Source organism: Siniperca chuatsi, linkage group LG13 (genome assembly GCF_020085105.1).
Source record: "Siniperca chuatsi isolate FFG_IHB_CAS linkage group LG13, ASM2008510v1, whole genome shotgun sequence".
In the NCBI taxonomy this organism is placed as follows: domain Eukaryota; kingdom Metazoa; phylum Chordata; class Actinopteri; order Centrarchiformes; family Sinipercidae; genus Siniperca; species Siniperca chuatsi.
Genome location: NC_058054.1, coordinates 9552016 through 9616217, shown reverse-complemented (window position 1 = coordinate 9616217; position 64202 = coordinate 9552016). Strand labels below are relative to the sequence as shown.

Genomic DNA, 64202 nt, shown 5'->3' with positions numbered 1-64202 from the left:
CACAGTATGATGTTGCAATGTGTTAGAAATCTGTTCAAAAGTAGAAAAAAGGAGGCACACCATCAAAGCAAAGTTGTTTTGTTGATGTTGTTACTGTTACGAGGGAAATATCTCTACCTTAAATTAGGTAGGCTCTCTTTCCATTTACACACATTAGGCTTTGCCCAAAGGTCATCAAATTAACAGAAAATATTTTAACCTGCAATTAATCCATGTAAAAGAGCATGTCAGTGCATTCTAAGGCACAATATCCACAATGTTAGAGGATAACCAAGAACTATGGAAATTGGGAGTCCATTACATACATTTCAGACTGGATAAGAGTGGTGCTCACTAAGTTTTAGATTTCTGGGAAATGAATGTGGTGAGAACTGATTCAAAATGAAACCATTTGTGCTGGAAACCTGCCACAGGGAGTGTGCAGCTGTAAGAAATTTAGAGTGAGTTACTAAAAAAACCCTGGAAGTTTGGACTCCTGAAATGCATGTTTAGTAAAGCTCCAACTAGGGATGTAGTATCGTAAAGAATGAGAGCCTAATTTAAACTTTTCTGTAATCTTTAGTAATTTCACCAAGAGCAGAAGGGGTTTCTGACCAGCTAGTAGTCTACAAGGTTTTCGTAACAGCATTAGTCTAGAGTTCCTTTTTGATTAGGATTCATGACTCAAAATGAACATTGGAATAACATATCAGTTACATTAAATAGAAAATCAATATTTTGCCCAGAATTGTCTGCTATAGGTATTATTTTCATTCATGAGCTCTTTTCTCTTAAAACTTCCACCTGAAGTACAATTTTACAGTTTCTTCACATATAACAGTATAAAAGTTTACATGGTGATTCCAGGTGTGATATGTAATCTAATTAGCTATTCAAAATAAATCTTAATGGTTAATAGTTTTGACATTAAATCTCCTTTACCTTGTCAAAAATGTAGTCTGTCTAGTATAGTATGAACAATTTAGTGACAAATCATGGAACCAATGTAAGATTGATCTCTATTCAAATAATCTTTCATGTTCTTTTTCATTTTGTGCAGTTTTTCATAAGCTTTCTCTATCATGTTTTTATTTTTGACCTAATCTTTGAACAGAAGATATACTATTAAGAGACATGTTGCTATCAAAGCTGCATTATTGGTTACAGTCGTTTTTACAAGTGTAGTCGTTTTTACAAGTGTAGTCGTGTATTACAGCAGGAGACATTTGAAAATGGTCCGTTTAATTCAGTTGGTGACAAAAGTCAAACTCGGAGGATGTTCACCCAAACATGCATTGCTACCCCTTATAAAATGTACAGGCATGCATATTTAAAAACATACCTGCATGTATAGACAAAATGTAACCTTGGTGAAACTGCACAGCCTTGCAATACCAACAAAAGTGAAGAGGGAAGTATTTTCAGTCAGTCTAAAAGGCAGCAATATGACCATTTCTTTAACAGCTATATTGAATCAGTGGTCAGTCACAGGAGTATATACCAGAGGAAAATGAAAAGGACAAAAACACAACTGAACCGTTTCAGATGCACAACAATGCAATGTCACTCTGTACAATAGAGAATCACTCTGATTCTCCTATCAACTTTTTTGGTACATGTCCAAGACATTTCTTTCCCCACAAACACCATAAAGTCCCATTAGTACCACAGTGGTCGAGCTCAGAATAACGTCCATTAGTAAAGGAGGCACTTGTATCCTCAATTGCTCCTCATAATGTTGTCCTGTTTTTCTCTACAGATGAAACACAGCTGGTCACACAGCTTCACAGAGCTGGTCCAAAATACCTACCTTTTCTAAAATGTGTGCTGTACAATTCTGAAATATGTTTAAAATCACATACTGTGTATTGGTATAAAGAGGCTGAGTAGTCCTTGCTGTTAGGTCTTCTCCAGATTTGTTATAAAAACCCTGAAGGGACAGTCCGTTCGAACTCCCATTACATACATATAAATTCTCAAAGCACGTATTTTCCATAGCAGCATTGACAAATGGAAATGTCTATAAAACTAGGCACAGTGTTCCTTTTTGAACTAACAAGTCTTCTATTAACACATATTTGAGAATATTCCAATAATTACAGCTTGTGGAGTTATGCTCAGGTTAGATCTTCATAGTCATCGATATAAGGGATGTCCAGGTCGTCATAGGTCCCATTTAAAGTCTTGCTGGTGACCTGGGGTTTGTTGGTTGGGGAGGAGTTGTCTTGGCTGGGAAGGAAGCACGTGGATTGGGTAACATCTATCTTTTGTCCTGGTGCGAACTCTGTCGGTTCATCATCTGTTTGAGCCATCAGACTTCTGCTTCTGACTCTCTGCGCCAGGTCAGGAGGTTTAGCAAGGCAGTCGGGTTTCTGGGTTTTCAATCGCATGGTCACTTTTCCTGGTAATAGAAACATCAGATTAGTAAACATTTGCTATGAGCTTGTAGTAACACACACACTGTCAACCCCAAGTTCCTGTGTTGGTTTGATATTGTAACTTATTTATGGAAACAATAAACAAACAACACTTGATATAAATAGAACCAGATAGTCTGATGAGGGTCTGTAGGGTTAAAGAGGATAGGAAGTTGGAGCAATTTCAATGCCTCAAATCTAAACAGATCATCTACTCTGTTGTGACTACTTTCTCAGGGCCTCAGTATGCTTCAAACAAAGTGCGTGTTGGATAGTCTAAAGGCATCAGTATGCTGATTTGGGTCTGAACGCCTTTACGCGTGGTTGAACGACATGTCGGACGACACACTGTATGATCCAGTAAGTTTCAAGCATACTGAACCCTTAGGTATGACGTTTCTGTCGTGTTGGTCCTAATCTTTTTTCTACACACAGACAGACAGCTATCATGAGGACATATTATCCAATATACCATGTACCATTGCAGGGGGACATGAAAAAAACAATCACATTAACTTTATTAGTGAGTTGTCTTCTTAAACCCAGGGGAAGGTGAAGGTACCTTACCTCCCTACTGACCTTCTGAGTCCACGTTCACCAGATGGTCTAGGCTCTCTGTGCTCACTGATGACAACGAGTCCAGGTTTTCATTGTCAGAGTTCTCCTGCTCCAGTTCAGGTAACCTGTAGGCCAAGTTCACCCTGAAAATAACAAAACAAGATATTATTATTCAAATTCATTTAAATGCTTTGTGCACAATCCATTAAACTCCAATGAAAAAATTTCAGCTTACTTTTCTTGCTTGATGGACTTGATCCTATCGATGAGGTTCCTCTCTGTTTCATCCAAAGGTATTTGCTTTGGATCTTCCAGCTCTGAAGGCTTTTCAACAACCTGCACAGAGAACAGAGTAGTGGTTGGGTGTCAGCTGATGAATAATGACATTGGCTCCAAATCATATGAATTTTATTCTAAAAATGAGCCACTTTTAAACTATTGTTATCTACTCTCTGTTTCAGAGGTTTAGCTACTGAGTCATTAAGATGCAAAAAAGTTTTTGAAATTTTCTTTGTTTAAACTGTGCAACATTAGTGACAGTTGCTGACTTTGGCTTATACTGGTCATCTCCCAGGTGTAAATGTGTGGATTAATATCAATGTAAAGGAGGTTGTTCATTCTCAATGTTACTTTCCTCGGATTTATATTAAGTTAAACAATACCTGCTGGCAGAGGTAGATAATCAAGAAAGCACTTAACAGTGAATTTAATATACCGGTATATTTCTGTGAGCTTTTTCCCGAGGCATGGTCTGTGTTGTCTTGATGCATTATGCATCTTTGCAATACTCCAACCGGATTGGCAAACTTAAAAACTTAAATTATTGACAGAGGCTCCTTGACCCAGGTGTTATTTCATGATTGGCCTTGTAGTTTTCACTCACCGTGTTTTGTCTCCTTAGCTTGAGCTGATTTACAGCCAGGGCTTCTGCGTATTCCAGCTCCTGGATATTCTGCATCTTCTCTGTGTAGCGTCTGAACTGCTCAGAGATCAGGATTTCAACACACCTGCAGACATCATGGTCAAAGATGAATACACATCCATGAAAATGATGTCCATCTATAGAAATACATACAGTGTATCTAACAAGAATACATACAGTATTTCGAAGCCAGGCTTTACCAGTAGGCAAGAAATAAAGAAATAAATATAATAAAACTTCTTGAAGACGGTGGCGAGTTATGGGGGTGTGCAGTATGACTCACAGTGTAGTCTTGGACACATCCTTCATACCAAGGAAGGGGTCATTGACATCAGGTGAACGCAGGATGCAAGGGGCAAACACAATAGCAAGAGAGCTTGGTGACATCTTATTTTGCTCTTCCTCCTTTGCAACCCTAAAAAGACACAAAGATCAAGATTTCACAGGACTTTTATCACACACAAATAAACAACAGGTAATCGACAAATAATCCCCATGAGGAGTGTAGGATTCTTTGCAACCCACATTTTAGAATATAGTGGAAATATTTTTGTTCTGGCAACACACAAGACATAAGCTTTACAGTTAGCAGAAGCAGTAGAAAGGAATAATGGCGATCTTCCTACCTGACAAGGTGAAAGATGAGCCGCTCTAACGTGTTGTAATTAGCAGGAGGAAGTTCATCAATCTTTTGGTATACAGCCTTTAGTCTCTCAGCTTTCTCTGGCAGCTCTGGGAGCAAACATACATGGAGATCAATAAACTTCAAAAAACTTACTCAGAGTACACATCCATATCAGGAATTTTTATAATCCCCCCCCCCAAAAAAAAATCACTAGTGGCAGCTTCTCCAATGTTTTGCATTGCTGTGCCTTTTCTGTTTTATATTATATTATTGTATTGTTCCATATATTATATTATTGTAAACAGAATATCTTTGAGTTTTGGACCGTTTGTTGGGCAAAACAAGACATCTGAATACGTCATCTTTGCCTCTGGGAAACTGTGATGGACCTTTCTTTCACTGTTTTCTGACATTTAATATACAAAATGATTATTCGACTAACCTAGAATATAATCTGTAGATTAATCAATAATGAAAATAATTAGTTTCAGCCTGCAGTGTATAAATAGGATAGTGGCTTAATGTAGAAGAATGTTACACAGCAATAGCTACTATTTTCTGTCCTAACTATTAAAAGAGATCCACAGCTCCATTTAGTTTGCTATCTAAGATAACATATCAAATCCACTATTTCTAACAAGATAAATAAGCTAATTTATCAGGAACATTGTGACTCATTGTGTCCTTGGACACAAAATGCATACGTGCTAATCAGACCTTTCTGGTTTACACTTAAATATTAAAATACTATCAAATATTTACTTACCCACAGCATGCAGAAAGTCGCTGTAGAGGGAAAAGGTCATGAGGGGGTCCGGCAGCTCTCTGAGCCAACGTTTAACCAGACCTGTGATGGTGTGGATGGGGTAGTTCTCTAAACATGTTGCCTCAGGATCTGATCCCACAAGACAGAACACACAGACACACCAAACAATGTAAAACTATTTTATTAGTATTTGAAATTATCTTTCAGTCTACACAGTCGGGTGACAAAATAATTTTATCATCATCATGATATAAGTATAGAGTTTATAGTTCCTTGATATTGTTTTAAAAACACAGCATACAAGTTTTAAGTTATTTTCCTTAATTTGAACTAGTAAAAAATGAATAAGTAAACAGACAAATTAACAGAGGAGATTAGACTAAGAAAGACAAAAAAAGAAAGAAAATGGAGAGAATATGGGAAATTAAGAGAGAGAAGAAGTTCTGTCATATAATTTCAAGTGTCTCCCTGGTAGATAATGAAAAAAGTTCCTGTGAACTTGGAGAAAATTACATTGACTATGGCTGTCCTTGCTCCACATCAATGATGCCAATTAATAATACAAGGAACATCATGTTATGTGGAACTCTAACCTGTCAAATAGGCTGTAGCTGACTGTATTTGTTCGGTTCCTAAGACAAATGTTTGTGCATTTCATTTTTCAAGAATTTCTTACCAGTTGCCAGAATCTGGTGGAGCTCCCTCGCTTGACAGGCTGAGCCCGACTTGCGGTAAATACCCTCCGTGTAGAGACCGTGCAGCTCCACATGCATCAGCAACAACTCCACCACTTTGGGCACAGGGTTGGCTTTACTGGTGAGGACACACACCTGCACCCCAAAGTTAAGGGAGCCTGATACACTGTCATCCTATCACAAGCAAAGACAAGAGTATACATTATACATGAGAGACAGGGAGTCTTGAGAAATTCGTGTGTTTGTTTTGAGTTATTCCATCATACTATAGTATGTGTAGGAGTATTTAAAAATGTCAGCTCCTACCTGCTTCCTACACCGTGTAGAGCAATCTGTGATGATTTTGGTCAGGCATTTCTTGTGACATATTAACTTGCAAGCTAAACAAAAGAAAAAAAGAAAAAGCAATTCAATAATTGTGTCCCTCTTGTATTTTTTTCTTTTTCTTTTGTTGCAGCTCCTTGAACTCACCACTGCACATGTAGGCTTTCTCCATTCCCCAGATGTAGGAGCCACATATGTCACATGACTGCATAATGTTTACCTGGTATGTGCTGAACAGGTGACCCAGAGGACTATTAGGCTGTAGAGAGAGGATGTACACACAATACACTGGGATGATTTACCTGGATGTATAATGCAGAAACTTCCCAATACAGGTAAAGATATTCAACTTACACATTTGTCCTTTTTCCACCTCTTCTTTGTAATCTTGGTGGCCTGAGAGAAGCCAGAAGTAAGTAAGATACATGAGTGAGTCAAGTTTATACTCACCACGTACTTTAGAGACTGATGATTAATCAGAATCAGAAATACTTTATTGATCCCCGAAGGGAAACTCTTTGTTACAGCAGCTCGCCTTTACGTCAGTGCACACAGGAGAAAGTACTAGCAAAAAATATAATACACTATAAAAACAGGTCAGAAAAATTAAGTACCTGGTGGGTATAAGTATAAAACAAAATAAGTGTGAAGTACCAAGTGGGTTTACCGGTTGATGATGATAATACAGTATAATAATACAATGTAATAATATCAGTAATAAGTAGTAGTGCATGTACTAAATTTTATTAGATTAACTGAAATACTCAAATTTACCTTGGCTGGTTCTGACTCTGCTCGTTTTATCTCGCCCCTAATGAAGCCGTCCAGCACAGACTGAAACAAGTTGACCACCAGTGAGACTTCTGCCTTCTGCTTGGACCCTGCTAGTGTGGTCACTTTGTTGTGGTAGCCCTTCATCAGATCTTTGTAGCCAATTTGGGGCTTCTGTTGGTCACAAAGTTTGCATTAAATGTACAGTTAGTGACCACTTTCCAACTTCAAGCCTCTGAATTTGGCTTGTTTGTAAGATATTTAGTAGCAGACGTACAATAAGTGACTTCAATGGTAAAATAAATTGAATCCACATCTGAAACACTGTAAATTTACACACGTCAAATCTAAAGGTATAAAAAATTTTTCCTACAATGATCATGAATGGTAGAGACATGCTAGTGAAAGGTGTAAAAGACCTCCTTTCCCCTACTTTCTTCCTACTATACTAAACTGTATAGAGGAAGCAGTTGAACTGACCTGGATCGAGTACATGCCTTTGATGGTCTCTCTGAACTGCATTGTGGCTGTAAGGAAGATGCTCTCTGTTGGTGACAGCTCTTTTATTCTGGTTCGCAGCTCATTCACCTGAGGACAAAAGTGAGGAAATTATGAACATGCACAACACAGGATTTTGTTATTTATCTTTTTTTTGCCCTTATTGGATAGGGAGAGAAAGGGGGATGACATGCAACAAAAATGTCCCCCGCTGGAATCAAAATGGGGAAAGTTATGTGGCATATGCCTTAACCTTCTGGCATCCGGGGAGCCCCGGGCATACAGGATTCTTTAAAGAAAAATATACAAAATGTATTGTCCATCCTGTACAGCTTGCTTGAGCATGTTTCCAAAATTTCATTATTTTACAGTGGAGTTTTCCCAGTTGCACTTTAATTTCATAATGTAACTTTTAACTACACTGTTGTTGTCATTAATCCCTGCCACCTCTCCTTTCAGCCACTCACACCATCCCATCCATGACAGCTGAATGTGTGTGGCAAATGTATGCATGAACATAGTTAAAAAATTCAATTTTGAAGATGGTTTTAACAACACTGCAAAAAACTGCACAACTACAGTACAAACGAGTGAGAGCCATATGTGTGTCAAGATTTGGAAGTGCTATAAATGAAACCCGAGTTAGCAATCTGCTGTGCTTCAAATTCCCCTCCTCAGGTGACGGTTTCACCTGATTGCCGAGGAATTCATCCAGGTTTCGCAGCTCTTTGGGGTCGGTGATCTCACGGTCCAGGGACACATTCCATTGCATCACCCGTGTGGCCCGGCTGATTCGAATGGTCGGGTTTCGACTGACCCTCTCACTGTTCTGGTTTAGCATGTGGTAGGGATGTGGAGTGTATCTGGGCAAGGTGACTGCAGACAGACGAGGGAGATGTGGCATTATTAGTCTGACATGACAATTACAAGTTTAAACACTATTTCTACTATATCTATGGGGGATATATAGGATACCTTAAACCAAAAATTAATCTAAATAATATTACTATATTCAGTGGAGCCTCTTCAAACTCCCACAAATAATGTAGGCACATTAAGAAGACCTTTTAAGTTTTACACCTGCTGTTGCTGATCAGCAAAGAACCTCCCGTTGGCAGTGTGTTAACCAGAGATGTATGATGTTAACATTAAACTGTGAACTTCACTTGTGAGGTCCAGTAAACAAACACCAACATCATTAAGAAAAATTACATTTACATATAAAAAGCTGTGTCACTGTTTCCTCTTTTTCCTCTTTCCTTTAGACCTCATGTAATATACTTTATATATTTATACTAGAGTACTTACAATCGTCCCTGCTGCCGCCAAATTTAAAGTACACTGTACGCGAATATATTTAAAATATCTGCATTGTACAAATAAATACATAAACGTTGCTGCTTTGGGGAATCAGTGTTTTTAAAAGTTTTGGTTACCGGCTTTATCTGACGGAGAGTCATTGGTCGTGGAACATTTAGGCGCCCGCTTTCTCAGGAATTTACTGAGAAACCAAATCCTGTAGAAAAGATAGTCTGTATCAATCCCATGCAGCAACATATCAAATACATTAAGTATTGTTAAAACATAATCCAGAAAACTCAAAATCTTGAATGATTTCCCTTGAACTGAGTGAAGGGGTTTACCTCTCAGGAGTTGTGAGTTGTGATTGGTTAGGTCCCCGTTGTCCTGAGTCCTCATTGGTGCTCCTGGTTGGAAAGCTGAATTTTGACCCATCAAGTTCTGCTGGTATCTGCAACAGTATCAAAACACAAACATGCTTTAAGTCAAAGTATAAAACTTGCGAACAAGCAACTCTAAGAAACCCCCAAAAAAAACAAAACAAACAACTTTCATAGGAAAACCAAAAATGTTGTTCTAATATCCCAAGTTAGTCCTCTTTCCCCACCATGTCCCCTGCAGTGGCTGCACCTTAGCTCCCCACCACCAAACCAGACCACATAAACACGATAAAATATTAGCACGATAGTGGTAGTCCTTCACCATTTTTACTCATCATGCAAAGCTAGACTGTCACCTGCCACCAACTGAACTCTGACCTTTCTTGCTTTAATTAGTATGAGCAAAGTTAGTTCATATATTAAAAGGTTCTGTAAATGAGATTCTGAACATTCATGTAGCAGCAAACAACTCTTTGCTATAAAAAGATATAGTGGAGTAAGGCGTCCTGAGCAGAAGATGACGTCACACCCCCTCTGCCTGTGTTGTTATCGCAGCCTCTCTGTGGTTAATTTATATAGCCACACCGGCCGCGCGTGCATGTGAGTCTCTCCTGTGAAACTGTGTGAGGAGAGCAGTTTTTATTCTCATCATGAATTAAGGATTTATTTCGACCTAACCAGAGATGGTGATTAAGGCGTGTTCAAAAGGCTGTCTTACATATAATAGAATTATATTTAGTATTTTTGCACTGTAAACATAACATAAAAAAAGAGACAAAAAAGATCAGAAATGAGCTTTGGAAATGGGGTTTGATATTTACTTCTTGGTTTTCAGATGCAACAGCTAATTTTTCTTTTTGTTCCGGGCTATAGGGCAGAAATAAGAAGTCCCAGAACAATGCAACCTTCAATCAATTTGGGGCATACACTTGCAAGGGCTGCATGCAGAGGAGAGCCGTGGTTGGTCAAAACGTCTCTAGGGTCAGTACCTTGACCTGAGATGTGAGGGCCTGGACATCCACACAACTGGCCGAGCTCTTCAGGCTGGGCACATGGGGGCTGATGGGAGGCAGCGGAAAGCTCCAGTACTCGCTCTCCTTGGAGCCCCCAAAGTTATTCATCAAACCGCTGCGGGCGTGGGCTAAGCGCCGCTTGTGTTTGGGCAGCTTGCGGAGACGCACCCTGGCCTAATTGGGCCAGGAAAGGTGATAAGGCACAGACTGGGAGGCCTTCTTTGATTCATGTTTAAGGAGCCTCCATTCATGTGTTTTTTAACTTACAGCACACATAACTACAGTACTTTGAAAAACCGATACCAACATTTATTGTTGTACAGGACACATACTAAAACAACTATATGAGAAGCAAAAATGAAAATGGACTGAATGTTGCAGTTGTGGATGGAGATACAGTGTTTAGAAATATGTAATAACATATTGATGAAGGTTACCTCATTGGTTGTGGGTGAGGTATCAGAGCCTGATGAGCTGATCTTGGACAGTTCATCAACCGACATGGACTTCCCTTTGAGCCTGTGTTGCAGAAGGAAATAAGAGCAGAGTTGTGGACTATTGTGGGGCTAAAATAAAACACTTTGCAATTATTGGTAACAGTATAACAATATACTGTATATATGTTGAAAAATGATTGCCATGTAAACATTTTGTCATGAGATAGACACGATAGACAGAAAAATGGAAACACAGGTTCAGATTGGTGAAACACAAAGGAAGTTTATAGCGTTATTAACAGAGTTCCATTTGTGGAGAAAGATTTTTCTAAGTTTAGGATGCTTACTGAAACTCGTCTTTCCTATTGTGTCGTCGCCGTAATTCTGGACTTGAATCATCGCTCTGTCTTTCCTTCCACCTCTCGGCCTTCTCCTTGATGCCTCCCATATCTTTGTAGCGCTGAAGCGGGCTGCCCTTAAAGGGGCTGGGGGAGCGATAGTTACTGCCAACTTTAGGGTCCAGTGGGAGGGAGAGGGGTCTGTTGAGAGTCGGAGGGGATCCTCTGCCGTCTCGCTTCTCCCTGCTCCTGGCCCTCTGTGCCGACTGGCCATTGACTGGGTCAGGCTGCTGGGTCCTGCTGGGGCTGAGCTCCACTTTGTGCTGCCTCTTTAACTCTTTTTTTGTGAAGCTGTTACGTAAGAACCACTAAATCAGACTGGCATCACAGCAACTGTATCCATAATATAAATGCTAATGGTTTATTATCTGTTTTGATTCAAATTTTACCTGAAATGCTCATACAGTAAACTGACTAATAAAACTACTGGATAAAACCTGGGCTGATATGAATGATATTAACCCATCATAGATATACTGGTATCGGCATGTATGTTGGCCTGTAACTAACAAGAAATGTTTATGCTATATAATATTTGGCCACCAGAGAGCACTGGCAAGTATATTTTCAATAGTAAAATGAAAAGTATATATCTTGGTCACAATTCTTTTATAACCAAATTCAAGGGATCGTTGTGAAAAATGTTTGTTAACGTGTTTGTTTGAAAAACATGTATTGGCTCATAACATTGTCTTTGAATAATACAATGACACACATGCCCCTGAACACAACGTTCACTGCCAGATAGACACGCCTAATGCAAGATGTTCTATAGTGGAGAGTGTGGAACACAATATCAATCTAAAAAGTGACTTGAAATCCATGCAGTTAGTGTAATGTGCAATATTTGAGTAAAGGCCCTTTATGCAGGTTGGTCATTAATGCTGCAACAACTCATAAATGTTTAATTTCCTTGTTTACATTGCTTCTGCTGCTTTAAATTAAAAGTTTTTTTCCAAAGACAAGCACACCATTTAATGTGGTTACTGAATAAACATCCAATCAAACTGTGAGTATAAATGCAGCTTTTCTAAGTTCTAAGTTAATTCAGTCAGATTGTGTGGGTGGCACACTTTCATGCTGCACATTAACCCAGCACACTTGTCATATTAACCAAATAAGCCAATACATACCCTTTTAATTTTCAGGTGTCTTTGGGAACCTGCTATAATTCAGGGCATGTGTTTGCTTCTATTCTGAAATCATGCAGTTGCCTTTTTATATCCTTTAACACAAGTTAGCGGTACGAGTGGTATCTATACCTGTCCCGTCCAGGCTGAGCTTTGGACGTCTTCTCGGCATCCTCATGTTGTTGCTTTGACTTCTTCAGGGAACTCCTCCATGCTGTCTGGATCACTGTAGCAGCTCGGTTTTGGTTCTCATAAAACCCACGCCAGCTCCTCTGAAAAATACCAGAAATCCTCTGTCATGTTCTTTATTTGTTCTTAGACACTAAGCAGGCAAGCTAAGGAGACTGACTACAACATCTACAACTTCCTTGGAAACCTGTGATGGGATGAGTGTTTTAATTGTCTAGTATTTTATACTATAAATGGTACCTGTATAATCATAGTGGCATCTTTCTTTTGCAGGAAGTGCAACCTTATCAGACAGACACGGAACCAGCGCTGCAGGATGATGATGTGACGCATCACTACTTTGTTAAGAGTGTCATGGAGCAGTTGCCTCTCCTTCTCGTTGAGGAACACCTGAGTAGATGAAAGAGAGGCATATGAAGGATGAAAACACGCGGAACATTTGTACTGTGAAATCTGTAGTACATTTCAGTACATGCAGTAATGATTATGTGACTTTTATGTGTTTTTATGACTTCATGTAAAGCATGAAATCGGTAATGTCTTTTTAGTAACTGACAGTGTTCTCAGATTCATGACCATGATGAGTTAAGATTAAATTACAGATATGATAAAGAATATTTACCTGGGTTTTTCCTATTTGATAGGTGGACTTATCCATCTCCATCCTCTCAAACAGTTCAGTTATGTCCTCTGATGTTGCTGTAGCTCCTTTTGGAAGCAACATTCTGAACTTCTCGACAAATTCCTGTCATAAAGAGAAAAACAGTATCAGAGGTGCAAATTTACCCTCTTCTCATTGACAGGTACAGAAGTTACACTTCTTTTTCAATAAAAATTCATTGAATGTAAAGTAAAGTTGGATATTCATATACATTTACAGTATATAATATACAAACTCATTCTCAAATGATTGCTGTGGTAGAAAATTACTGAAATGTATATGTTAATTGCTTTATGACCTTTGGTGTCACAGGAGGTTCAGACTGTCTAGCTGTATAGATCAGAAGGGGTTTCTCAATTTCTTGAGATACACTTGTTGGAAACTGGTTCAGACTGGATTTTTGTTGTTTACAGCCATACACGCCTCTATTTTTTACCTTGGCAGCATGGGTGTAACTAAGCTGTTGGAAGGATTATTTGTCAAGCAGACCCTATGCTGAATCTGACAGGATGAATCTGAGTTTTTCTCCCTGGCGCCAGTACTTTTAATATAATACATTCATATAACTCAACGTAGATTGACCAGACAGTGCTTCTTTATTCATCAATTCCCCACCTTAAATGTGTATTTGGCACTGTAGCCAGACTTCTGGATGTGAACCATCTTCAGTATGCCTGTGTACTTAATTTGCCGTAGCACAAGTTCATCATCAAAGTGCAGCTCCTTCTGTAAAAACAAAACATTTTCCCAGGTGATGAACTTTGTTATACAGTCCAACATGTACGACTAAATTGAACAGATTCACAGATGACGTTACCTTTTCAGCGTTGGAGCGAATACAGAAAATAAAGAATGGCTCGGCTTTTTCAACTGTCTCCATCAGCTTTCTGAGTGAGGCCTGTGAGATACATAAGTGCAGTGAGTTTAGTTAAGCAAAATTACAGTGCACACAGTTTGTAATGCACTGAACAAAAAAAGAGTATACCTGAGACTACAGCTATACCTCAAGTACGTTTTATGGTTAAATTATTGAGAATTTCTTAATCAAACTCTAGGATACATGAGTCTGAAACCTACTTATGTACTACATGGGCAGTGAGCATGAAGCGGGGAACAGGCAGTCACTGAGACTACAGGTTCTATCATAAATTTCTAAAAAAAGAAAACATTTGTAAAGGTTTCATTTCAAAATGTTTTACTGAATATCGAGTATTGGAAAAAAAGAAAAACACAAAGATAATGCTACCTGAAATTCAGATAAAATGTCCAATAAGTGACTCTTAAACTTAATAGCAACCCCATGGTGCCTTACTTATATCGAAGTAATAAGCTGATATAAATATCATTTTCAATTAATGGATATCTCATTTTGATGTGACACTTAAAAAAAAACACTTCCCTATCACACACATATGTCACATGATGTCATGATTTAAGTTGGACTTTATGAAACAGTAGTCAGCAAAGTTACAGAGAGGACAAACCTGAAACTGAACGCTAACTGTAGGGGGCCTTGTCTTCCGATGAGGGTGGAAGATGAATTTGCTGGTTCGGTCATGTGCGGTGAGACCAACAATATGTTGGAGTGAGTGCAAATCCATGAGCTTCTGTTTAATAAAACATAATGAAGTCTGTGAGTTTTCTGACTCCCAAAAGAAAAGGACTTTGAATAGAAACATGGATAAATGGATGATAGATAGACAGATGAACTGAATGAACAAATAGAATTAAAAGGAGCAGTGTGTAGGATTTAGTGTAATCTAGCAGTGAAATTGCAGTTTGCAACCATTTGAATACGGCTCGCATCACCCTCCGCTTCCAAGCGTGTAGGAGAAACTACGCTGGCCGTGAAACTCGCAAAAAACGTGAACAGCCCTATCTAGAACCAGAGATTGGTTTGTCCATTCTGGGCTACTGCAGAAACATGGCGGCCTCTGTGGGAGGGGACCCACATCCTCTGTAGATATAAAAAGGGCTTATTCTAAGGTAATGAAAACACAACAATTCATATTTTCAGGTGATTATACACTAATGAAAACATACTTAAATATATATAAACATAATAAATATTCAATTTCTGCCAATAGCGCCTCCTAAATGTTACATACTGGTCCTTTAATGCTCAATCATGTACAAACATCTATGTAGAAATGCTGCTTTTGAAATGACTTAAAATGCTTCAACAACACTGCACCCATTACTAACACTTTACCTTTGGAATGAGCTGCTTCTGTCGACCGCATCTATTTTTCCTGCATAAAATACAGACACAATGAGGCTCCATTCAACACACAGCTCCGGAGATAGAATGTGAGAAGGCGAAGCATAACATATTAAAATCAGTGTGTTTAAACTAAAGCCATATGGCCCACTTACTTTCTCTTTTCATAATTGGCAAAGATGTCTTCAAATACATCAAGAGGCATTTCATCAGAGCGATCAAAGGAGAAATCCAGAGTCAGGCTGTTGCTGTAAATGTCAGAGGTACTTCAACTTTATCAGCAATAATTCTATTTATATATATATATATATATATTTATTTCTAAGGTGTATTTGCCTTTTGACAAGCATTTTGACAAGCATGTTTACAGGTATTATTTGTGTTCAGGAAACATTTCATGTCTGTCTCTCTCTTTTAGTCCTGTAATGGACTAAAACCCTGATGTTTCCCTGCCTCACACCAACTGAATGCTGGGAACGACTCCCACTGCTGTGTAACAAACTAAGACCTATTCATTACACAAGATAGCGATCGCACTCACTACTGACTCACTCAGAGTTAATGACCATGACATCAGATCACAAGATAGGTTGGCTTTAAGTTCCTCATACCAACTCTGAACTGGGGAAGACTGGTTTCTGGTACTATGTGCCTTACTACTGGAGTGAGCTGCAACACAGCTTGAAGATTTTAAAGCTTTACTATCTTATATTTCTAAAACTGTTGCCATGTGTGATGGTTGTTTTGAGTGAATTCATTTTCTTGTGACCTTGTGTATATGTAATTTGTTCTCAGGACTCTCTTGCAGAAGATATCTTGATCTCAATGAGATTTCCTGAAGAATTAAAGCTTAAATAACTAAGAATAAATAAGTGAGACAATGAATGAATAAACGAAAAAAAAAAATGATGAATGGTACTTTAATGCAGTATTTTTGCCTGTTTTAGGAATGAAAACTAGATGGTTGATGGTGACAGTTGTTAATCAATTGTTAATGCTCTAAAACAGAAAAATGAAAATGCCTGCCTGATTAAAAACAGATCAATATTTGAATCTGAAAATATTTAGTTGTATCAAAATGACAATCAAGTTAAAAGTGGATGAGAGACATGTCAGTGGCAGTTTACCTGGACAGTCTCTCCATAGGACTGCTGTGCTGTTTCCTGTCTTTGAGGGACCTGAGGGAGTTTTTTTTGGAAGCTACTGTGGTGACAATACAACAAGTCAGTTATATATAATCATTAGAACATTTCTCAAAAGACGAAAAAAAAAAACATATTGATGAGATGGAGGGTGACTGTGTCATTCAGAAAAAGTCAGTTAAACAAACGTAATTTCTGACAAGCTGTGACTAGCTTGTCCAGCAAAGACACATCCACAGTTTTACAGGGTGACTTATGACTTGAAAGGCAGCCCAATTGGCAACTAAACCTACCGCTAAATTCTGCCCGCTTTCGTCCTAATTTCTTGAATACTGTGAGGATGCGAATGGTGGCTCGAAGGACTCCCCATCTGAACAGTGCTTCTGGACTGGATGCAACCAAGTGATGCAGGAACGCCCGCTCACTGCTCCGTAGAAGTGATACGACTTCAGGGCGCATGTGCTCTGTGTTTTTCTGCCGGAAACCCTGAAGAACAACGAGAATTATGATTAACGTGCTGTATACTTTTGTTCTTGCAGTAGTTACACAAAAGGGACTCTGTGGCGCTCCACATTCATTACATGTATTTACAACTTTAAACTTCACTGTGCAACAACAGTCTTCTTGTGGGAGGGAGCAGCATTAATCATTCACTCAGTTCACAAAGATTTTTCAGGTTTTTCCCCTGGTGGCTTATCTAACAAGGCTACTGCAGACCAGCACTATGTTACGTTGGTTAGGCTGAATGATGCATTTACTGACTTTCAAATGTAGGTGGGGAAATTATTATTAACTTTGTAGAATAAATATGTTTGCAGTGTGGGGAATTTACTCTACCTTGATGTGATATTTAACCCTCCCAGGAAAGTGTTGAATGACAAAAGTCTGCTCTGTATTTGAAGAGGGTACGAAGAATGGGTTGTCCTGATGCTGCTGCTTCAGCTTGCCCAACAGGGTTTCATCTGTGGCCTGAGGGAGGCTGAAGATACACAGAGAGGAGGACAGAAAATCAATGTCAACATGTAATATCTGGGGAAGAAAACGACCTAGGTAAAAACAGCAAGTCAACATCAGCCAACTGATGAGCGTAAAGTAGGATGGTAGGTAGGAAAGGTAGAAAAACACTGGACACCTAATAATTCAGTATCAATTGATAATATGATATTATGATACACAATACTGTTGTTTAAGAACCTTTAAGGAATTATTATTTTTAGATATAGAGTTTTGTTTGATATAAATTTGAAATGATCATGGATGCAGTTTTGCTTACTAAGCCATACTGACATCACAGAAAAATAATATCAAATATCATGACTTTAATTTAAACTGTATCATCCAGTTATACTTCTAGCGAGTCCCTGTTAGTTGCAACTGGCCTGGAAAACTAGCTGATTGGTATTTTGTGTTATAAGGTGTTAAGGAAACCCAGGATAAACTCTTTGTTTACTTTGTTAGAATAGGGAAGATGAAATCCAAAGGAATTGAGTTTTTTTAGCATTTCTTGTCATTTATTGTTCAAGAAAGGAATAAGACTAGCTAGATTGACCAGTGTGTCACTACATTGTATTTAAATGTCTATTGCATGCCTTGATTACCATATTACCATAATATGTTTAGTGTGAGAACTCAGAGCAGGGGATAATGTTACAAGCAGAGTTCACCTACCTGCTCTCCTTATCCAGCAGATCAAAGAGTCCGAATGACTTCATGCTGATCAGCTGAATGCAGCCACTATTATCAGTGTAGTCGATGTTTTGCCAAGCGATGCCCTCTGACACATAATCTTCCTGGAATATATTTAGTCACAATTACATAATCAGGTTACTCAGGTGAACTAAATGTAAATCAATGTGTCTCTGTGTTACTGATGAAGAGACGTATTAGCAACGACAAACAGTACATACAGAAATGAGGACACAGAGAAACATACAGAACAGACAACTAAAATAGTAACCATAGTGCCTGTAAATTTTAATGCCAAAAATAATCCAAACACTTAGGATATCTAGAACTGACTTTATGATGTAAAACATGTAAAACACTACAGTATATCTGTCTGTAAGCCCTGAATTTTGACAACATAATTTCAGATATTTTAAGACTCTTTCAGAGTGGTAACTGACTGCAGAGGCTACAAAGGCAATAGGACATCCACTAAAAAGTGCCAGCCATGTCAAGTCCAAACAAAGAATGAATAATAACCACCCCTGAATGTCTTGAAAAATGAAAATGAAAAACACCTACTTGCTCAAGCTTGAAGATGTGCTGGTTGATGTAAAACTGCAGTTTCTCATTGGTGTAGTTGATGCACAGCTGCTCAAAGCTGTTTTTCTGGAGGTTCTCGAATCCAAACATATCCAGGACACCGATGGACAAACACTAAAAACAAAACAGCAAAGGACAATTCATACTGAAAACACAATAATGTAATTAATTCGCTATAACATGCAATTAATGATCATTTGTTATATTTCGATATAATAATTTTCTTTCCAGTGGGCAAATTAATACTGAAGTCAAAGTGAAGTTATATTTTTTTCCAGGAGGATTGAACATTTTACCTTCTCATTTGAGTAAAAATGTGGGCCTCCGCAGTCAATATTGTAGTTTTTTTACTTAATAGTACAGCCCTAAATTGCATCATGTGACTTACAGAGACAGACTCCTCCATGTCCCGTCTATTGAACACTGCATGGTTGATGTGAAGGATGATCCAGTCAAACAAAGCGCTGTATAAAGACTTGGCCATGGAGTCCCGCACTGTGGAGGCCTACAAGCACAGAAACATCAAACAACTTAAAAAAAAAGAAACAAAAAAAAAAGATGGTAACAGCTTTAAATTTCATGCAGACCACAATAACAGACACAACTCAGTGTTATGCAGGAGGATTACGAAAAATGCAATTTGATGATTCAACAGGATCATTATATTTAATGATTTAATAATTACACTTAAGGGGCAGCCCTAATACTCAAGTTAAATTCTTTACCTCTTGTAGTGTGTACTGTGAAACCACGCTGCCGTGGGAGGTCACTACTGTCCTCTTGGTCAAAGTCTTCACCAGTAGCTCTTTTTTCACCTAGAAAAAAAACCCAAAACAAAAAAACAGTCAAGACAGTTCTACAACACTGTAACTCATTATTATTTCACAAGACAATCACTACTAACTACTGTATTTGGCAAACAGAACTGGTTGAAACATGTTTGTTCTTAAACAATACAGAGAGCTATTTTTGGCGTAGCGATGACGCACTTCATCTCTAGGAATTTCTCTGCTCATTGAGTTACTGTGATTTCATCCCAAGGGTTTTGTTGAACTGGCACAACACTAGAAATCAACTGGAGACTGTAGATAATAAATCCAGATGATGATTTAGTAATGTATAAGTGTATCATCGGTTAGCATATATAATCAGCTGTTTCACTTTAGGAACGTACTTTGAGCAGGTGAGACAGTGTGGACAAAACTTCAGCAGGTCCGACCTCCAGGGCTTCAGTTTCCCTTGACAGTGTCCACGTCACATTGCCCAGGAGCAGGATGGCAGAGAGGATGGAAAATATGCTGCATAGTGAAAATACACAAACAGATGGCATAAGTGTTTTTAGGTGAAATTAACACACCTGGCAGCCATAGAGAGCCTGAATAGTAGAAAAACAGGTGATGTGAACAACTAACTGCAATGTTAAATGTCCAACTTTGGCCATCCCACCACAATTCAATGAAACGTGGTTATTTTACATTGTGAATTGAACATTTTTAGACAAGAAACCACCACCCCCAATTGTTTCTGCAAGTATATATATATATATATATATATATATATATATATATATATAGACTTTTATCTTTTTATTTGTATTTTCAGTTCCACTGTCAAGTTTTATTTAAGCATATTTTGTAAAAGATTTTAGCCACAATATCAGTTTCAACAACAAATATTGTTATATATATTGTTTCTTATATTGATAACTGTTTGCCCTTTGAATCAGGCTTCAGTTTAACGCGCTCTAACTTTATTTCTTAGTGACTGATAATTCTTCTCACACACTCGTATATACACTGAATACTGACATTTGTATCTTTTGGTATCTCTTTTTCTGTTTATTTCAACATTGCTACTAGTTCATCTGTATGTCAGTAATAACCCAAAGCTGATGTGAAACTTGTGCATTTGTAGCCAACTAACAACAGTGTCTGTCTGGTAGGTTAACATATTAATGTTGCCTTCTAGCAAGCACATCTAGTACTGTAGAAGCTAATAGTAGCTGATAGTTGATATTAACATTATCTGTTTTTCTATATTGATATGTCTCATCAGCTACAAAAACAAGCTGTACATGCAGGTCAAGAGTTACTGAGTTAGTTCCGCCTATTGTACATCTAAAGAGAAATATGCCTTAACAGACTAATCATATTTATTTTCACAACTAATTTTCCAATGTGACTGCACAAGAGGTGTTTGCTAAGGGATGTATAAAAAAAGATTTTTTTTTACATTGCTTTGTAGATTTATTCACTTTAACAGTTACTGTGTCTTCAGTTTGTTTATTCACCAGGGGAACCAACCTGAACAGGTTACAAACTGTGCTGCTAGCACTTTTATGTGTACATGGTGTCCCGAGGCTTTGATGACAAATTCGACATGTATGACAGAAAAAACCCAACTAATTATTATTTACAAACATTTTTGCCCTTAAATACTGTCAAAGCCACATTTCACATTGTGTTTTAGACACAAAGTGTTTTGCAGGCACATTTTACACCGGTCCATTAACTCTTTCGTTCACTTTTCTTAAAAGGTATGCTGTAGGTTCACTTGTTAGTTTGACTGAACAAGTGAATCATACATACTGTTTCTTGGTGGAAGGCAGGAAGCCGACCATCTCCATAGCTTGATGGAGCCTCTTGTACTCCTGCTGAAGTTCCTCCTCATCATCTAAATGGAAGTCTTCCTGCAGAACAATCAGACGAGATATGAAGAGAAAGAGGGGATAAATATTAAGCATAGCCACAGAGGTGTATGCATAAATACAGATAACGCTGTCAATCTAAACTGTCCACACATAATCAGTAATGTAGAAATAAAATCAATTGAATCATGTCTTTCCTTTAGCTTTTTGATAGTCATCATGAAGACACAACTGTTCACACAGTTTATTATTCATTAGTTCTCTGTGAAATATGCCTTTTGTGTTTTTATTATTTAATCCAAAATTATTGATTTTCACACTCTTCTTCATTCACTGGTTCTCATGTTCATTTTTGAAGTTTTATCTGATTGGAACTGTTGTCTCTCTGTAACACACTTTGGTCAACATTTGTTAGTGTGATCTATAAATAAATTTACTTGACTCTATTAGTCAAGATTAGATTTGAAACCACACAGAGACCAACCTTTTCAGGTAGTGTCAGTACTTTTTTGGTCCACACCAGGGTTCAATCAAACAAGAGCATTTGCAAAAGACATAAATAAACAGGATTAAATAGGCAAAGGTATCAGTATGTGATCATGGTCTTAAATTCTCAATATAATAAAATTATTTTGAAGGAAGCAGGTGCACTGTAAGCCTAGTTAAAGTGCAGTTTTATGAGTGTCTGTTTATTTACTACACAGGCAAAGCTTTGACACACTACAATTTATTGTTGAGAAGTTTTGAGATATTGTGGTTCTGTTTCTATAAAAGAGCTAACACTAGTTTTCCCCATTTTATAACATCAAATGACACATCATGTCTTATGCTTTCTCTGCTGCTGGAAAGTGTGCGGATCAAAGGTACCAGTTTGAGGTAGAAATAATCTTGCGGCTTTAATAGATGAAACTCCTCCTGCTCGTCTTTGGACGCTCCTACCAGCAGATAGTAGAACACGTGGTAGTTCCTGCGGGTCAGAGGTCACAGAGCGCCAATACAGTCAATCAGGGCTCACGCAAGTTTCATTTCTGTGTTATTTACTCTACATTTCTCTGCACATGAGGCTGTAAAGGTGGTTAGGTTACATTGAGCCTCCTCCAAAGTGTTTTGAGTGTTGTCTGCTTATATTCAGGTTCAGGTACAAATTGGTGACAATGTGAGCAAGATTGGTATCAATCAAGTATTCATTTTCATGTGTAGATTTTTAATGTATAAATAAAAAATAAAATGTGAATTTGGAGTGTTTCTGTGAGGATTTAAAATATCGTCTGACAGAGTCCTCATTATACCTCTCACTCTTATCTCTGGACACCAGGCGGCACTTTTCTAGTAGGTACTTCTCAATAACTGCCCTGCAAGAGACACACAAGGAGAGAATGTCAACAAAACCTGTGAAGCTTTGGTGTGGTTGCAAACATTGTCCAATTATGACAGGAAGAATAACTAACTGTTAAATTAAACAAATATATCAACCAAGATAAACTTTTAACTGTGCTGCAGAAGCCTTGAAGATTCACAAAATGAGTACAGAAGGTTGATGAGACAAATAAAACATGAAGCCTCACCCTCTGATGACACCGCTCTCCAGAAAGTTGAGCTGGATGAACTTCCCAAAGCGGCTTGAGTTGTTATTCTCTGCAGTCTTAGCGTTACCAAAGGCCTGTTTAAAACATTGTTAACATAAGTTTCTCACAGACACTGGCACCCAGACCTAAACACTGTAAATGTTTGCTACACAGAGAAGCTATCAAATAAATCACTTTGGTTTGTGGATGGCAGCCGTTAGCAACGTTATGTAACACTGAAGATCAAGATCAAGCAACTCCGAACTACGGCTGCAACGGTTATCTTCATTATCAGTTAATCTGTCGATTATTTTCTCAATTCATTTTTACTCTGAACTAATTTAGTGGAAGCAAAGCCACTCTCATGGTAGTCTGCAAGAACATCTGAGAATTAATCAGTATTGAGACAAATTAGACAACAATATTAGTGGGTACTATCTAGCTGATCTAAGTACATTGAACATAAAATTATGTAAAGGAATTGAATAAATCTAAACATGATGCATAAATGCATTTCTTTTCTGATTTTTTTAGGATATATTTACATATACTGAAACTGTCTCCAAATTAACACTGACAGGAGGTTGCAACTGAACTGCCTTCTTTTTTACATTTCAGTGAAACATGTATTTCTCTACTGCACGGCAGATAAAGCAGTATTTCTTGAAAACTAATACTGTTGCCACAATATTATCATTGAGTAAACAATAAATTAATCAGGTGGTGAGAATTGACAGTTATCTTAAGTGATTCATTTTAAGTTATATTTGAAGTAAAAACAGCCAACATTAGGTGGTTCCTGCAACTCAGATGTGAGGATTTCTTATCATTATAAATTAAACTTTAATTAAACTGCTCTGACAAAGTAAGTAAAGACACTTTGGGGTCTGGAAAACGTGATTACATGATTTGTCATTATCATCTAGCCTTAACAATTAATTGAAAAACTATCTGCTAGAATAATTGATGACGAAGATAATCATTAGTTGCAGCCCAAGAGGAAACTTTATGAATGATCTCACAGTTGCATGGACTGTTATTCTGTCACTGGAGACAGTAACTAAGGTTCACTATCAACAACACAACAGACTCTACCCAGGCAAAGTCACTAGGTAAAATTATGCTCATTATCTGCAGCTGACTCTGGCTGACTCACGTCAGCATCTAAAGGTATCATTCTACTTCATTCCAGTGTAAGTGGAGGGTCGAGTCTTAACAGGCCAGAGCATACACAGATAGTGAGCTAGACCTGCATACTGTGCTGATCACACGCAGGTAAAGCTGGGATGTTTCTACCCAGCGCACCTCTGTAAATACAGTGTGGGATTTTTCAAAAATACATGGCTGTGATTTTCAACCAGATCAAACTTATATAAAGAAGTTGAATGTGGCATGGAAAGGTTGAAAGGCATATGGAGATAAAAGTGAAGATGGTATGTGGGAGGGGGAGGGAAACAGGTGTTCGCCATGTCCCAGTTTAGGGGATGGATCCTCTGAAGGACACGATCATGAAGAGGGCCAGGTTGAACTTGCTCCTTCTCCCTAACCGAGACAAAAACTAATGACGCATTCAGGTAGACCTGGTCTGCTTGTAAAGTCAACAAAATTTCAAGTTTATCACCAGAAATTTGGCCTAAAAAACTGCCAACAAATGGGAAATACCAGTGGTAAACTGGGACATGTTTGATGATAGTTGACTTAGTTGACAGAATGAGCTGTGACATTTCACTTCAACAAAAGGATGGATGCCTGGCAAACAGCTTATTTACAGAACATGGTATAAGCAGAGAGAGAAAAATGAGGTGATTTCAAGTATACTTAGTTGTGTAGGTTCGTCTGGCTGAGCCTGTTCTGACATGTTCCTTTTTCTCTTCTATCTCTGGTGTTCCCTCAAAGACAACGCCCTGAACATTCCCCCTGGGGAGCTCAGCTCTCAGCTTCCTTATGACCAACAACCAACACAAACCTTGAGCAACAACCACTCAGTCAGTCAGGTAACCGCCATTCTCAATGAAAGCAAGGTGCCATCACCTGCTGTCTATTGAGCGCAGATCTTTTCCTGATGAAAACATACCTTAATATCCTCAATACTTTTTTTACATTTTAAAAGGGCACTGAATACATGAGTCAGTGGCAGTTTTCTTGCACCAGGAAGATTAAAATCACATTCAGTTTCCACAACATACTGATGTCAAGTGAGATAACATTGAATAAAAAGTTTGAAGGAAAGAAAAAGAAGTCATAGTTTTTTGATTTCAGATAAAAAAAGGAAGAAGAGTCTTAGGGTGTGACTCATCTAGATAAAGGAACTCCCAAGATGGCAGAAGGCATTTTGCAAAGCCACCAAACAACAGAACAATAAAAACCCCAAACAGATTAACACTACAGCAGGAATCTTGTCAATAGGTCTTGACTTGGCCTCTACTGACAATCAGCTTTGGTGTAAACACATTCAAAGCCTCCTCTGGATTAATCAAAGGCTAACTGTTGTGGCCTGAGCTCTGTCTTCAGTAAGCTTGTTCCTTATTCACCCCGTTAAAAAAACATTAAATCACACCAAAACAAGCTACTTTCTCTCCTCAAGAGAAATATCTGACCCTTTGAGAGTACAAAACAATGAAATGCCAGAAAGATCGGTTAACAGGAAAAAAACTTAAGCTGTTGCTTATTTCCAAGGGAAACTTGTTGGACTTGTTCAGAGAGGAATCCATATTTAGTCACGAATGGCTGGCCCCTTGGGATTGTGTGTGTGGGTGTGATCAGTAACAAAGACGGCCAGGATCCTTTGTGTAAAAAGTTAGTTGGTCTATTGATTGATAAATCAACTGTGCACTTGTCTCCACAGCTACTGTGCTTACAGAATTTCAACGTATTAGTAGCTGGAACAGATTTAAATGGTGCAAAGTAAAGAGCCACAAGCAGCACTTTCAAAAACAACATGAATAAAAGTTATTTTGTTTTTTAATACTGTATTTTACTGAAACCAACTAATAATTTAACAGACAAATGAAACATGTCAATGTGGGCAAATGTGTCGTCCTGTTACTCATTGACATGTTTACTGTAGCAGGCTGATAAGACACTGTTTTGCTCTATGGTGCTTTTTGATTTGAGGAAATGTTTGAGTTTCGTGTAATTCCAAATGTGAGAGGAATATCACAAAACAAACCGCCAACGTTGATATTTAGATATATTACTGATCATCAAAATTCAGCACAGATACAGATTTTCTGCCTTCTTAGTCAAGCTGGTAAATGTTTGAGGCCCTTTATGTTCTGTCATTTAGTGGTTTAGATCACACAGCTTTTTTGTGGTTACTGTTGATTACGCTGATATTTTTATCGCAGGAAGTGATGATACATGCTTTCTGTGTAAAGGGAGTGGTTTCTTCTTTCTGTTTTTGAACAGAAGTAATTAACATGCAATTAACACACTGGATGATGCAAATGCAGTTTCATACTGACTCTGCACCCTGACCTAGAGCCACAAAAAAAGAACAGCCACATCAGTCTGGTGATCAGCAAACTCATATCACTACGAGGGGCAGAGTCTTGGTTCATGTCACTCTCTGCAGACTGCAGCGAAGGCGGATGATTAAGCCAGTGAGATAATCATTCTCTAAATCAACGACTGAATTAGGGTTTCTTAAACTACTAGGACATGCAAGTTAGTTTCTGGTGGGGTGAACGACAGGGACAATTTGGGGGGTTTACAGCTGGAAAATTCATAGCATGCTTTTTTGATTAATCAGTCATTAGTTTTTTGATTAGTTGTTTAATCTATATCTACCTACCAAAATTTCCCAGAGCCTACATGGGTATCTTCAAATTGCTTGTTTTGTCCAACCAACAGTCCAAAACCAAAAAAAATATTCAATGTGCAATAATATTAAGCAGTAAATACTAATGTTGGCACATATGCTTGATAAATTACATTTTTCATTCTCTGGTTCCAGCTTCTCTAACTGTTTTTCCCTGTCTTATATCACTGTTGACTTAATATCTTAGTCAACATATATATAAGACATACGAAGAAGTTATGTTGGGCTCTGGGAAACGGTGATGGGCATTTTCACATTTTATGGACCCTGTGATTAATCGAGAAGAACAATCATCAGATCAATCGACCATGAACATAATTTTTAGTTGCAGCCCTAGTTTTGAGGGTTCACAGCTGGGGACTGCCCAAAAAATGTTCTTAATAAAAAAGGGACGACTTGACCTCCTTAAGGGGTAAAGACTTAAAATAAGATAAATAAATACCTATCAACAGTTCCCAGAGCGATTGCGACATTTCACATTGATTGTCTTATCCAGACAATATAGAACCCAAAGATATTCTATTTGCAATGATATTAAGTAGTAAATCCTCACATTTGAGAACCTGGAACCAGAAAATGTTTGACCGTTTTGCTTGACAAATGTCCAAAATTGTTATTGTCTGTTAATTTTCTGATCGTTTTAACCCAAGATCTAAGAATTTTGAAAGACTGTTAATTGTGTACATTTTATATCTGATACAGAGTGAGACCACAAAAGTGACAAACTCTCTTTGAAGTCTTATTGCCTTTACAAAGCTAATAGTGTGGACTGCTACAACAGATGTGGGTGTGAGTGGTTTTAGCAGGTGGCCAGCTTCACAGTCACAGTAACCTACCTCTAGCACTGGGCCAGCCCCGAGGATAGTCCGTTCCAGCCCAGTAGAGTATGTCTTCTGGCTGAGGGCAGTCAGGCAGTGGATGAGATAACGGCTGCTTTCAGTCTTCCCTGAGCCACTCTCACCAGATATCACAATACACTGGTTAACCTGCCTGTTCAGCATAGCACGGAAGGCTACGTCTGCTATGGCAAATATATGAGGGCTTAGTTTGCTCAGTGGCTGGTTCTCGTACATCTTGACATACTTGGGATTGTAGTAAACAGGTAGGACCTTATTGGGGTTGATGGCGATGAGGATGTTGCTGGCGTAGGTGTAGATTTTGAGTCTGTAGAAGCGCTGGCGTAAAGTGTCCAGAATACTCTCCTCAGTCACAGTTTGGAGGTTACAGAGGTCGTCATAGTCCTCTCTGATGCTTTCTACTTGGTTGCCTCCTTTGTTGGCTTGCTGCAAGATAAAGTAGTACCCACTGCTCTGAGGGTGCCACCTCTGGTTCTCTGGTGGCCACAGCAGGACTCGGTCCAAAGGGGAGTCCCCGGCCTCCAGCAACCTCTCCTCTCCACCGCTCTTCCTGACCTCCAGCAGGCTGTATGTCTGGCTGGCATCCAGGCCCAGAGTGACTACGGCATTGTGGATGACCGTCTTTGGTGTGTCCCCACCGCTGACCTGCAGGGGACAGTAGGCAGCTGTGTCCTGGGACAGCCTGGGGTAGATCTGCACAACACGGGCCTCTCCATCCTGTTCAGGGGCCCAGGCTCCATCTGTAGTGCTCATTATACAAATATTGAGGCAGGCTTCAGCATAACTCACTCCCCCAGCTGTCTGCTAGCATCCACTGTAGAAAAACACACATAATGTGACCAAATGCCAGTTTAAAATTAAGAAAAGAAAGTTGGAATTAAGGTAACCTAAAAGTACAGGCTGTATTTCAAACATATTCTTTACAGTAAAATGCATTATTTCTGGTATAAAAACGCACAAGTATTTACACACACACAACAACAACGTTTCTTTGTTTTCCTCATTTCCACCCACCAAATTCCCACGTATACATCCGCCCAGGTGACAAGTGTCAAACAGAACCAAAATGTCATAATAAGTCTCACCTCTCGAGAAAAACAGTAATTTCATCTTTAAAAGCCGAAATAATCCTGACAGCGAAGAGAAGGGAGATCTCTGCAGCTCCTGCTTAGTGTTAACGAACTCCAATCACACAACTTGAGGGGGAAAGTTTCTTCACCTGAGCTTCCCAAAAAAGGTGAGCCAAGAACCGGCTTGTTCACAGTTTTAAATGATGAAAAAGTAATTTCCCAGCAGTTCTGCGACGTTATTGCTCAAACAAATCACACGTTCTTTGAGAAATCGAGGATTAACTTCTCCCCGTCGTCCTGGTCGAAAAGTTGGGCTAACGTCAACGTTACTTCCTAGATTTCTCCACACATACAAACACACACACACACACACAATCGTCGACGAGTTGGAAATAACTGGATGGTTTTCCCTTAACTGACCTGAAAGATGTCACCGTTTAGCCAACAGGAGATAAAACACCAGAGGAGTTTTTAACAGAGGGAGAGACGGTGACACTCACATTACCGAGGAGGAGAAGTTAATACAGAGCAAGTCAGCAGTGTGATTGACCTAATTTGTCATTACGGGTGAGCTGTGTGGTTTGAGCAACCCCTAGTGGAAGTTTGGGGTATTACAACCTACTAACTGTACATAAGAGTACCACATAAAGGCATAAAGTAACTAAGTACAGTAGCACTACCACAGTGTAGAAATACTCTGTTACAAATACAAGTCCTGCACTAAGTATTTAAGTAAAAAGTACAAAAGTATTAGCATCAAAACATACTTAAAGTACCAAAAGTAAAAGTACTCACTGTGTAGAATTGCCCATTTCAGAATAATGTATATTATTGTATTATAATTATTGACGCATTACATCACTTTTAATGTTGCAGCTGGTAAAGGTCGGACTAATTTTAATTAATTTATGTACAGTGCTGTAGGGTAGCTTGTGAATTTCCCCATGGGGATAAATAAAGTCGTATTTTAACCTATAATAATACATTACAATTTATTTGTTGATTATGTTTTGTATTATTCATCTTAATCTGCAAAGTAACTAGTAACTAAAATTATTAAACAAATGTTGTTGTCATGGGTTGAGGGTTTATGCATAGTATTTCCTGTTTTATTTTGAAATGCTCTTTTCCCCCTCATGTGTCTGGTAGTTTTACTTCCTGTCTTAGTTTGCTTTTCCCTCCAGTTTTGATTGCTCCGCACTGATTAGTTTCACCTGTGTCTCTTCACCTCCCCTCACCTGAGTGTATTTAGTCTCTGTGCTTCCCTTAATCTCTTTGTCAGTTCCTCTTTGTAATTTGGTTATGCGGTCTTGGCAATGAATTCCCTGGTGTTTTGGATTATTCTGTTTCCTTTGGACCTCGTCTTTGATATTTGGATTTTGTTATTTGCCTGCTCCTTTGGACTTATTTGACTTGTGGACTTCTTCCCTGGTGTTGGATCACTGCCTGAAATCAGGGTAAGCCTTTAGTTCCCTATTAAAGGAGTAAAACTACACCTACTCTGCCTCTGTGTCTGTATTTGGGTCCAGCTCCTGCTTTTCTGGTTCCTTGGCTTGACTAACCCTGCAAAAGTCGTGGAGTAAAAAGTTCAATATTTCCCTCTGGAATGTAGTGGAGTAGAAGTATAAAGTAGCAGAAAATGGAAAGTACAGGTACCTCAAAATTGTACTTAAGTACAATACTAATGTACTTGAGTATTTACATTTTTTACTTGTTACTTTTTCAGATTAAGATTTAACATAACATGATAGGTTTATAAAACACAATGTGTTGTTAAACATTAAACCAGTGGTTTTCAACCTTTTTGGCTTGTGACGAAAAGCCGTGTCTAGTTGAGGCCCCTTGTAACATTTCAGATCTAGAAGTTAAGAGATTTCACCTCTAAACTTATCAAATGGTTTCATTTAGATAAATTGAGGCCCCGAGATGTAAAATGACGCAGAGAGAAAGACAAATTTGTAGACATTTTTTAGACAACAGAACTTTACTTATTTTCTACCCCATTGATCATCTCATGACCCCTCAGATTTATCTTGTGACTCTTTTAAGGGGTCAGAGCCCTAGGTTGGGAACCACCGGACCGAACTACTTAAAAGTGTATATAAAGTAGTTAAAACTAGCTCCCCCCTCAGCAAGCTACAACAGTGAAATGTTGCTTACACATTCATGCATCATTAATAATCTAATGTCAAATCTACAGTCTTAAACTACAATTTCTTTAAATTTATTTATAGCAGAACAGAATGGAATAGTCAGCAATAGAATAGAAAAAACTTTATTGTTCTACCAGGGCAGGACATTTGTCTTTGTCTCACCAAAAAAATACAGTAAACAGTGTTAAAAAAAAAAAAATCTACATTACACAATAAAAATAATTAACACAACAGTCACTCACAAATCACCAGCTATACAGAAATATGCGCAAAAGCTGATGCACTTTTATTGAAATGTCCTGGCATGGGGATATTTTAGTGCTGTTTGTTCATTATATTGATTACACATGGTACAAAAGACCCCTTATTTGTCTTTTTGTTTACCTTTAGGCAATCCATAGCTGTTCAGAAGACAAACTAAGGTGGAGAAGATGGTCAGTGTCATTAACAGAGCTTTTGGTGATTTTAAGGTTTAATGCCAGGTTTTAATGGCATGTTCCTGTGTCTTAAACGTATAAGTAATTGTCTGCACTCTCAAAACTGGTCCAGAGGCTCCAAATCCTTTTTGACAATTTTGATTAACATTTTGGCCTGAAACTGTCTAGTGAAAGTAGCAGCTGAAAATTAAGCGGTTGTTTGGTCCTGAAAAACCTTTATTCATGTATTTGTAAGGGGGGTGGGTTTATGTAAACTTATTTTAAGGTTATGTGTAACAATATGTGGCTTGTAGAACAGCTTCTGGTAATGACAAATCCCAGTAACGTAAATGTAAATAATCCTAATGGACTATTATGGGCATTATAATGCTCAACAGGGACTGGAACTGCATGTGGCAGTGAGCCTATAGTGACATTATCATATTTGGCTATGAGCTTTCACTGTGACTTACTATTCTCATTGGATGCTATATTTAGTCAGAGGGGCTGGAATTTGCCTGTGATGTGCAGCAGTGGCAGCATTATGCAAATAAATGCCTTTTATAAAGGTCTGTCAATTTTATCATCAGTTAATAATTTTAGGTTAAACAAGTTCATTTGGAATCATTTGAAATTAATCTTCTTGCTGGTAACCACAATGTTCTCATAAATTAACCTCTGCCATTAAAAAAATATCCCTCACATAAATAAAGGCAAGTTTTTTAATTAAAGGGGTAGAAACAGTTTCAAAAAGCTGATTTGGTGAAATGGCTGCTAATGATTGATTACAGGATTTTGTCACATTGAGGTCAAGTAGCTTAATCCTTACGAAAGGCTCAGTCTTTAACATATTCAAACCAGAACAGAAAGAGGAAAGAGAAGAAGGAAAGAATCTGTGCACTTTTTTGATGCACTCTACACCCTCAGGTGAGAAAAGATAAAGTACTGTTTAAGTATGAAACAGAAATTATCAACACACATGATTAAATAAAATGTCAAGTCTGTATTTTATGCTTTATCAACATGGATTTAGTTAGATGCCAAGTGCAATTGAAGTGTAAGAAAAAAAGATTATGAAATTTACAGCAATTCAACAAGTTTCTTTTCCATTTTTTGAGCAGCCTATATTCATTTTTGCACGTCTGCAGATTTTTTAATAAATGAGTGCATAGGAAGATGGTCCAAGGTGAAAAGTAATTGTTCATGCAGCACCTCAACAACTAAGGACATCCAAAATCAATAACATGTCTTATGATGACCAGTTTTGCTTATGCTAATGCAGCGCCTGTCCATTCAGGTATATAATGACTGCAGAGCTGTTGGGCCGGTGAATCCCAATTTAGTGAAGAAGCTCAGACACACTGACAGCTTATTATATTGTGAAGAATGAAGAGAGGTGAAGTAAAGTGTTACTCAGCACAAATCAGCTGCTGTTTAACGACTACCTGCAGAGGCAGCCAGATTCAGCCACACAGGAAGACCAATTAGGCCCCACACACACACACACATCATTTCTTTGTGTCAGAATCGCAAGTTCATCACTCCTGACAAAATACATGCTGCTGAGTGCTGTGATAAACATGTTTGTGGTCATTTCTGGTATGTTCCTTCTGATTATTTTAATGGGGAAGATTATGACAGCCTTGTTAAAGATGTTGGTGTCATAATAGGTGTCACTCTTGTTCCTGCTGGACTGAGCCAGTTCTGCAAAGACACACTGAATCCAGTTCAGTAGGCACAGGAGTACGCAACTCGAAAAAGTCCACATTATCACAACCCCAAAGTGATTGAAAGCAGAAAATTTAACAAGTTATGATTCCATTTTAAACTCTGCAAGCAAAGTAAGTCCATATTTGACACACTGATATTGCTTTTATGAACTGAAATCACCTTTATCTTGGAAAATCTCTTGCTTTATGTAATCTTTTCCAAAAAATAAAAATATACTGTAGAGTGTTGAACTCATAACAAAGTGAACTGAAAATGAGTGCTGTGCTTCACAAATCACACTGACTAGACTTTCTGTCGTTGGCCTTTCGTCGTCTTTTTCTTCATAAAGCCCCCATAAATCAGGGGAAGCTGAATATTGCACAGTGTGTCTGGACATGCAAAGACTTTTACAACATTCCTCTTTGTTTTACAGTACAGGTGGCCCAGCTTTTTCATCCTGTGCATCCTTCTTCCCTCACCTCTTTGGGGACGGCCGGGGCTCTCTGGTATGCGGGAGCTCATTCTTTCATGTCAGACACTGAACTTAGCCACTGTGAACAATTCCTGTTTGGTTCAATGCTCACTAATGAGCTAAGTTCTGCATCTTCAGAAAAGTCATCCCAGAGTGGCATTTGCAGCAAGAAATCTGAGTCTCATTCTGCAAGAAAGAAAATCTTAATACAACAAAATTATACTTAATAGAGATCATGGATTTAATGATGTTGCAATCATGCTTAGTCCTGTAAAAGTAATGTCTGCTGCTTTCATGCTGTGACTTATCCAAAGGAGAAAGGCAAAGAAGTCATTAAATATAGAAAAAACAGAGGAAATTTGCTCATAAAAACAAACTATTAGTGTAATATATTACACTGGCCATTAACATGAATGTAGAATGTGTGGAGACACGAGACGAGTGGTTGGCCAAAGAGTTAGACCACGGTTTATTACTTTCAAATGCAAGAACTGAATAGTTATTTTCATCCATGTTAATAAACCATGTAAAAAGTAAATTGCCTCACATCACTCTTCAAACCTAGTGGTTATAAATACTCAAGATTTAGATAATTTACTAAAGTAAAAGTAAAAATACTCCAGTACAAGAAAAGGTCCTCCATTCAAAATTTTGCTCATGCAAAGTACAGAAGTATTAATGGCAAAATGTACTTAGAGTATAAAAAGTACATGTACTGGCACCTGTCAGTGGTATATTATGATATAAGACATTATTGAATTATTATAACTGATGTATAAAACATTTAGGCTGCATTTTCACGTTGCAGCTGGTTAAGATTTATCAAATTTGAACAGCTTCATACACTGTGGGAAGGTTAACAATTCATGGAGTAAAAAGTTAAATATTTTTTAAAGTAGTTGAGTAGAAGTATAATATAGCAGAAAATGGAAATACAAGTAAAATACCTCTATATTGTACTTAATTACAGTACTTAAGTAAATGTATTTAGTTACTTTCCACCACTGCTCAAATGTAATTACTAAAGAAGGGAAAAAAACAGTGGTTGGTCAAACCAGGCCCAGATGCGGGTCCCAGCTTTGGACAGACCATTGCTAGAAGGTTTAGTAAACTGTATGTAAATGACATGATCACTAGATGTTTTATAAACTTTAAATGCAGATATCGTCTTTCTCTTCTCACACAGTGGGTATAGTCCTTCCCTCCCTGGCTGGGAAGAGTCTCTACCTTCATCATTTGTACTCAGATAGTTTGTCTGAGCCTCAGGACATGGGCTCAGTTTTCAGAATAAACTATTAGCCCTCCCAAACAGTGGTGTCATGACATCACTCCTCGGTGGAAAACAACTTGCTCTCACGTTCGTGCTGCCTCGATCTGGAGCCTTACGAGTAAACTTGCTGCACACACGGACATCAATCGTGTAACTCTTTCCTCCTCCAAGTTTCCCTGGTTAAATCTTTGTAAACAAGAATAGGACTACATGTGAAGATAACACATTCACAGTATTAATTAGAGTATTCTTTAATTTCCTCATCACTTCTTTATTGTTGTTACCCAAATAAGTCATCATCATGTGCTCAAAATTACTTGGATTTCACACTCTTGCAGCGGCAAAAATCTTGTAAACACAACCCAAGAGTTGGTTTAGTTTCAAGGGTATCAGTGTCCAAGTGAAGTTACCTGAGCTTGACTGCCATTATGTCATTTTTCACCCTGCTTCAGGAGAAGAAAAGGCAGCTGCAGCCTTTGTCATCCTGCCACCCCTTTCTCTTCTGTGGAGAATAAATGTGATGATCCATCTTGGGATTTAATAAGCAGGATAACAAAGCCTTCGCGATCACCTTCAAACATGACTTTATTCAACTTCTCAAGGCTCGTTCTGCTCAGGTTAATGGTCTCTTCTAGAGGGGAGAACTAAGCATTTCAGATGGTGAAATTGTTAAATGAAAAAGCGGTTTTAATAGGAGGATAGAGAAAGACAGAAAAATAGGGGAACAGAAGAGAGCAGCACAGTCTAATACAGTCCATACAAGCAATTAGGTTGTGCCATATTCAGCAAAAATATTCCAAAATAAGAAAAGATGCACTCAAATGAATTACAGTATAATTCCAACACATGCTATTGATTTCATCTTCCATTCCTCTTCCGTTGACCAAAGAGCTTAGATACCAGACTTCATGCATCTAATCATAAAAGTGCCTGCAAAGGTTGTGAGTCTCAACTTACCTGTTTGTAAAGAAGAAAGCAGGATGACAAGACATAGAGAGGCCTTCAGTGCTGTCAAACCCGATCACTCTCTGCTGGTTTCTCTGGTTTCTGTTGCATGTTCTTAGCAAGACAGCGGTGCTTTCTGCTCCTCAAGCTGTTCAGTGAGAGGTGTGGGTGAGCGAGGGGGAGAGCATGTGTGAAAAGAGAGAAGGCGCAAAGGGGAGGGGAGGGGAGAGGGAGGGAGCGAGAGAGGATGATGGGACAGGTGTGGAATTTACACACCCTGCTGGTAGCGCGCACTATTGGCATATTTGCTTCAGCGTGATGAGTCACCCTTCTTCTAATGGAAGTGAGAGAAAATGTGTGTTTCTGAGTGAGAGGGAGGCACAAACTGAAATATAAAGGAATAAATTGTCTGCAGGATATATCATTGTTTCAGTCAGGAACAGCCCGGGATTTTTGTTTTAAGTTTTGAGTTATTTTATTAGTGTTTAGGATTACAAAGCTTTGTGGAATTTACATGCATAATAAACACAACAAAGAAAAAAGGAAGCAACCTGGGTACCAAACCAATTCCTCCTAATCCTGTAGGAGATATACATGGATAAAATGAATGTGACAGAGCGAACATGACCACAACTTCAACACACAGTCAAGTAGTCCCCAAGTCTCCTCATCCAATTTGACGCATTACATTAATGCACATTTTTGCAAATCTCTAGGTTTTAATTTTCGCTCATTGCACATATTCTTTTTATCTTTATACTGTGAACATTTCTACATTCTTTAGTCAATATTTTGCACATTCCCTCCCCTTCATTTTAAACACTGTACAGCTCTTCATTTTACATATTTTAATTGTAAATTTCTACTGTTACAGTAAATGTTTTCTTTTTTCTTACTTTGTTTATTTTGACTGTTATGCACCACAACACCAAGGTAAATTCTTTTTATGTGAAAATCTACTTGGCAGTAAACCTAATTCTGTTTCTGATTGAACAATTAAAACAAAGAAATATGTTTCTTTTTTTCTGATTTCTGTTTCTGTTATTTATCTCAAACTGAGAGCTACAATGAAACAAGATGAATTAAAACTCTTACTAAATCATTATATCCCAAGGTAAGTAGTGGGTGTTGAATTAAGGATTTAGTATTGCATCCATGAACTTAAAGTATTGTGCAGTGAGAGTTGAAAAAGGCCCAAAAAGGCCTTATTCATGACCTCTATGTTCATTTCAAACTATCCAAAAAGCATGGAACAGTATGTAATGTCAAAGATATGCTGTATGTAGCTTATGACATAAAAACAAAATGATAAAATAGAATTTAAAGTATTCTTTAACATGTTCAGTTTGACTTTAATGGATAAGTCTGGTGCTGTTCTACATGTTTTTTATTGTCAACAAATCCCATGTGCAGAGTCAAACCAACAATGAATTGATCCTACTAACAAAGCCTGATATAGTTTATTCCTCTGTGCTATAGAGCTCCATTGTTGTCCCATTGAGACCCCCCCCTTTTTTTTTTAAAGATCTACATCTTCATTAGGAACCAATGGTTTTTGGGAATGAGTACCACAGACAGGGACGGACTAGTAACACATAGTTGGTTTTGGTCTGATGACAGTAAGAAAAATATAGAATAACACCAGCCTTATCTTTTAAGGAAGATGCAGTTTTAACCAAATGAGAAAGAGTTCTGTAAGTTAGGACCACTATATATTTTTGAGAATTTACCCAGTAAGACTGATGTTTTTGTTGAATGCAGAACAATGTCAAAAGTATATAATTCCTTATTTTTTCTAGTTTGTTCCTTCCTGGGATACCAGATGAGAACTGTTTTCCTAATGACAATGATTCAGAAAATGAAAAGTTACTTACTAATCACAAAAAACGACTCCTGAACTCACTTTTTGTTTGCTATGTGGCAAACACTACTTGTCTGGTACTTTTTTTTGTAAACTCAGTCCAGTTGTAACAAAGCAGAGGAAATGGAAAACGTTCACCCTCCATCACATGAGGGCCCTCATGTCAGTCACCATACCCTCCATGTACATTCTGCCCTCTCTCCATCAGGATGATTGTTTTGATTTGACAGCTGCAACCCGACACGCAGCGCTTCCATACATGGTTGGTACATGTCGCTGTCCCTCTACAGCGGGGCAATGGGGCTGAAAAACACAGGGAGGCTGTCTTGAGTTGTTTTTCTTCGCTTGCCTTTTAAGAGCACTCTGCAGCGCAGCTCCTCTCTGGCCCCCTAATGCACCCGGCCCATTTAGCAAGGCAGAGCTGTGAAACCCAAGATCACAGGCATGGTCGAAAACAATTTCACCTTCTGATTGAGCCAATATCCACTTTACATTTTGAGGAGAAACAGGAATTTGATCTGTGTTACTGTACATGTACAATATACAAGTTCTGCATTTTGTAATCTGTTGAAATCATTAATTCCAGAGTATTCCCTAAACTTGTAACCAGTCCATATATCTGTCTGTAAAACCTCAAAAATGTTTATTATTGTGCCAGATAGCCTATATCCTCTCCTTGATCTTGTAACCTCAGCTACTAAATACACAAACTTATTATGAGAGAGAAAAGGAACATTTTCTCAGCAACTGTTTCTCAGGGGTCTTTGTTTTGGAGCGAGAGTTGCCCCGAGCACAAAGAGATGTGGCGGCTTCTGTGTGAAACCAGATCCAGTCTGGAGTGATGGGCAGTGCATGGCGGAGAATCCTGGATGCATTAGCCCAGGCTAATGGGCTAGCTGGCTCCAAGAGGCCCGACTGTCCATTATGTGCTGCTACGGCTGGAAGAGTTTGGAGGTAAACTGATTTTGACTGCTCTGATGTCCAACAAGACCCTTAACTCTCATGTCATTGTGTGATGCTGATGTCTCTGATATTTGAATGTATAAAAAATGTATAATTTCTACTGGACATAAACAGATTGTTTATTGGCATTCTGATGTAGGGCACTTTAAAAAAACACATTACATTTCTCTGCTAATTTCTGTTTGGCTGTTGGTCCACCACTTTGGTCCAGACTGAAATATCTCAACAACTATTTAATGGATTTCCATGAAATTTTGTGCCGACATTCATGGTCACCAGAGGATTAAGCCTGTCGACTTTGACGATCCTCTGACTTTTCCTCTAGCGCCACCATGAGGTTCACATTTGCAGTTTTGACTGAAATGTATTATGTACAACTATTGGATGGATTGCCATGAAATTTGCTACACACATTCGTATTCCCCTCAGGATGAACTGTAATAACATATTAGCATGCTGACATTAGTGTTTAGCTTCCCTAAAAAAGGTGACTGTTAATAGCAGGGACGCTGGAAGTCAGTCAGAGTTGGGGGTGGTGAGAGAAACTCAGTCTGTTTAATGACATCAGCTGGCTGGTTTGAACTCTCTGGGTCTGTCTGACCATGCGCCCTGACATGTTTAGTTACTTTGATTCAGTGGGACACTCTAAACTCTCTAAAACACCTCAATGTGTTTGTATGTGATAGATAGATAGATCCCACTTGCCTTGTCTTGGTTAGAAATTAATTTTTTTCCATATTGTAGACATATTAATACATATTAATGACAAACAGCAGATCAAAAAGTCAAACCTCTTTCCTACCACTGCACTATGCATATAAATCCCAGTAAAAAAGGATAAAGTCATTATAAGTTTAACTGATGGTTTTTACTATGCCTGATTTTCTGCTTCCCTTAATAGTTTGACTGAAGGTGGATAATGAGGGACTTGTAGGTTTTCTGTCCTTGCAGTGAGGTTCAGGACATTTGGCATCAGCTCTAGAGTAAAGTGTAAAAGTTAAAAAGGCCACAGAGATGGGAAGGAGCCATGTAATGAACAGCTCTTTAAGTAGAGAGAAGTGGATTGTATCCTTTGCTGCATGCAAAGCCAACAGGCATTTTGGAGGGGGGGAGGAGGAGGAGGAGGAGGAGAAGAAGAAGAAGAAGAAGAAGAGAGAGAGAGAGAGAGAGAGAGAGAGAGAGAGAAGGTTTTTGGAAGTACTGCAGGAGTTTGGAGGATGTGCCTTAGAGGGTGCTGTTGCATTAATCAAATCTGGAAGTGATAAATGCCTGAATAAGAGTTTCAGCAGCCAAGAATGAGAATGAAGGACAGAGATGGACAGTGTTTTTTATGGCAGAAAAGGTTGTTTCAGTCAGCAGGATTATTCAGAATAACATCCATGAAAAAGCTGAGCAACATAACTTCTATGTTTGATTAAAGTTATGTTTCATTATTTGGGAATTACCAGATACCATTGCAACATTTTAAAAACACATTTTTAAATGAAACATGGCAAAAAATGTGAAAACTTGTGAATTAAAAAAAATGATTTGTATCTGACTCGCAGTTTGCAGCAATGATTTATTCCTGTAAAAAGATGACCTTGCAAAACTGTCATGGATCATGAGTGCCACCTATTGATGATGATGAAAATTGTAATTTATTTTAGAGACACAAGAGATAATTTCAGTCAGTTTCATGCCTGCTTGCTTAAAAAAAGCAATAAGAGGCACAACAATTTAACAGTGTTCTACATGCAAGATCGTGTAACGTGTAACACATTTACCCCAACATCCTGGACTCTCAGTGGGATCAGTAGATATCCAGTTGCTTACAGAAAAGGAAAACAACATCTGTGAAAATGGCCAGGCGACCTTTAACCCTCCCAGTGGTTGGCGGGAGTCAGTGACACTTGTGCATACCAAGCTGCCAGGTCGGCTGCACCCTCTGTGGTGAAAGCGGTATCACACAGGGAATGCAGTGGAGCTAATTATACTGAGTAAGTTTGAAGTGTCTCGCTGAAGTCAAAGTGTTTCAGTTTGAAAGCATATAAATAACCATCCAAAAATGATCTGTTCAGAGGAGGTCACACTATTTTTTTTTTTTCAAATGCTGGATATCTCACTCTCGAATGAAAGTCTTAAATATACTAGTGGTCTAATCTAGCACTTAAGTAAGTTTCCTGTGAGTTTTACTGACATCTCTAAAGAACAAAAACATCATATATACTGTGTATCATAGCTGTGTGCCAATTTCATTATGGCTGCAACTAACGATTATTAATTATTAATCTTTTTTAAAATATTATTGGCAGCCAGAGGATTTACAGAAGACAATTATAAATACTTCACACCCCTACTACACCCCTGTTTTGACAATTATATATCACAACAAAAACAAGTGCTTAAAGGAAAGAAACAAATAAGCAAGCAGAAAAAAAAACACACACAAGAAAAACAAAAGAAAACATCCGGGTTCGAATGATTATTTTGATCTTTTAATCTGTCAATGATTTTCTCGATTAATCGATTAATTGTTTGATTACAAAACATCAGAAAACAGTGAAAAATGTCCATCGCAATTTCCTTGTTTTGTCAGTGCAAAATTCAAAGATATTCACTTTACTATCATGTTGAGACAAGCAGAGGCAGCACATTTTCATATCAGAGAAGCTGGAACTTCTGCTGCTTGAGAAATAACTCAAACTCAAACGATTAATCGATTATCAAAATAGTTGCCAATTAATTTTCTGTTGATTAATTGGCTAATATTTGCAGCTGTAAATTCCATACTACATACTAATTGTATGCAGTATATGCTATATACGAATCTTTACAGTATACTGCAGATACAAGAAATCAACATTTTACTGTTTTATGCTAACAGGAGGTGATGCAATACATGTGCTGTCTAATGCCTCTACCAACTCAACTTCACAAATAAGCAAAATGGTTTTCCAAGTATTTAATATGTTACTGTACTTTTTCTTTTCTCAGATCTCTCTGGAACATTCTCACTGCCATTTGTGATTTATTTTAATGTTTTGCTGTGAGTACCACTTCCACACCTCCAGTTCCTTTATGCATTGGCAAAATAGTGTGCAACAACAGCACACTAATAATAAAGTGTTTTTAGTATGAATACTGAATTTTGTAAGTAGGCCTATACTTAATTGTGTCACTTTTACTAGTGTGAATACACAAACTGTTCCACCTATAATTTAATTATAATAATTTAAACACCCAGCGTTCTTTGTAAGTAATCACTATCCTAAAAATCTCTCAAAACAGTGTTGACGCTCACCAATGTCTTCAGAAAATGGCTGCTACAACTACAAGCTGCTTTCATCTGAAGTGTTCAGTGAATCTGATGGTTATCATCCAAAAGCTCTTTTAGGGAAAGCATTATTCTGACTGAGGCCAGCTGCTGGTGGACAATGGCAGAAAACGAGAGGAGTTAATTTATTTTTCAGGCAACATGGTGGGATTTTGCTGTTGTTGTGGTGTAGATGGCAGTGAAATTATGCTTTCAGATGGCACATAAACACACATCACACTCTTTATATATTTTCCTGTTTCCATTCTTCGATACTATTCTACTTTTGAGCATGTCTCCATAACAAGGCATATTATTTTAGTTTAGAAACTTTGTGTAGTGTGACACCAGATCATTTACAACAAACTCAGACAAAGAAACATTAGTTTTTGCTTTGTTTCCATTATCTGCGCTTGTCATTGTGGTTGTCATTGAGGTACTAAATTCCCTTTATGACATGTTTTCTTTGATGTACCTTGTCTATCAGCAGCAGAATTTCTTTCCTGCTTTAGTTTGGTTTTTGCTACAGGAGATATTACAGATTTCACATGAATAATATGTACTTTTCAAACAAATTAAAATCATATAGGCATTTGCAGAATAACATACATTATCACTGAGATAATGTAAGGATTGTTTGTTAACGAATGAACAATGGGGCAGTTGTAGGGTAAATCCTTATCTCTGATTGTGTTTTCCTGCTATGCTCATACATGTGAATAATAATGTGATCACATGAGAACTGCTCTGTAAAGATTCTACACTTCACTATAACAAATGTGTCTTTTTCTTTACTTTCAGCAAAGAATTGTAACAGAGTGCAGCTTATGTCCAAAAATAGAAAAACAGCTCAAGCATCTTTCATAGTCCAATCTTCAGACCATCATTGAGTACAAGAAAATTCATAAATAACTGATATAGCATATACTATGTAGCACTGGAAAAATCTGGATAAACACTAATTAGACAATCTATTCTGCCTTCTTTTCCAGGCTTTTCAGACAAAGTTAGCAAACGTAAACCATCAAAATTAAATAGCCGTTCCAATGTTTGCTCATCTTCACAAGAGAATACACCAGATTATAGAATGTCGAGCCATTTCATGACCAGTGGCTCTCTTAAATCATCATAATTTGTACTGTACAGTGTCATTTTTGGAAGTGTGATAAATAATGGCCCCAGTCTGGACATGAACTGGACTGAACCTGAGCTTGAAAGTTGCCTCAGATGGTCTTCACTACAGTTTTGAACAACAATGATTTAGAGGACAAAAAAAAAAGACTCAGCTCTCACAGACAATGCTATATGAGAGCTGCGGCACTAAATAAGACACTGCCACTTAGGAAAATAAGAGAGGTTGCATAGCTGGAGCCAAGCTTGAATGTTGTGTCTGCAGAGTGTGTTAAACCACACTCAGGCTTGGCTGTTTCTGGAATTGGTTCAACCAAGGTCTTGCAGGACTCCACTGACCATCAGTAGCTCCTCTAACGCTAAGGCTACATGAGGACATCTTTGCAAACTTCCTCTAAATGAGGTCATGTGGCCTTTTTAATCATGTTCGATCTAAGTTGGCACGTTTCTCCTCAGATTAGATGTGAACCAAGTAATGGTCTCACCAGCAAGTAACTTTTGCTCTCAAGCGTCTCCACAGCACATCAGAAGATGATTTTCCTTTGCCATCTGCTGTACATTTCCATTATCTACACAATGGAAGACACTGTGAGCTACTTGAAACATCCCCAAAAGAACAGCGTTTATATTTCTTCAGAGTAAGCTTTTGTTTGAGGCTCATTTAAATTCATTGTTTGAGGCTGATGTGAAACAGTGAGAAGCAAGTGATGATTTTGACGTTAACTGGTTACCTTGGAGGATTTTGCACATTATCATAATGGATGTGAAATTAAACACAATAGATAGTGAGCGGCTGTCAAGTTGAGTTTTGATTTCTCTCTTGGTGCACCGCTTTAAGTGCATCATTATTCACCAAAAATGGGAAAATATGAGGGCTGGAGGCTTCACAGTTTGTGTTGAAAGACAGTGGCGGAGAAGAAGATATTCAGCTGTTGTTTGTGGGTAAACATGAGAGATTACTCTGAACAAATGGATGACCGTGAACTTGAAGGTCAGGGAAATGGCAAAATTGAGTTTTTAGAGCATTGCTTTTTCCGTCCTGGTGTCTATGAAACCAAATGCAGCAGTCTTGGTAAAAAACAAGAATTAAACTAATGTTTTCTGCTTAATATGTATTACAGCAAGGATGTTTGCAGTAATTATATCTTGCCTGCATCTGAGAATGAGTTAATCAAATCTGAATAAGGCAGGTCTACTGAGATTAATGAATGGAGCCTGTAATTCCCCAAGTGTTACGTGATCAGTTTCAGATATCTAGCTACCTTATCCTGTAAATATGTGGATGCCTTACACCAATGGTTCCCAAACTTTTTGGCTTGTGACTCTAAAATAAAATAAAAAAAGACTACCTGTAGACCATTGTCAGGGTTTGCATATTTCTGTGGGTTATGATCAGATCAACAAAAGAGGGATTTAGCCGGTGTTATTTTGACGATTTATAAAAGCTTAGAAGTAAAACTATCTAGTAATTCACAAGAAAAGAGACAATGAGAACAAAATTTCAATGTGTTCATTACTTTGGTTTATGACCAAATACCTGCAAAACTAATGATATTTCCATCAGCCTGTACTTTGTGTTCATTGCTAATTAGCTAATGTTAGCATGCTAACACGCTAAACTACGATGGTGAACGTGAAGTATTGTACCTGCTAAACATCAGCATGTTAGCATGCTGACATTATCATTTAGCTCAAAGCACCTCTTTTCCTCAGTACAGTCTCACAGCAACACCTGTGTGATTTAAAATACATCATCTTGACATAATCTAGATTATGAACATCTCTGTAATTATACCTTAGTACCCCATCTAAACAGTAAGAAGAAATGCGACTTTGTTCACATTTTTGAGTTGTCTGGAGATGTTGTCAGCATTGGATTGTAACTTCAATCAAGTACTGTACTTTAGTTTGAGCTACTTGCATTTTACTTCAGTATTTCAATTTTCACCTTTATTTTTCTAATAAAAATTTCATAAACAAAACATCAACTTTTTCAAAACATCAACTTTTAAAATATGATGCATTGTTATAGATTAAAATACCAAAATCATCAGTAGGTCCCACTTAAATTTGCATACAGACCAAATAGATCAACGAATGATGCCGTTGCCATAGCCCTTCGCACCTGGACCAGAGGAACACATATGTGAGAATGCTGTTCACTGACTATAGTTCAGCATTTAACACCATTGTGCCCTCCATGCTCATCACCAAGCACAGAGACCTTGGGCTCAATGCCGCTGTCTGTGATTGGATCCTGAACTTCCCCAGACTGTGTGGATAGGCAGCACCACATCCTCCACCTTGACTCTCAACACCGGCGCCCCTCAGGGCTGCATGCTCAACCCTCTCCTGTACTCACGACACGGCATGAGAGGAGGTCAGAGCCCTGACATCTTGGTGCCAGGATAACAACCTCCATCTCAACATCAGTAAAATAAGGGAGCTGATTGTGCCCTACAGGAAGCAACAGAGAGAAGAACACGCCCCCTCTACACCGGTGGGACTATGGTGTAGAGTCAGCAGCTTCAGGTTCCTCTATGTTCACATCAGCGAGGACCTGACCTGGACTCACCACACCAACACCATCATAAAATCAGTAAGACAACGGCTCTTCTTCCTCCGCAGGCTGCAGAGGCTCAACATGGACTCCAGGATACACTGCAACTTCTACAGGCGCACCAGTGAGAGTATTCTGACTGGCTGCATCACCGCCTGGTCGATGCACTGTCCTCAACTGTAAGGCTCTACAGAGGGTGGTGAAAACTGCAGAGCACATCAGCAGGATGAAGCTGCCATCCATGGAGGACCTCTACACCCAGCTGTGTGGGAAGATGGCCAACAGATCATTAAGAACTCCAGCCACAAACTGATCTGCCTGCTGCCGACGGTACCGCAGCATCCAGTCCTGCACCACCAGGCTCAGGAACAGCTTCATCCCGCAGACTGCTCTCGACACTTTACTTGCACTGCACCGTTACACCTTACCTGTATACTAATTATGTTAACCTGTTTACATCTCTGTGTGTATATATATGTGTGTATGTAGGCGTATATACTGTATATGCAGTATATATGTGTAACCCATCACAGTATATATATTTATGTGCATACCTGTGTACATTCTCTTCCTACCTGTACATTACTGGTTCTCACCAAGAACATACATTTACTACATTGCTGCACAACCTCAGTATTATATTTCATATTATATTTAATTTTATTATATTCTATTTTATATATATTATATTCCCCCCTATATTTTAACTTTTGCACTATTTATGTCTTGTCTTAGATTCTCCTTTTCTCATTTCTCATTTACTTGTGTGATTTTCTTTGCACAGGACTTTTCCTTGTAGTATTTTTACGTTGTCTTAAGTAAATTATCTGAATACTTCTTCCACCACTGCAAAAATGTCATACAGTCAATGGACTTTGGCAATGGCAATTTTGAATTTTCTGCACTGGACTAATGACCAACGGCCTTGGCACTGAGCTGTTTAATGAACAATGTGATGTGGGCTTATCTGGGTCAGTGCATGTTACTGCTGCAGGTCAGATCTGAGTGAAAAGAAATCTGACTGTCTGTTCCTGTTTTAGAATCAGTGTACCGAGCTGTGAGACAACGCCAGGCCAAGCTTTCATGTCCCAGACTGATGTGTTCATAGTGCCCCACCGTTTAGTTCCCAAATAAAACAAAAGGTAAGACTCACTCAGAGACATTTCAATAGGGACAAGACTGTTGAATGGACTGTTGTGAAATTTGGTACACACATTCATGTCCCCCTCACAGTGAATTATATATAATTATAATTTTATATATATATATTTCCAATACTTCGGTTTTTGTCCAAATACCTGTAAAACTGATGATATTCCCATCAGCCTCAGCTGTACTTTGTTTAGTGCTATTTAGCTAATGTTAGCATCCTAACATGCTGAACTTAGCTGGTGAACATTACACCTAATAATTAGCATGTTAGCAATGTCATTGTGAGCATGTTAGCATGCTGATGTTAGCATTTAATGTTACATTTCAAGTACAGCTGTGCCCAAGTAAAGCCTCACAGAGCCGCCAATGTGGCTGTAGACTAGTCTTGTTCAAAGTTGCCTTTTTCTCCACCTGGTCCATCTTTTTGAATGTCCTCCTCAGCCCTTCAAGCAATTTTAGTTGTTACACCTATGTAATGGTCCTCAAACCTATAAGCATGTATTTATTAAAACTTAATCATTTAGTGTAAAACTCTCCAGATTGATCTCCATCTCTGTTCATCCTTAAGAAATGCCTTTATTTTTATTTTTATGTTTGGAAAGACATACCATTCATCGCATTACTTTGGTCTTGTGGAGGATGAGATTTGCTCTGCTTTGGGTCTTGACGTGGTCTCAGCACATGGTCTTCTCTGCAGCTCACGTGGATCTTTGTCACCATTCAAACCAGGTGAACACAAGCACTATTTTCTCTCTCTCTGCACTTTGTCCCCATGGCAAGTGCAATCTCAAGCCAACAGGGCTTTTTCTTACTGTCAGCCATGGCAACAGCTTTCTGCAAGCCATCTCCGCTGTGCTTCTCAAGGCAACACTCACTCTCCCCCTGTCATTATCCTGTCCATTAGCGCTTTTTGTTGTCATTTGGATTCCAGGTCTTTTTTTAACAGCTGACTCCCGTGTGGCGTCCTTGATGCTCACCACATACTGACAAATTAGCTACAGCACCCTGAGGTCTTTTACGATTTGTGTAAAGATTCACTCTCTGTACAATGTATTGTGAGAATGACCATGTGAAATAGTCTCAAGGACTAAAAGCTAAAGATTATAATTTTAATTCTAATAAGGAAAATGAACACATATGGACTAAGTTATTTCTTTTGACAGTCATTTCAACCTTGCACAAAAAATGAAGGAACAAAAGCAGTGATTCAATAGTCTACTTTTGTACCCTTTAATGAAATAACACATTTTGTCTCTCAGCTTTCAACATCACACTAAAACCATTTCGTTCTCCCACAAAACTCAAGGAATAACTTATCTTATGAAGTGCATGAGCCAGCATTTTTGTGGCACCATGATGCAATTGGGTTTCCTGGCTTGGAAATAGGAATTGTTTTATAATCCTCTTTGGAACAACGTAACCATTGTGTTCCCCTAAAATCAGGACGTGCACCGACACACCAAGCACTGATATAAGATATGACCTCACTGGGTGTTAGATCTAATGTGGGCTTCTGTAAAATAGGTTGGACAGTGTCGCTAGTCACTATCCCACGATGGAGAAATCTCTTTTGACTGCAGTTTTTGTGGCCACTTTCTCTTGTCTCAGTGAGTCCAATCTTGCTTCAAAAGGTTTTTGGACATTTAAACACCTTTAAGACGCTACTAAGGGACAAATTGAATTAATTCATGTGGTTTTTTTCCTGTTTTTGACACTATAAAATACACCATTGGTCGGTATTACTCTATTTCTGACCATAAAAAAATATAATCTCATTTCAACGGTAGATGGAAATTTTACTTGCTACTTCATCGTGATGGATCCTCCAGAGGAAAGGCAATAATTTACTCACAATAGGAGATTGTTTGGGAGTGAAATTAGATTGACCTCATCTACAGATGCAGGAACTGTTCATCCTCATTAAAACACCCAGTCTGTGCACTGAATGAGCAAAATATCAGGGATACTCATTCTTTTTTTATACTTGATAAATGACATGAAAGCAGGTAAAAGCCATTATTTATCACTGATGTTTCTTCATTAAGGTTGTAGCAGTTTGTAAGTAGAAGGTGTAGATAAAGAGATACAGACAAGTACTGCAGTGTCACAAAGATGCCCCTCATATTTTATACATTTGGTGTACATTAAAGCGTTGATGTGAGCAGCTGCATGAAGGAAGTGTCTCCGTAGGGCATACTGCTGGGTTTTTTTTGGGAGGGGGTGGGGGGTTATCCCCTGTTGTCTCCTGCTCTTTGTAGCTTGATTATGCAGTGTTATAATTATAATGTACGTGATGGGGGAGAACATCATGTTCACAATCCCGCAAATAACCAAGAGAATGTGATGCATTATTAGAATACTTATGTTGGCTCTAAAGTTAGTGAACACAATGTTCACGTAACACACCCTGACATCTACATCTTAGAGAACTCATTAAACACACCATATCTGTGTGCTCGTACAGAAGTAACAGATATGGGTTTTCATATCAGAAAATGACACACACACGCATCACATCAAAAACTCCAGTACAATGTGACTCTAACTCCATTAAACTGAGCAAAGTTGACAGTCTTAAATCTAAAAACTTTTCTACATAGTTCCTGAGAAGTTCGGATTTTAGAGGTACTATACTAGGTTAGTTATAATTAGGGTTTTTGAATTTAAATATTTTTAAGTATTGAACTAAATGTGTTGGCATGTGTGACTATTTAAAACCGTAACTGTATTTAAAAGTACTACTGTTCTGCCCAGTCCAATTCATTATTGTACATATCCATCAGCATACTTCTGTTTATAGTAATGCCATCTGTATATAATGTCCATAGTACCACTGCTCTAGCCTGCATTTATACACACTTTATATCCTGCACTTGCTTATTGGACTTCTTATTAGACCTAAACTGCATTTCGTTGCCTTGTAATTGTACATGTGTAATGACAATAAAGTTGAATCTAATCTAATCTAATCTAATCTGAAAGGCACCATCAGGTACATTTTTGCACGTTGTATGTTTTGATCAGATAGTTCCAGATTCCCGTATTGTTTCTTAGATGGAAGGAGCGAGAACAGTCCATGAGCAGGATGGCTGGTGTCCTTAATGATGTGATGGGCTTTCTTTTTGCAGCGAGTGTTGTAAATGGTATACATTCGGGTATCGGTAGCGAAACTCAAATACTGTATCAGTGCAAGTATCAAAAACTTTCAAACGGTACACAGTCCTAGTTACGATATGCCATATGTGCATCATGAGGATATACATTTTAAGCATGGTTGGCCACTGAGGTGATCTTGTTTTACTCACTGAGTCATATCAAAACAATATCTGGTCTGACAACATCGTCCATGCCTTTACTCCAGGGTTTTAAAATCCTATGAATAATAATATACTGCATTTATTTTTGGCCTTTTTGCCTTTATGAGACAGTTTACCGTAAAGACAAACAGGAAATATGATGAGAAAGTACTCTATTTTCATACTTTATTTTTTATACCACTTTTCAAAGACAGAAGTTTACAAAAATCTTGTGAATATAGTGTAAATATATGAAAATATGTAAAAAGTGAATATAGGTAGGCAATATTAGAAAAAACTTAAAAAAAGGCTAAATTGATAAAACGGCTAAAAGGGACATGCATTAAGTTTTTAAAGGTTTTAAACATGATTTGAACATCTTGGCTATTATCATAAGTTGCTCCATAAGCTTTGTTTCCTTTAGATATAGGTTCATGTCAAGCTTTTTCATGTAATGCCTTTTAGGTGATTAAAATTAATTTAAAATCAATACAACACTCTGGGAGCCAGTTTAATGAGGCTAAAACTAGCCTATACAGTGTGGTGATATCACAGAAAAAAATCATTAATCATATCACATACAGTATCTCTTGCAAACGAATGCATTACAATTTGCATATTGTGTGATGTGGGACACTTGAGTCTGCATCAGTAAATATCTGGGCCTGTGCATCTGCAGGAGGGTAAATAGGCCACATGACACCATATTGAGCTCCTGTTATAGGCTCATTTAGAAGTATTCATATGTGCTAATTAGGTCATCTTGACCCTGGTGAGGACAGGAAGGGGTGCAGAGTGGTGTGGCTCCCATTCTCTTGTGGGTGCCCTCCAGTCACGCAGCCAAGCGGGAAGGGGGCAGGCCAACACAAAACAGTATGATGTTAGAGCTGCACAAGCTTGGAACTTTCTGAGGCAACATGCACACACACATGCTACACCCATCTATATGTATGGGTGAAGACATTATGACAACTACAACCTTTGATATTCCTTTTGTAGCTCGTAGACAAGGCTCTGCCTGAGGAACCCCTACTGAGAAATACTGAGATTAAGATGACAGGTTGAGGTCTTTCTCATCTTTCGGTCTTTCTTTTCTGGATTGTATAGATGCATGCTGTATGTATGAGACAGATAGAGTTGGAGTGCAGCACTTATATTCAGAGGTGGCAAATATACCTAAATGTACTGCTCAGGTGGAATATTGCGACTTTGCTAATATTTTGCTTAAGTCAAGGAAAGTAAACAAGCTAAAAGTTTTCAAAAGTGAACAATGATGGAATTCCAAAAAGGCTGAAAGGACACAGTTGACTAAAAATAAATAAATAATCTCGGCTGACTGACGTTGCAGGTGGCTCATCTGGTCATTTTACAATAGGCTCAGTTCCATCCTTCTACAAAATGTGTGTAATTGTCAAAATGCTGAGACTGTGCTTTTAACATAATATTATTGTACATTAGAGGTGGGAGATAAGACAATATATTGTATTCCATGAGCCGATATACATTTGTCAACCATCAGAGATTTTGTCATACGGTTTATACCTGTACCGTGTATCTGTCCCTTGAATTCATCTGTGTGTATTTGATTATTGTGGGAAATGTTGTCTGGACTGATGCATGACAATGTTGGATTTTTCACATTTATTTATGATTTTTGCATCAATGTGATAATGTACTTTGATATTTCAGGTATTTAATTCACTGTTAAACCAAAAACAGACTATGATCAATATTTTTATATAAACAATGAATAACACGACTACTTGTATATATAAAGGGTTGCACGTAGTGACGAGCAGCTCTACGGAGCATTTTAGCGCCTTTGAGCTCATTGTTTTGGTTTTACGGTCAACAACTTTACTGTTTTAGTTCACTCTCACTGCTCTCATAGCGCCAAGCTCTAAAAACCCACTGTACACTACCTGTCCAGCACCAAACAGCAGACAGACACAGTTAGCGAGTAGCTAGTGAATATAGTGGAGCATTTAGCAGGAGTTGGTAAAGACCTAAGAGCTACATTAACAGAGCTAAGAGTGAATATTGGACTTACATTCGCCAGGTGGACAGAAACACGACTCCAAATGAATGATAAAGTTTCTTTGTAACTGCTGGATGTGTAAATAGCCACTCTTTGCAAGCATGTTAGCCGTATTAACTTTATAAGTTGATAATATATCTATGTTGTGTTCACAGCTTGTTTCTGCTGCCCCAGAGTGGCCAAAAAAGTTTCTTAATTGATTTTCCAAAACAATTACTATTATCACAATATATCTCAATATCCCGATAAAGGATTTTATCCATATCGCCAACCCATTAAACAGTTACTCAATTACAGTAACAATTCATTTTTAACATTGCTTATATTTAGTGTAAATATGAGTGTGCCAGATGTGTTTCATCTATAACAACAATCTTTCTCAGCAGCTGGGACTGGACTTTTCATTCTCCTGCTGGGATGGAAGAATCTCATTCATCCTCCTCTGCTGTTATTCTCAGTAGTTTCTTTTTTACAACCCATTGTTTTCAAAGCTCCAGTTATTTTCTTTGAAAATAAACGCCTAGCTGTCCTCAGTCGCTGTGGATTAAGAGCCGTGTTATGCTATTTTGGAGAGGGAGAGATCTCAATTGCTCATCCTGCTTTTCTAATTTTGTACGAAGGAGTTTTTTGTTCAGTTTATCCTGAGATTATGGTTATCTATTGTGAGCTGAGATTGATTTAAAATGAAAAGCATGATGAATTTAACATGGCTTGAACACACGGTTTGACTTTTGTGACAGTGAGCCATTTAAGTGGCATTTAAACACTATTGTATGGACTTGAGAGGAAGAAGGATGCATACTTTTCTATACAGTGCTACTCTGTGCTTGCCTCAGCAGAGGGAAGTTTTTCACTGTTGAGATGAAATTACTTGAACTGAGACAATGATAGAGTGGGAATGACGGGAGTGGCAAAGGACAAAGAGGGGAAGGAACTGATTGGGAGACAGGTAGAAAAAAGGAGATGCAGAACAGAGAAAAAAATGTTCCACTCTTAGAAAGGCAGTGGCTCTGTCTCCTTGACTCAGTGGGCTGTCTACTCCCTCATCTGTGTATGTTAGAAACCCCACCTCCCCCAGTTCTTCTCTCCTCCCCTCCCCTCTCTCTCAGTCTGCGGCCGAGGAATCCCAGGCAGCGTTTAATTGCAGAGTGCAAAGGCTTTAGTTGGGCTAATGAGCTCAGTACCGGTGCTGGGACTCTTTCACGCACTCTCTGAGAGAGAGAAACCCGTATGGAGTCTTTTACCGGAGGAGCCTCACAAGGCGGCTGGATTTTAGGTGGAGGGGAAAGAAGGAATTCATAAATTCAGGTACAGCCGATTATGTGAGAGAATATACCAGAGGCAAGAGACTGAGTAAGAGGTGGAGTAAGAGAGGAGAGCGGGAGAGGGGAGGGGAGGAAACGGGAAATACACAGCCAGAGAGAGAGAGAGAGAAAGAGAGAGAGAGAGAGAGAGAGAGAGAGACCAGAAGCCTGCAGCAGCAAATGAGACAGAACAACGAGGCGGGAGAGGTAGAAAGAGAGACAGAGAGGGAGGGAGGTGGAGAGGGGCCCCGTGTAGGAGAGAGGGCTACAGGGTGAGGAAGAAGAAGGAATAGAGAAAAAGTTAGGAGAAGTAGGAGAAAGAGGGTCCAGTGGAAAGAAAAGAACAGGCGCAGAGATTAACAACTACAGGAGAGAAGAAGAAGGGAAACAACAGGCAGGAAGGAAGGGGAGGGAGAAGTCTTGGGTGGAAAGGGAAAAAAAGAGCTGAAGAAAAGTTTTCTTGTGGGAAGACGCAGATGAGGAAAACAGAGCGAGTGAATGACTGGGCTGGAGAGAGCAGGGACGGGAGGAATCCAGTTGTTTTCTAAGGCGTTTTCCACACAAGCCTCTGGACTTCTTTGGACATGTACACAGAAGGCGCACAAACAACGGGACACCACCGATTTCTTCAGCACATCAACACCTCCACTCCCTGCCCCTGCCAGCACTGCGTCCACTATGAGCAGCCAGTGTATGGCCATCACGGTGGGCTGGGATACCATCCAGCATCAGCCAGACCGACAGACCACCCATCTCTGGACTGCAGGAGAGACATCCAGGCTCCTTGGGTTAAAGACGTAGGAGAGAGAGCTTTCGTAGTGGACAGAGCTGAGAGAAGTGGTCATCGCAGCCCACAGAGGAGGCCTGTGTTCACAGGGCAGGGCCCTTACAGCCAGTCAGATGACTTGAGCCAAGTTTGCCCCTGGGAGTTGAACCCTGCCCAGTGGAGCTACCCGCCGGAGCCTGGGGTGAGACACTACCCGTCTGTCAGAGAACAGTGTGGCTGTGTGGTGCGCAGCGACACCAGGGCACACCCCTTTAACGCCGGGATACCACATCCTCTCCCACATCTTCAGATCAAAGGTCAAGGGTACAGGCACAGGAGGACTGTCAGGTATGTCTCTGTGGATGAGGAGGAGGAAGGTTGTGGATGCACCTCTGAGAACTATCATTTGGAGCCACACAATCCCCATCAGGGTCATTTACACATGCCAAATGGCCACTGTGGACTGAGGCCTGTGTTCTTTGAGGGAGGGGAGGAAAGAGATAACCATCAGGACCGGGACAGACTAAAGGGTAGATCAGAGGAGGGCTGTAATGGACGTGGTAGTTCTCACAAAGGTTTCTTCCCCACTGAAGTCCCACAAAAACACTTGAACCAAGGCAGACAGAGGGGGCCCTGCGTCCCTCCCTCTGGCATCACCAGTTCAGAGCCCTCAAAATTGACAACCAACAATGACCACCAGTGGCAAGGTTCGGAGGTGGTGAAGCAAAAGAGGAGGCAGGATTTGGTGAGGGATCAAATCAGACAAGTGGTGACAGATCTGGAGGATGTGTTGGGGGGTTTAAAGCAAGTTCACGTGGAGATGAAAGAGGTAGGAGGGTCTATTATTATGGATGTTTATTCTTTATGTGTTTGTCAGGTGTCTAAACATGAAGGTCTGCATCAGATGTCCCAGCTTTTTATCGATGCTACCCTGAATATTGAGACATTTAAAATGATTAACACAAAGCACGGATGCTGACAAAAGTGCAGAACAGTTTGACACAGGTTGTGTATCTGTGTGTCTATGTTCATGAGAGCATATCAGTTTGTGTGCGTGCGTGCGTGTGCATGCTGACTGCATTGTTTGTGACTCACTCATCATCTCTTACCAAAGCGGTGACTGAGAACGATTTGCACTGACCGTTTGCAGAACGCTGCCAAAATTGGCAGCGTTCCGGCCAGCACATTAAAAAGCCTGGCTTGAGATTGTTACTAAATTATGCCTTGCTCTTACAGTATCCATTTTGCATGCAGCTGTAAAGTTGTATTGATTCACAGCTGAATGCATCTGTGCAAGGCCTGCCGTTGTACTGAAGCAACATTACAAATAAAAAATCTCCATGATTGTGAATTGAGACAGTTGGAAACAAAAGGACATCAAGATAAACCAGCTTTGATTTGAGTAACTGGCTGAATTCTTGATTATTGCTTCAGTTTTAGCATAGTTAGAGACAAACCTGTGGTTATAAATACAGTTTGTCAGTGGTGGAAGAAGTACTCAGATCCTTTACTTAAGTACATGTACCAATACTAAACTGTAAAAATACCCCATTGCAAGTATATGTCTTTTAAATCCTACTTAAGTAAAAAGTATTATCAGCTAAATGTACTGAAAGTGTAAAAAATGAAAGTAAAAATGGCCCATTACTGATATATAGTTTAGTCCAGTGGTTCCTAATCAGGGGGTCAGGCCAAGAAGAAAAACCTAAATTCTGCTAAACAGATCTGTATTAATTTTTTGGAATATTCTCTATTTTTTGCTTTTTCTGTTCTACGAGTTTTACATCTTCTATTAAACTAAACCGTCTGAGAAGTTTAGAGGACAAACGTGTCTTTGGTGGAACTCAAAATGTACCCAATTTCTTTCCACCACTGCAGTTTGGACAAATACCGACTCTCTTTATTGTCATTCAGGTGGTCAAGCAGATCGATCGTCTCACAGCCAGTATCGACCTCAGTGAGGAGGTGCCCTGCATCACTCTGGGGTCGTCCAGTAACTTTCACAGCTCAACTCATCCAGGTGACCTCAGGGTGGCCCCGCTGCCCAATCACAAGCCTGCTCCAGCCCAGGTGACGCAACACATTAATGAAGACCGCATCATCTTAAGAACTAACTCTCCCTCCCCCGTTCACATGGCATCGGTCGTCAAAACCAGCTGCTTCACCCCATCCAGCCACAATAAGGACATCAACCATGAAAGGCCAGGTGTGAACGGCCACCCGCCTCACCTGTATCCCCCCAGAGATTCCAACCACATCGGCCAAACTCATTCTGAGCCCCACCCACAGAGCCTAGACCCTAAGGTCATTATTGGTAACAGCAACTCCAATTCAAGAACTCAGAAGCCTCCCCTGTACCCTCAAAACGGTCGGTGTGTGAAGGGCCCGTACCCACCTCCCAAGCCCGTGAGGACCCCTGCCTACCCCGGGAGAGGCCGCCAGAGCACCAGCATGGTGTGAAGGAGGGGGGTGGTCTACCCCAGTGCCATGGGGGGCCTGAAACATGAGACCCTGCTGCAGCGAGTGGAGGTCAGAGTGGGACCAGGCAGGGGAACAACTCATGGTAGGTTCAGATACAAGAGGACTTTTTTTCTCTCTCTTCTTTTACAGTGTTGATGTTTCTGTCAGCGCTCGGAGACGATGACGTCTGTCGTGTTTACTGGCAGCGTAGTTTTCAAAGTCAGTAAATGAATTGCAGTGTTCCTCCCTGTTAGAAAAAAGGGTTTATGTGTGTGTTTGATGTGTGTGTGTGTGTGTGTGTGTGTGTGTGATGTCTGTGTGTGTGTGGTGGCGGAGGGGGCGTAATGCGTCTGCTTTTGTTGATGTCACATGATTTCCCAGTCTTCACTACACTGCAAAATGTGTCTGTCTTGGCAAGCGAAATGAGAAACGAATGTTTATTATTCAGTTTGGTTACACATGTGGTCAAAATCAACCAGCAGGGTGAGAAAATTTCACTTGCTGAATCAGAATCAGAAATACTTTATTGATCCCCGCGGGGAAACTCTTTTGCTACATAGCAAATAGTTGAATAAAATTCACCTATTTTGAATTGATTTTGAACTATTTTGAATTTATTCAACTAGTTGAATAAAATTCAACTATTTTGAGTAGATTTGAGGAATTTCTGATCTTCCGAAACAAGATTAGCCATTGGTTATTATGTATTTTAAAACACATTTCTCAAAATAAGGTGAGTTTTATTGTAGCAGCTTAAAATGTCTTTTGATTTGGACAGTTTTTCTCACTTTAATCACTTGAATCTGAAGGCAGACAGGAGGATATAATCTTAAAACTGACTTTTTTTGCAGTGTAACTTAGTCATCACTTCGAAGGAACTGAGAGTTGGCAGGAACTCAGCCATTTTTGGCTAAGGAAGACCCCACAGCCGCTTGACTCCAATCATGTGACACAAAAGAGGCATCATTATATTTACAGGATGATCATGGCTCTGACTCAGAACTGGCATAATTTACTGCTAGGGGTTGATGAGGAGGAACTAAACCTTTCGTCTCAGCCACAGTCAGATGTGTCATTACTGACTGTGAACTAGAAGCAGACTTAATAACAAGATGACATCTGTGAAAAAGTCCCTCCAGCAGAGGGGAATATTAAATACATACAGTTAAGTATTCCTCCAAAAAGTCCACCTTTACAGATGCTGCAGAGACAGACGTGTATGTTTCTGTACTTCCCTCTTGTGCAGAGTATGCGTAACTGCAATCTATTTTTCTGGCCTTTCTGAGTTGGGCAAGCACAATCTGGTTTTAATCATAAAACCCCCTGGCCACATGCCAGATTGGAGTGAGGCAAACTCTATATATTTGTGATGTCCATATAAACATAAGCACCGCTGCACAGCAAAGCAGCTCTCCACATTATGCTGCAGGGAGAGACACGCTTCTGAGGCTGCAGCTTCTGGTCGAGAACGGGTCGAAAAGGTGCATGTCCTTGAGCTTTGATTTTTATAGTGAGATAAGAGTTTAATTAGTTGTAAGTGGAATGTGGCTTTACTGCTCGACACTGTCCTTTCTTTTCACTTTTAAAGTCTTTCAATGCGCCGATGCTATTGACATTTTTAAGGCCTGAATCTTAGTTAGTCACCCAGAGCAGGTTCAATTTTAAAATTGATTTTGAAAAAAGATTTTGTGTGAAGCAAACCCAGCCGTGCAACACACACACACACACACACACACACACACACACACACACACACACACACACACACACACACACATTTGAACTTCTATACTTGTGAGGATTCTTATTGACATAATACATTCCCTAATCCTAGTCTTAATCCTCAAACAGCCCTTTATTCATTTTTATTTTTTAATTGATTATAGAATCAGCATTGCTAATGTGGGGCCATGAATACACACAAAGGAGACATGATAAAACTAATCAGCTTAAAACAAGATTGAGTTAGTATACTGTATAACCCGGAAGAAAATAGAAAAGACAGGACTAAAAAGATGATTACAAATTTGGATATTATATCAGAACCAAGGCTGGATCACCAAACTTTATAAATTCAGTTTATATTATGCTTTCATGGTGCACATTCCTAAATAAATTTGTGTTTAGTCAAATTACTACAAACTAATTGGCACACAGCAAACTTGAGGCCAGGTAGTATTCTGGTTTCTGCAGCTCTGGGCAAAATTTAACTGGCATGTGTAGTCTGTTTTCAGGTCTGTACTTGATGAAAAGGCAACATGTTACATACACAATGTACGGAGAGACTTAATATTTTATGATTTTATGACTTCCATTCTAGTAATTAATTTTTTTATTGTTTTAACTTGCATACTCTGTTTTTCCACAAATTTTATTACTTATAATATTTATTTTATAATTGTATTTACATGATGTGTTTATATGCTTTGTGTTTTATCATGTTACTGTTGCTACACAACCAATTGCCTTTCCATAATGCCCTCACTCTCAAGGACTAAAATTAACATTGGTCTTCACAATTACAGAACAACACTCACATACAGCTCTTGCCACAGCAACACTTTGATAAAACTGGTTGACAGTGTTCCTCTACAAGCGAGGCAACATGACTCGCAAGGGCACACACACACACACACACACACACACACACACACACACACACACACACACTGCTTCACCTTCAGTAGAGTAGCGATTAACATTGTTTCTGTGGCTCCATCAATGAATGACGTTATAGAAAAGCCTTGAGAAGAAGCACAGTTTGTACAGTATTTTAATGTGGAGCAGTGGTAAGTCTGAGTGCACTGAGGTGCTGAGTTCTGAATTTAAATGATTTTTTCCCCCCACTTTTTTGTTATGATGTTTTCCAGCAGGAGCTGATGCCACTGAGACAAGCTGTCAGCCGGTGGAAACAGAGCACGGCCTGAAGGTGGGGATGTTTCCAAAGGGAAAACTCCCCCAAGAGTCGACCCGCAGCTGTATGTCACACGAGCACAGAAGCATGGAGGAGTGGCAATGAAACCTCTCTGACAATTTCTGCTTTTGCTGTCACTGGTGATGTAGGGGCAAATAATGAGAAAGATAAACTGTGATAAACTGTTACTCAACAACCAATGGAAACAAAAACGTGTCTTTTCATGACAGTGTTAATTTATTTATACTATTTTTTATTGCAAAGAAATCTATTTTCAGGCAGCTTACACCAGTTTGGATACTACCTAACCTAATGTATGCTATATTAAGATTTATATCATCTAAAACTACAGATATTTTACAAATATCTGTGTAAGTATATAAGTGTGTAAGAAGAATAATCAGCATGGAGACAGGAAAGCTGGAAAGGCAGAGCTGAGATTAAATTGCAATACAATACATTCTTCTGCACTTTTCTCATACAAATAAAGCTGACATCTCAATTATCTAACTTTAGCGATGTTGCATTGACCGCAGAATGTCCCACATTTGAACATGAAATAAAATAAATTATACCAGCATTTCATTGCCCCTGACTCTGGGAACTGATTTATGCATCCACTGAGTCTGATAGAAGTATCCCAAATGGTTGTGGAAGCTGTAGAAATACTTCTTGGGCTCATCTGGAGATGGCAGTTTGTGTTCTCTCATGGCCTTATTCTGTCAGGGCGTCCCGGGCCAGTCAGGGCAGCGTCTGTGTCTCTTGTTTGTTTAAATCTTGTCTGAGACTTTCACCTCTCTGCTCTCACAAGCTACTGCTGCTATCAGAGCACGTCACTTCCCTCTGACAACTAATATAATCCATCCACCTCACAAAACATCCCTCACTCCGTGTCTCTCTTTCTGTCTGTATCACTGATGGAGAGCTATGGTGACTGATGGAGGATGACACATGCAAACTGTTAACTGTCCTGGCCACTTTGTCACTCACTGTCTGTGTCTGCAGCCTACAGCAGTTAAGAGTAATTGTGTTTTAATGGCGAGTCAGAGGTGAGGTTGTGAAGAGTCGATAAGCAGCTGAAGGTTAGATAGATGGGCGAGGTCAGAGTGCCAGAGTCCATTATTACTTGTCAAGAGCAACATTCAAAAAGAAAAATGTTTTTCTTTTTGGCCCCCTGAGTATCCTATTCTATCATGTTTTGATACTAGTATAAGACTAGGGCTGCAACTAAGGATTATTTTAATTGTCAATCAATTCGCCTATAACTTTTTTTCAGTAATATATAGTATAGACAGTATAATATGTCAGGAAATGGTGATAAATTCCAATCACAATTTCCCAGAGCTCAATGTGATACCAAAATCCCAAAATCAGGGCCATGTAGCTACCACTGAGGACACTGCCCCCCTACTGTTGCTACGCCTGTCGAGCTTTCCAATTTAGCACTGCACATATGCCGTTTATGATAACGGGCATAGTAATTTTTGAAACAATACGTCCTTGATTTCAGACAAAGGTAGACAAAAGCAGTCTTGTCATTTCTAACCAGCAACTGTCAACTTTGCGGCTGTCACTGGTAAATTTTATCAGTTGCATAGCTAACTAGCTAAATAAGCTAACGTTCCAATTAAGCTAACGTTCCATTACGCTCCATGAGTTGAATGAAAATGTTGTCTCCAGCTTTTTAACGCTTCAGCTGATTAGTTTTATAACATGAACCATGTAAAAAAATCTTAAAGTGGCTATAATTGATATTTTTTGTAATGTATGAAATGACAAGGGGTAGCTGGTATTGATGAACCTATCAAGATAATTATCACCTGAACCTGCAGCTCCCCTGTGCGTTACAGAGCTTCATCGTTTCCTGCCCGCAACCTTACTGTTTTGGTTCACTCCCACTGCTCTCATGGTGTTGTTTTTGGCTGCAGCAGGCAGCTGTTTTCAGCAAAAAAGCCACTGTACACTACCTGCTCAGCACCAAACAGCAGACAGACACAGTTTGCAGTTAAAGAGCCAGATATTTCCCTCAGGAGTTGGTAGAGACCAAATACAGAGCTAAAAGAGAGTGAGTACTGGACTACATTCATCCGGTGGCTAAAAACATGACTCCAAATAAATGATAATGTTGCTCCGTAACTACTGGGTGTGTGAATATGCAGCTGTTTGCTAACAAGTTCACCATATCAACTTAAAAGGTGATGATATGTCAATGTTGTGTCCACAGCTTGTTTCTGCTGCCCCCAAGTGGCAAAAAAAATCAGTTATTGCAGGTTTAAATATGCACTTGATAGCTACATACATGGTATTATGCTAAAAGATTGACGCTAAAACTGTACGTCCCAGGCAAAGAGTCAGCACCAGTTGATGATCCATGTAAAAGACATTAAAATAAAAGAGCAGCAGTGTTCTTGTATTGAAGGGGAGCGCTAGATAGCCCTAGTATTATAGGACAATACTATAAATAAACATTTAATTTAAATATTTTTCGTTCTAACAGAAAAACATACTTTGACAAGCAGTTATAATTTTGCTTTGTTTCTGTTTTAAAATGGTTGCTGTATTTTTTTTGGTATTTGAGTTATGAGGACTAACCAATGTGCCTGACAAACGTAACACTGTCTCAGGTAATGAGTTTGGTTTGAGTTGCTGGAGTGTAAACTTCCCCAAACCAAATAAGGAGAAAGACAAAGATGATTATGATTATTGACACTGTAGGTAGTAAGCTAGTTAGCCGGCATGCTAACATTTGCAGCTTACGTTAGAGCAGATAAACACACAGTTTAATTGATTCCTTACACTTTTGCTCTTGTGTTTTTGACTTTGGAAAGGCTAGAGAAAGACACCACCCTCCAAACTCTTTATATACACAGTATCGCTCTACAGCTCCATGCACACTGCTTCAACATGTGGAGAAATCAAAGTTTTGACATGGTCGATGGTCCATATGTCAAAAATGACATAAACTGATGGTGCCAATCCCCCCATTAATTTATATGACTTGTGCCTGTTTATTCTGTCAGATCTGTACTTTTAGGTGCATTGTGTGTTTATATACATGTGTGTGTTTTAGGTTGCAGGCGCCATATCAAATACCTGTACTTGGTGAAATAAAGCTGATTTAAATTTTTATACCTGGGTGTAATTTCCTGGTAGATGAGGTTTCTTGTAAGGGTCATGAATTATAAAAGCAATGCCTGTTTTTGAATTAAGAATAGAAATAATACTGAAAACTGAAATGCAAGTTATGTAGTTACCTACTTAGTTGCTCAAGAAGGACTCAAACCAGTAATATTCATTTGCTTTTAAACATAAATTTGGTAGGTATAATATAAAATTACATTTCTACCATTTAAATGCACAGCTTACAGTGCTGTACTGGAACTTTAAAACAAAGTTCAGGACTTATAAATTAAGTTGAGATAAACATACATAGCAAACATATACAGTATATTTACATAAGCCACTTGTATTATTTCATTACCCTTACACTTTCTTTCACTTTCTGGACCACACAACTCATAACGAAGTAATAAGAAGGAATTTTGGCGCAGCCTTTGATTTCTGACAAAAAATGTAACGCAGCAAGATTAGATTACCAGGAGGATGTTTTGATAGTGCATGTCAGTGTTTCAAACAACCAAGCAGTTAATTGTCACAGTCGTTATTAAACAAGTTGTTAATGAACATGTCCATCATCTTAAAAGTTTCAGTCAATTAAATATAATATATAAAACATTTTATTCAAAAATCTGCTCTAGACATTTTGACCTCAGTGTTCCTGTGGTCCCTGCCTACAATTATTCACTTTAAATATATAACTAAACAGAGAAAAGCTGCACATCCTCACATTTGAGAAGCTGGAACCAGAGAATGTTTTTTTTGCTTGATAAATGCTTTAAGTGATTAATTTTTTCCACTGAATAAGAAATCGATTGGTTGACTAACCATTACAGCACTGGACTAATGAATCATAAGTGCAGCATTGTATCTACTAAATTCTGTGTTTTCTTGCAAGGACAAAGTATTTTTATAGCTTAGTCATGAACTGAGTCAGAGTATTTTCCATATTCCAGATAGAACATCAATCTGCTTGCTATTCATAGGGGAGATCTGTTTTGGCAGTGAGATAAAAGTGTGTTTTTTAAAAGACCTTTCTTTCAACTCTTCTATTTGACTAAAATCTAACTCTTGAAACTAATATCTCATTATAAGACATTCAGACGTTCAGAACGCTGTATGAATACCAAATCTTCAGAGCGATCACTTAAAGGTCTGCAGGCCTGAATCTCAGATAAGGTCTGCTGCACCTAAAGCCTGGTGAGCTTTGAGAAAGGCCATGTCTTGGCCTGCAGTCCAAGTCTGCATCTTTCCGCATACACTGTCTATGAGTGTTGTGAGACAGAAGGAACACCGGCAGAGCCGTTGGCCGTGCTGCCTTTGTAAATACTGGAGTGACTCTGGAATGTCAGACAGAGATTCAGACCAAGAACAACACCGACTCTTAACACTGCCACCTCCCGTTTGTCTCATCCACCCAAAAACAATACTTGAGTAGGATGCTGTTAATACCACAGGTTTTTGATGCCTGTCCAGTGGGGTTTTGTTTCCTGGTCTGTTCAGGTTCTGGATGAAAAACTACAACACGCTCCAACCAGCCTCCTAAAACACTGAGCCAGCGACTGACATTAGCTTATTGTAGATATATTGGTATTAGCATAATTGTCAGCATCTATGTCAATGTATATGAAAACCTAAGTAACAATAAATAACAGTACACAATTGCCAAAGATACGTTTGAGATGGTTTAGAAACAGTGTCTAAATGACATGATTTGTCCACCAGAA

General features: G+C 38.8%; 2 protein-coding genes and 2 long non-coding RNA genes across 10 annotated transcripts; 3 read left to right on the top strand and 1 right to left on the bottom strand.

The window, feature by feature from the left end:
• Positions 1-1200: 1200 nt before the first annotated feature.
• On the bottom strand, positions 1201-29206 carry myo9b (myosin IXb). Of its 5 annotated transcripts, none has more exons than XM_044221010.1 (41): positions 29073-29206; positions 27562-28396; positions 22906-23000; positions 22630-22692; positions 22208-22307; positions 21282-21382; positions 19868-19991; positions 19419-19508; positions 19082-19198; positions 18673-18807; positions 18094-18215; positions 17263-17404; positions 16719-16911; positions 16411-16486; positions 15439-15531; positions 15275-15314; positions 14547-14669; positions 13880-13960; positions 13678-13788; positions 13024-13146; positions 12642-12791; positions 12345-12484; positions 11032-11373; positions 10685-10766; positions 10224-10421; positions 9199-9305; positions 8992-9071; positions 8247-8431; positions 7538-7645; positions 7061-7231; positions 6641-6682; positions 6434-6545; positions 6269-6342; positions 5944-6136; positions 5268-5396; positions 4503-4608; positions 4160-4291; positions 3838-3961; positions 3190-3290; positions 2976-3097; positions 1201-2380 (listed from the first exon to the last, which is right to left on the bottom strand). In XM_044221010.1, the coding sequence occupies exons 2-41, from the start codon at positions 28333-28335 to the stop codon at positions 2097-2099; spliced, it is 5685 nt and encodes a 1894-aa protein (XP_044076945.1). In that variant the 5' UTR covers positions 28336-28396; positions 29073-29206; the 3' UTR covers positions 1201-2096. The 5 variants fall into 5 exon arrangements, with proteins under 5 accessions (XP_044076945.1, XP_044076944.1, XP_044076946.1 ...); XM_044221009.1 differs by having other exon boundaries at positions 28668-29197; XM_044221011.1 differs by having other exon boundaries at positions 16411-16483; positions 28668-29197.
• A 624-nt stretch (positions 29207-29830) lies between these two features.
• Positions 29831-34583, top strand: LOC122887338. Its single transcript, XR_006380513.1, has 3 exons — positions 29831-30109; positions 31196-31239; positions 33365-34583. It is a non-coding gene; the product is annotated as an uncharacterized LOC122887338 (long non-coding RNA).
• Positions 34584-35830: 1247 nt separating this feature from the next.
• On the top strand, positions 35831-47707 carry LOC122887339. Its single transcript, XR_006380514.1, has 3 exons — positions 35831-38433; positions 46469-46570; positions 47183-47707. It is a non-coding gene; the product is annotated as an uncharacterized LOC122887339 (long non-coding RNA).
• A 5308-nt stretch (positions 47708-53015) lies between these two features.
• LOC122887091 lies at positions 53016-62487 on the top strand. 3 transcript variants are annotated; one of them, XM_044219968.1, is made up of 4 exons: positions 53016-54813; positions 55899-56547; positions 57296-57608; positions 59318-62487. In XM_044219968.1, the coding sequence occupies exons 1-2, from the start codon at positions 53803-53805 to the stop codon at positions 56442-56444; spliced, it is 1557 nt and encodes a 518-aa protein (XP_044075903.1). In that variant the 5' UTR covers positions 53016-53802; the 3' UTR covers positions 56445-56547; positions 57296-57608; positions 59318-62487. The 3 variants fall into 3 exon arrangements, with proteins under 3 accessions (XP_044075903.1, XP_044075902.1, XP_044075900.1); XM_044219967.1 differs by lacking the exon at positions 57296-57608; XM_044219965.1 differs by lacking the exon at positions 57296-57608 and having other exon boundaries at positions 53017-54813; positions 59315-62487.
• Positions 62488-64202: the final 1715 nt, after the last annotated feature.

Coding starts and splice junctions, on each gene's coding strand:
- myo9b (XM_044221010.1), bottom strand. CDS start 28,335: ATGAGCACTACAGATGGAGCCTGGGCCCCTGAACAGGATGGAGAGGCC. Junction 6,683..7,060: donor CAGAGTCAGAACCAGCCAAG/GTAAATTTGAGT, acceptor GGCTTCTCTCAG/GCCACCAAGATTACAAAGAA. Junction 5,397..5,943: donor CCACCAGATTCTGGCAACTG/GTAAGAAATTCT, acceptor TTGTGGGATCAG/ATCCTGAGGCAACATGTTTA.
- LOC122887091 (XM_044219967.1), top strand. CDS start 53,803: ATGTACACAGAAGGCGCACAAACAACGGGACACCACCGATTTCTTCAG. Junction 54,814..55,898: donor TTCACGTGGAGATGAAAGAG/GTAGGAGGGTCT, acceptor ATTGTCATTCAG/GTGGTCAAGCAGATCGATCG.